The 72,089-nt window shown below is 38.7% G+C and overlaps 2 protein-coding genes across 3 annotated transcripts; both read right to left on the minus strand.

Annotated features, from left to right (window-relative positions):
* Window positions 1-27,296: 27,296 nt before the first annotated feature.
* On the minus strand, window positions 27,297-30,919 carry LOC121776842. Its single transcript, XM_042174005.1, has 2 exons — window positions 30,388-30,919; window positions 27,297-27,367 (listed from the first exon to the last, which is right to left on the minus strand). Exons 1-2 carry the CDS (start codon window positions 30,917-30,919, stop codon window positions 27,297-27,299), a joined length of 603 nt encoding a protein of 200 aa, XP_042029939.1.
* Window positions 30,920-53,509: 22,590 nt separating this feature from the next.
* Window positions 53,510-57,123, minus strand: LOC121792037 (UBP1-associated protein 2A-like). Of its 2 annotated transcripts, none has more exons than XM_042189818.1 (2): window positions 55,761-57,123; window positions 53,510-54,386 (listed from the first exon to the last, which is right to left on the minus strand). In XM_042189818.1, the coding sequence occupies exon 1, from the start codon at window positions 57,064-57,066 to the stop codon at window positions 55,771-55,773; it is 1,296 nt and encodes a 431-aa protein (XP_042045752.1). In that variant the 5' UTR covers window positions 57,067-57,123; the 3' UTR covers window positions 53,510-54,386; window positions 55,761-55,770. The 2 variants fall into 2 exon arrangements, with proteins under 2 accessions (XP_042045752.1, XP_042045751.1); XM_042189817.1 differs by having other exon boundaries at window positions 53,510-54,938.
* Between the last annotated feature and the right edge of the window lie 14,966 nt (window positions 57,124-72,089).

Below are 72,089 nucleotides of genomic sequence, written 5' to 3' on the forward strand. Positions count from 1 at the left end.
AATTGATTGTAGTCTTCTTTCACTTATTATTTATACGAACAATATTTTGACTTTGTGAGCCTTTGCTACTGAACTTCATTCCTAAGGCTGCTTGCAGTCATGTCCTTCAATATAGGCACGTATCGCAGACATGTTTTCTATGAGATATTCTTCTTTGAACTTTTGTTCAGCTTTTCATTTTGTAACCATGTCTATGTCAAGTTCTTTCTCATAGAGTGAAATTATTTTTGGTTCAGTTCCACTATATGTATTCTTTCCATAATAGAACCTTTCTTTTTTTGTACAAAACGAAGTTAAGGCATACATTTTTTTACCTTGCCTTAACAAACTTAATCCACTTGATTTTTTTTTTGTTTTGTTCAAAAGCCCCTTTGACTTTGGTTGCCTTTCGGAAACCTATGAACCCATTGATGTGATTCTAACATTCCATATTATGATTTTCGTTGAACCATGAGCAGTACCGCCTTGTGACAACTGCCTACAATTCTCAATCCTCATGCAACTGAACATTTTTTCCCTCAACCCCTTAAGTCATCATCCATTGATGTGTTGACCATTCAAATTTAGTCGAACAACTGAATTATTTTGTTTGGTAGCCTACTATGAGAATTGACATTTATTTGATTTCATCCAATATTCATGACCTATCTTATGTTCTTTCAAGCTCCGAGGGGTGATCATAACCAATTGTTACAATTCAAAATCGGTTCATATCCAAGTTAAGACTGTTTGACTAAAGTTTGTATTAGGAGAGTTAGGAGTAGTAGCTCGACTTTTACACGTCATGCCTTTGGAGAACATTGACATAATTTTGGGAATGGATTTGCTTACCGAGAACCACGCAATGATTCACTGTAAAGAGACACAGATTTCTTTTCAAACCCCTGGTGACGAGCCGGCCATCTTGTATGGAATCTCCATGAACCGACGAACCTCCATAATCTCTGCTATGCAAGCAACCACGATGATAAGAAAAGGGTGTCCGACATATCTTGCGTATTTGAACGGAGAGGAGAAGAAGGAGTTGAAAGTGGAAGACGTGGTAGTAGTACGAGACTTTCCCGATGTGTTCCCTGAAACCTTACCTGGACCACCGCCTGACAGACAAGTGAAGTTTACCATCGACTTAGAACCCGGATCTGCGCCAGTGTCGAAGGCACCATAACGAATGGCCCCTAAAGAGTTGGCAGAATTGAAGATTCAGTTGCAAGAACTGTTAGACTTGAGTTTTATTCGGCCTAGTGTGTCACCGTGGGGAGCGCCAGTGTTGTTCGTTAAGAAAAAGGATGGCACGATGAGGATGTGCATTGACTATCGTGAGCTCAACAAGTTGACTTTGAAGAATAAGTACCCGCTACCAAGAATTGATGACTTGTTTGACCAACTCCGAGGAGCGGGTGTATTCTAGAAAATGGACTTGAGGTCGGGATATCATCAACTAAAGGTCCGACGAGAGGATGTGCCTAAGACTGTTTTTCGCACTCGTTATGGCCATTATGAATTCTTTGTGATGCCATTCGGGCTGACCAACGCCCCAACCGTCTTCATGGACTTGATGAACCGAGTTTTCCACGAGTATCTCGACAAGTTCGTGTTAGTCTTCATCGACGATGTTTTAGTATACTCGAAGAATGAGGAGGAACATAGATGGCATTTACAAACAGTGTTGGAAACGTTGCGAAAGGAGAAGCTTTATGCCAAGTTTAGTAAGTGTGAGTTTTGGTTGACTCGAGTGAACTTTCTTGGTCATATTGTGACGGCAAATGGAATTCAAGTAGACCCAGCAAAGGTCGAGGCCATGCAGAATTGGAAATCGCCGAAAATGCCGAGTGAAATCCGTAGTTTCTTGGGATTGGCAGGATACTATCGACGATTCATTGAAGGATTCTCCAAGATTGCGAGACCGATGACACAACTACTATAGAAAGGAATCAAAGTGGCTTGGACGCCAGAGGGCGAGACGAGTTTCCAACTGTTGAAAGAGAAATTGACTACAGCACCAGTCCTAGCGGTACCAGAACACGACAAGGACTTCGCCGTCTATACGGATGCGTCGAAAGTGGGACTAGGATGCGTGTTAATGCAAGATGGAAAAGTAATAGCATATGCTTCCCGACAGTTGAGGCCGAATGAATTGAATTTTCCGACTCATGATTTAGAATTAGCGGCAGTGGTGCACGCACTGAAAATTTGGAGACACCATCTCTATGGAGTGAGATGCGAAATCTATACGGACCACAAGAGTCTCAAGTACTTCTTCGAGCAGAAGGAGCTAAACATGCGACAACGACGTTGGTTAGAGATTGTGAAAGACTATGACTGTGGTATTCACTATCATCCAGGCAAGGCGAACGTAGTCGCCGATGCTTTGAGTAGAAAGAACCAACCGCAATTGGCTTATGTCCTAACGCAAGAGGAAGCGTTGATTCACGAGTTCGACAAGATGAGATTGGAAATAGTGAAAGCGCCAGAGACAGTAAAAGCAAGATTGGCTACACTAGTGATTGAGCCAGATTTGAGAACCAAGCTCATAGAAGCCCAGCGACGTGATGAGAAGTTGGAAGAATTACGTGCGAAGGTGAGAGCCGAGAAGCTTGATCATTACCGTGTGGAGGCGGATAATGCTTTGATTTACGATGAGGGATTGTGTGTGCCGAGCGATGAGGCGCTAAAAGATGAGATTTTGAGTGAAGCGCACGACACGCCTTAGACTGCTCACCCCGGAAGCACGAAGATGTATCGGGATTTGAAGCAACATTTTTGGTGGAATGGAATGAAAGGACATGTAGCGTCATATGTGGAGCGATGTCAAGCATGCCAACAAGTGAAGGCCTTACACCAACGGCCATATGGGAAGTTGCAACCACTCGAAATTCCCGAATGGAAGTGGGAGCATCTAGCTATGGATTTCGTAACGGGTTTGCCGAAGTCACAGAAGGGCAACACTGCGATTTGGGTGATCATCGATCGACTCACGAAAAGCGGGCACTTTTTACCAATTCGAATTACTTATGGCGAAGACAAGTTAGCAAAACTGTACGTGAATGAGATTGTGCGTTTGCATGGAGTGCCAAAGACTATTGTGTCCGACCGTGATACGAAGTTCACATCGAAGTTTTGGATGAGCTTGCAACGTGAATTGGGCACACAACAGAATTTCAGCACCGCTTATCACCCGCAATCGGGCGGGCAGTCAGAGAGGACGATTCAAACACTAGAGGATATGCTCCGAGCCGTTGTCTTAGATCGAGGGGAAAGTTGGGAAGTTGTTCTACCGTTGGTTGAATTCGCCTACAACAATAGCTACCAAGCGACGATCGATATGGCTCCGTATGAAGCCTTGTATGGCAGGAAGTGTCAATCCCCACTTTATTGGGATGAAGTTGGCAAGAGGAAGATGTTAGGACCCGACGCTATAAAGGAGATGACCGAAATTATGCATCAAATCTGTGCAAGGATCAAGGAAGCTCAGGATAGGCAGAAGTCGTATGCGGACGTGCGTCGAACGGAAATCAAATTCGACGTTGGTGACAAAGTGTTCTTGAAGGTGTCCCCGACGAGAGGAGTTGTGAGGTTTGGAGTGAAAGGCAAGCTGAAGCCGCGTTTTGTAGGACCGTATGAGATTATCGATGAAGTAGGTCCTGTAGCATATCGATTGGCGTTACCTCCCAGCTTTGGGAACGTGCACAACGTGTTCCATGTGTCGCAGTTGCGCAAGTACGTGTTCGACCCCAAGCATGTGATCCATCAAGAGGAAGTGATCTTAACCCCCGACATGAGCTACGAAGAAAGGCCCGAGGCAATCCTAGATCGGAAGGTACAAGAGTTACGAAACAAATCTATAGCGTCCGTGAAGGTGTTGTGGAAGCACCATGGTTCCGAGGAAGCCAGGTGGGAGTTAGAAGATAAAATGAAAGAAAAGTTTCCCGAGTTATTTATGTGAGGCGATCAAATTTCGGGACGAAATTTTTATTTAGATGGGAAGGATGTAACATCCCAAATTTTTGTGACTCTTTTTATAGATTTAATTGAAATTTCAATTATGAAACTTTTGTTTCTATGTGATTAAGTAAATTGGGTGAAATAATTGTCATGAGTGATGTGGAACGAAGTGCTTGGTATTTTATATTTTCCAATGTGAGGAATAATTAATAGGATCATGCATGCATATTTTCTCGAGTCAATTCATTGGAATTTTCGGCCCTTTCTAATTATTGAAATAGAATTTCATTTCCTGGATTTAATTAATTGTTTTGGGATATTTATCCACATTAAATCCAAACCAAATGATCCCTAAATTGTACTACATGAAATTTGAACTCTAGCCTATTATCCTTGGGAGTTTCGAAAATCCCCTATTTAAAATAGGAGGATGAATTATTTTTCTTTGATTTAATTGGTGCCTTGTTGACTCCTTTCTTTTGAATTAAATCCAATTAAATCATGCCACGTTTTATTTCTTCACCCAAAATAAATAGAGAGTTGAAATATTTCCTTGGCTATTTAAGCCTAATAATTTTCGGCCCCTTCACTAAATTTAAGAGGATAATTTATTTGTTTCCTATTTCGTGGAATCCCTTTTATTCAATTAAATTTCATCCTAATACCTATGTCTAATTAATTTGGGATGTGAATATTTCCTTTTTGCTCTCATCCATATCACACGCCCATTATGCTTTTATTTTCCTTGTAGAAATTAATTTATTTGTTACCTATTTTATGGGAGTCTTTTCATATAAAAAAAATTCCAAATTTAAATCCTATTCCCATTTAATAGAGGATTTAAATATGGTTATCATTCCTTGCTAATTAAATCAGCAAATTTTGAAATTAATCTCCTCAAAATACACGCCTACCTTGTGTTCTAATTGTGGGACTTTTTATTTATTCCCCCACAATTTATTTATTTTTATTTGGGTGTAAATTAAACCTAATACATAAAACAAACTAAACCTCAACCCTAGCCACTATTTTCACACGCCTCCCTCTCCCTCATTCTCTCCCACACGCCCCTCTCCTCTCCCACTCTTTCTCTCCAAAAATCCTCCATTCCATCCTTGTTCTTGATCCGTTGAAGTTTATTTTCAAGAGTCTCCGGCGAATCGCTTCGTTCATTGTTTCTACCGATTCATTTTTGTCAAAGAAGGTATATTTGCTCACTTTTCCTCATTCTTTTCGTTTGAACCATGTTCTTGAATCCTACATGCATGTAGTGGGTGTAGGAATCATAGATCTCAAAATTAATCGGTGGAAAAATTGAGTTTGCATGAGAACTTTGATAGTATGCGATTTGATTTGAGGTTATATGAAATTTGTTTTGAATCCTTGGTGAATGATGTAAGTTTATGTGCAAACATGTTTATGAGAGTCTTATCAAGCATGATTTCGTGTTATAAGCATGAGAATTGGTATTTGGATGATTGAGGAAGAAACCCTAATTTCGAATTTGTGAGTCTGAAATCTGTGACGTTCGAACAGTAGTTTCTGATGTGTAATTGACCTAACAATCGATCGAATTTTGGTATGAAGATTTTACTGAGTTAATTTCAAGGTGTTTTCTGTGTCTCGTATAAATTTCATCCCTTTTTGTCGAAAAATGAATTTTTGAAAAATGTTTGAAGTTGACTGCGCAATTCTGCTAGAAATTTATGTTCTCGCCCAGAAAGTTTCGTATTCTGTTTGACTGAATAAATGACCTCCGTTTGATATTATTCTTGAACTATGTAAAATTTTGAAGTGTCTTCTGAGTCGTGTAAAAATTTCAGCCTTATTGGACATCGTATGAATTTATGGTGAATTTTTCAAATGAACTGTGCAATGCTGCCAGAATTTTTATATTCCGACCAGAGAATTGTATTAATGTTTTGACTGACCAAATGACATGATTTGAGTGTGAAACTTTACCTGAATGGATTTGAATGTGTCTACTGTGTTGTGACCAATTATTAGCTTCATATGAGGTCGGATGAATTTTTGGTTATTTTTACAAACCAACCGCACAGTTCTGCCAGTTTCGTTGTTATGTGAAAATATCTTTTGTACTAAGTTTTGATGAATTATATGACGCATGTGTGATTTGAGAAAAATATTATGACATGTCTTTCTTGTGTTGGTGAATGTTGGGATGGGTAAGAGAACGATAAAAAGGAACAATAGGACATGCATGATCATATAAACTTATGGAAGGCTGATTGTGTTGTCGTTGACAAGGGTGATACGTGAGCTCGAGGAACGAGAGTTGCCATAAGTTGGATTGTGATTTGTTAAGCGAACGAGGTGGGCTTTCTTTTTCAAACCTCTTTATTTTCCGAAAATACTATGTGGTGTTATAAGGGTGGTTTAACTGTTATGTCATGCCAAAATGTTTTTGTTTATGAGATTGTTGCCTGATGCCTAGTTCGTCTGAGCTTGCTCCGTTAGGCTATATGGTTGTGATGTGAAACGAATTCGGGTCTGAGTAGGGCCGCAAACCCTATCAGGCTGTGTACACTGGTGGGATCGTGAGCCGTCCTTGCTAGTCGGCCGGTCTCGTGGGCGAATAGTGTGGCCACACTTTCGTCGCACTGCGGATTGATGTTGTGATTGATGGATCGTTGAAAATGGAGAGATTATTTGACTGGCCAGTTTACGAAATGTTTTTGTGTTCTCGTGGTAATTTCTTAATTTCATATAAATACTCGAGATCACTGGTATGGATGACATAACTATATAAAATGTTTTCGGCATGAGCCCATTGAGTACAACAAGTACTCAGCCCTGCAATTTCTTTTAAAATTTTGCAGGTTGAGCAGGATGTTGCGAAGGATGTTGAGCTAGCCTTAGGATGCGTTGTGTCTTCATACATAGGCGTGATCCTTGACTCTCTTTAAACCTTATTTTCCGCTGCTATATTTTAAACTATGTCTCAAGACTTTAATCTTTTCGTACTGTGTTTGAACATGTATGGTTGTGTTAGGTTTTAACCAAGTAATTACGTTATCTTTTGAAAATGGTGTTTTCGTGAATTAAATTAAATGGTCTACTTTAGAAGTTAATTGGTTTTCTTTAAGTTATTTTCTCCGCTATTTCTTTTAAAAGTATTTATTATAATAGTAAAATTTTAACCTTAAACTTCTTTAAACTAAAATGTCTTTCTTCCTTTAAGTTAATTTTCTTTTAAAAACGTTATCCATGCATGTCGGTCACGATCGCCGCGTTTGTGGTACCCCTAGTATGGGCGGTCTTGACATTTGGACTCTAATTCATCATTTGAGAATTCCAAGTGTATTATTATTATATTGCATTCTTGTTCACTAATTAAAGTTCGTAAACCTTAATTAAATTTTTTTGTTCGTTTCCTTTCATTGAGACAAATTTTTATTTGTCTCGTAGTAACTTGGTGTTGTTCCAAGTACCATAAATACTATACTTTATAAAAACAAAACGAGAAGCAAAGAATGACGACAAAATTTTATTTTTATTAAAACAAGACGTATTAATTTAGTACTTAAAAAGTACGGGCGTTACATTCTATCCACCTTAATAAAAATTTTGTCCCGAAATTTGCTCATTTCTAACAAACAAATCCGGGTACTTCTCTTTCCTTTTATCCTCGAGTTCTCAGGTAGCCTCCTCATAACCAGCATGGTTGTTGCTCGGGCACTCTTTGGCAAAATGTCCATCTCCACCACATTTGTAGCATACATTAGTCCCAATTCTGCATTCACCCCAGTGATTCTTCTGGCACTTGGCGCAGGGAGGTGCTCTCTGACGGTACTCTCCACCTTGGTAGGGAGTAGCTTGTTTTCCTTTGCCCCGTGCAGAGTTTGGGGTACCTTGGAACCTTTTTTTGTAGAAGGATTCTCGGTTCCCATCCCACTTTCTCTTCTCGCGGAAATTTTGTTGTGGTGTAGGTGGTGTTGGGGTAGTAGGCGTTGTTGTCCTTTCTCGTGGCATTGCTTCCTCCACATCCAAAGCACGAGACAGTGATTCGGCATACGAGAGCCCTACACGGCATGCCAAAGCCATTCTTATTTCGTGCCTCAGACCAGCACAAAATTTCTCTGCCATTTTCTCATCAGTATTCACTTGCTCTGGTGCATATCAGGACATATCGCATAGGGCACGGTCATATTCAGTCACTGTCATCCGCCCTTGCTTCAGATTGTAGAATTCGGCCTCCTTAGCCTTACGGTAACTCCTCGTAATGTACTTATCATATAATTGCTGCTTGAAGTCTTTCCAAGTTAGGGCGTCCAGTTGTTCCCGCGACATCGTTCGCTGCTTGGTCTCCCACCAATATTCTGCTGACCCAGTGAGTTGGTAGATCACGCAAGATAGATGTTCCTGATCGGTGCACCTTAGGAATTTAAATATGTGCTCTACGGCATGTATCCATGTTTCAGCCTTGGCCAGATCTCCCATTCCATCAAACACCGGAGGGCATTCTTTTCAAAATTCTTTTTCGATGTTTCGTTCTGGTTGCGGTGGCGGCGGTGGTGGTTGTCCCTCAGGTCCCACACTACTCTGGGTTTCATTGCTGGCCTCGTTTTGGTTATGAACTGGTGCGCGTCTTGGAGGCATTCTGAGTATCATACACGTTAGTACAATTATCCCAAATTTTCACCACTTGGAATTCGCTCTTTTCTAAGCCTCATTCGTTCCATCAATACATATATTGCCTTAAAAAAAGTATAGTGTAACATCCCAAACTTTTGTGACTCCTTTTTATAGGTCGTTTGATTTTTTTGAATTTTGGAATTGTGAAACTTTGCTTCTATGTGATTGAAGTGACTTTGCGTCGAATAAATTATCGTGTTTAATGTGAATGATGAGCTTGAGTTTTATATTTTTCCAATGAGGGGAAATAATTAATAGGATCATGCATTTATCCTTTCTCGAGTCGATTCATTGATATTTTCGGCCATTCCTAATTATTGAAATAGTACTTCTTTTCGTGGATTTAATTAATTGTTTTGGGATACTTATCCAAATTAAATCCAAACCAAATGACCCCTAAATTGTACTACATGAAATTTGAACTCCATTTTATTTTCCTTGGGAGTTTTCGAAAATCTCCTATAGGGGAAAGAATTATTTTCATTTGATTTAATTGGTGCTTTATTGACTCCCTTCCTTTGAATTTAATCCAATTAAACCATGTTATAATTTATTTCTTCACCCAAAATAAATAGAGAGTTGGGATATTTCCTTGGCTATTTGAGCCTAATTTTTTTCGGCCCCCTCCAATAAATTTTGGAGAATATTTTATTTGTTTCCTAATTTGTGGAATCCCTTTTTATTCAAATAAATTCTCATGTCTAATTAATTGGGGATGTGGGGATGTGAATATTTTCTTCTACTTTTCTTTCATGTCACACGCCTCCTTTGCATTATTTTTCCTTGTGGGAATTTAATTAATTGTTGTCTATTTTTATGGGAGCCTTTTTCCTAAAGAAATTACCTAATTTAAATCCTATTCTATTTAATTGGGGATTTAAATAATTTCCTTGTGCAAAGTCCTTGAAATTTTCATCCACTACCCTATTATTTCCTACTTGGAGATTTAATTTATTTTTTCCCTTATATTCATTATTTTTATTTGCTAAATTATGAATATAATCTCCAAGAAAATACCAAATAAATTCCTTGTTGTGTACATGGAATTTTCGAAATTCCCTCACCTCCCACAAGCCTAATTTATTCTTTTAATTGTGGGATTTTTATTCATTAGCCTATATTTTAATTCTCCACAATTTATTTATTTAATTTACCTATGGATTAAACCTAGCAAATAAATACCAATTTATCAAACCCTAGCCCCCATTCTCCACAAATTTTCGCCACTTTCACTCTCTCCCTCTCCCACACGTTTTTTTCATCTTCTCCCACTCTCCCATCTCCAAAAATCTTCCATTAAAGCTTATTCTTGCAACCATTGAAAGTATCTTCAAGAATCTCCAACGAATCGCTTCGTTCTTCGTTTCTACCGATTCGTTTTGTGTCAAAGAAGGTATATTGCTCACTTTTTCTCATCCTATCCATTTTGACCATGTTCTTGAGTCCTACATGCATGTAGAGGGTGTAGATCCAATAGATCGCAAGTTTTAACGGGAGGGAAAGTGTGTTTCGTAAGAACTTGTTTGGTTTTGCGTTGTTGATTGAAATCATGTGTGTTGGATTGAATTAATTAGTGAATAATATGAGTTGTATGCAAATATGTGTATGAGGAACGTGTAAGCATGATTTGGTGTTTTCGAGCATGGAAAATCGGTGGTTGTGTTGTGGAAGTTTTAAAAACCCTATTTTCGAATTTGAACCAGAAATCTGTAGTACACGACCAGTGACTTATGATCTGTATTCGACCCATCAAACGAACGAATTTTGCTACGAAATATTTACTGAGTAAACTTCAACGTGTTTTCTGTGTCTCGTGTGAATTTCAGCCTGTTTTATCGAAAAATGAATTTTTAATAAATTTTTGAAGTTGACTGCGCAAATCTGCCAGAAACGTGAGTTCTCGCCATGAATGTTTCGTTTTCTGTTTGACTGACCAAATGACCTCCGATCGATGTGATTCTTAAACTATATGAAAATTTGAAGTGTCTTCTATGTTGTGTTAAATTTTCAGCCTTTTTGGGCATCGTATGAATTTATGGTGAATTCTTCAAATGAACTGCGCAATACTGTCAGAAATTGTATGTTCCGACCAGAGAGTTCAATATGTGATATGACTGACTAAATGACGTGATTTCGATATGAAAATTTTCATGAATGAACTTGAATGTGTCCTCTGTATCGTGACCAAAATTTAGCATGTTTTGAGGTCGGGTGAGTTTAAAGTGATTTTTACAAAACGGTCGCGCATTTCTACCAGTTTTCTACCTTGATTAAATGACACTTTTTCTCAAGTTTAAAAGTATTGTATGATGCATGTATGTCCAAGGAATGTGTCTAAATGATGTGATCACGTGTGATAAATTGAAATGTGTTACGATGCGTTCTCCCATCTTTGTGACGTATGTCGGGTCGGGGATTTGAGAAAAACGACGAGAGAATCGATAGGACATGCATAGTAATATGTTGTTGGGGGAAACTAATTGTGTTGTCTTTGACAAGGGTGTTGTGTAGTCGTGAACTCGAGGATCGAGAGTTGCTAAGTTGGGTTGTGAATTGCTAAGCGAACGAGGTGGGCTTTCTTTTCAAACCTCTTTATTTTTCCGAAAAATATTATGTGGAGATACAAGGGTGGTTTAACTGTTATGTCATGCCATGGACTGTTTTTGTTATGAGATTGTGTGCCTGATGCCTAGTTCGTATGAGTTTACTCCGTTAGGCTATATGGCTGTATTGTGAAACGAATTCGGGTCCGAGTAGGGCCGTAAACCCTATCGGGCTGTGTACACTGGTGGGATCGTGAGCCGTCCTTGCAAGTCGGCCGGTCTCGTGGGCGAATAGTGTGGCCACACTTTCGTCGCACTGTGATTGTGATTGTTGGATTGATGTGAAAAGTGGGGAGAATATTTGACTGGCCAGTCTATGAAACATTTTTGTGTTCTCGTGATATTTTCTTTACTGCGTATAAAACTCGAGATCACTGGTATGGATGACATAACTTGATAAATGTTTTCGGCATGAGCCCATTGAGTACAACAAGTACTCAGCCCTGCAATTTCTTTTAAAAATTTTGCAGGTTGAGCGAGATGTTGCGGTGGATGTTGAGCTGGCTAAAGACCTTAGGATACGTTGTGTCGTCATACATAGGCGTGATCCTTGACTCTCTTTGAACCTTATTTATCCGCTGCTATGTTTTAAATTGTGTCTTAAGACCTTAATCTTTATGTTTTTGTGTCTGAACATGTATGGTGGTGATGAGTTTTAAACAAGTTTTACGTTGCATTTTAAAAATGGTATTCTTCGAGATTTAAGTTTAATGCTTGTTTTACTTAAATTTTTAATTGATGTATTTCTTAAGTCTAACTTTTCCGTTGTCCTTTTTAAAAGTATTCTTTTTATCTTATGTCCTTTCAAAAAAAAAAATAAAACCTTAAAATCTTTAAGTTAGGTTGTTTTCCTTTCTTTAATTCAATTAAGTTGTTCTTTTAAATTGTAATCCATGCATGTCGGTCACGATCGCCGCGTTTGTGGTACCCCTTGTATGGGCGGTCGTGACAGAGTGGTATCAGAGCTTTGTTCTTTCGCTCTGGTCCGAGAGTCTTCTTTCACTTTAAGTCTAAGTTAGTGAACCCTCATTGACTAGAAGTGTCACGAAGGCTCAACATCCAAAGCATCACGCTCAACCAAGGAAAGTGAGGTATGTTTTAAGTTGTTGATGAAATGTGTGAACGATGTATAAAATCGACGATATGATGAGGATGTTTTGGGCAAAAGAATGCATGAGCATGTAATTATGTGATGATGTGAGGTTATTTTCATGTTGAAATTCGAGAATAAATGATATGATGACATACATATGTTGAATGTGAGCATGATGATTTAAACGCGTGTATTATGGGTGAAAACAATATGAGCATGAATTGAGAAGATGATTTAAGCACGTGTTGTATGTGCGAATATGATATTGGTATAGTATGATTATGTGGGACATGAGCAAGATTGGTATGATGACTTAAGTATGTGCTATGTGTGTGAAAGTGTTATGACGTAAGCATGTGATTATGGGAAGATGGTGTGTTTTACATGAAAGATGGAAATTAATGAGTTGTTTTGAGAATGTTGAAATTTTTTTTGAGAAAAGATGAGTAATCTAAAAATGTTGTCTCAAACATATATGTGAAGTGCATGAGTGTTTTGGTTGGAATGCAAATGTGTTATGAGTTTTGCAATATTAATGACTAGTTGTTCTAGTGGGAAAAATATTTATGTTGTGGAAAGTTGTTGGAACTTTAAAAAAAAAAAAAAAAATCTTTGAACTTTAAATGTAAATATGTTAGTTCTTTCTTTTGAGAAAATTAATTGATCAATGGAAATTGTTGTGTTTATTGTTCAAAAAAAAAAAATAAAAAAATAAAAATGAGTTTTGCAAAAAAAAAAAAAAAATTACTTCGTTTGGAAAATTGAGCTGTGGAAGTGTGATGTTATGTATGTTATGAGGTGCGAGGTATGATGTGTTATTCTATGGAATGTTTTATACGAATGATGAAAGTCGATGCGAAACTACGATTTAGTTTGAGTCAACTTTTACTTTAAAAGTGAGATGTGGAAAAAAAAAAATTTTGGAAAGTGTGAAAGTGTAAAGAAATTTTGTTTCAAAAGTTTTGAATATGATGTGAAGTTCGAAAGTGTTTTGCTATGGGATGTGAAAATGTGGTTTGTTTACCTTGAGGTATGAATGACGTAAATTGAAGTAGACGATGATCTATGATATGATGAATTGTGTTGTGAACTTAGAGGACCTAAAATATAAGCCTAGTTGACCACGTGAATCATAGTTCTAAGTTGAAAACTTAACAATTGCTTTTCCGAGCAATGAAACGTACGAGAATATGAGAGTTTAGGCAAACGCTTAAGTCAAGGTGCGAGACAAGAAGAACTGATGCTGAGAGATATTTTTCATGCAACGACGAGCGATCATACTCGCGATTTAAATTAGTATAGTTTAATCTTGCGTAAGTGGAAGCACGATGGAGGTGATCTCCATACCCTGCTAAGGAGCACGAGGATGATAACCATGTCCTACGAGGATAGTCATTATGACAGGCAAAGAATTTTATGAAGATATGGATTTCAACTATCGTTATTAGTGGCAATGACACGAAGAATCTCAGCGTGAAATCCACAGTTCTTAGAGCGATGTTACCAGTTTCGGCTTGCGAAAGATGAACAAGGAGGTGCGACTTTAATAGCTGGAACAAACTTTTCTAATCAACAGTTCTTACTTGGATTATAAGAAGTTATCTTTTAGGACCTTTCAAATAGCCGTGAGCCATTGTCTATTTAACAGCTTGTTTCATTCACCCCTTGCAAGTGATGTATATTGTTTCTTTTCCTCCATTGAGTCATAACTCACTTTTAGTTCTTGGAAAGTGGTGTTGCCTTCATAACTTTGGACACTTGGATTGATTGTAGTCTTCTTTGACCTATTATTTATACGGATCATATTTTGACTTTGTGAGCCTTTGCTATTGACCTTCATTCCTAAGATTGCTTGCAGTTATGTCCTTCAATACGATCACGTTTCGTAGACATGTTTTTCTGTGGGATATTTCTCTTGGAACTTTTGTTCAACTTTTATTTTGTCACCATGTCTGTGTCAAGTTCTTTCTTACAGAGTGAAATTCTTTTTGGTTCAGTTCATGTATCCTTTCCGTAATAGAATCTTTCTTTCTACAAAATGAAGTTAAGGCCTACATTTTGTTCCTTGCCTTAACAAACTTAATCCACTTGATTTTTGTTTTCAATAGCCCATTTGACTTTGATTGCCTTTCACAAACTTATGAACCCGTGAATCTATCATTCCATATTAAGATTTTCGTTGAACCATGATCTGTACTGCTTTGTGACAACTGCCTACATTTCTCAATCCTTACACAACCAATCCTATTTTATCCTCAACTCTTTAAGTAATTATCCATTGATGTGTGGACCTTCCAAATTTGGTCGAACAACTGAATTATCTTTTGGTAGCCTACTATGAGAATTGACATTTATTTGATTTCATCCCATATTCATGACCTATCGTATGTTCTTTCAAGCTCCGTGGGGATGATCAAAACCAATTGTTATATTTCAAAATCGGTTCATATCCAAGTTAAGATTGTTTGACTAAAGTTTGTGTTAGGGGAGTTAAGAGTAGTAGCTCAACTTTTGTACGTTATGCCTTTGGAGAACGTAGACATAATCTTTGGAATGGATTGGCTTACCGAGTACCATGCCACGATTTACTGCAAGGAGAGACAGATTTCTTTTCAAGCCCCGGGCAAAGAGCCGACTATCTTGTATGGGATCTCCATGAACCGACGAACCTCCATAATCTCCGCATTGCAAGCAACTACGATGATAAGGAAAGGACGTCCGGCGTATCTGGTGTACTTGAATGGGGAGGAAAAGAAGGATTTGAAAGTGGAAGACGTGGCAGTAGTGCGAGATTTTCCCGAGGTGTTTCCAGAAGCTTTGCCAGGACCGCCACCCGACAGACAGGTGGAGTTTACTTTTGATTTGGAACCAGGGTCGGCGCCAGTATCGAAAGCACCATACCGAATGGCCTCTAAGGAGTTGGCCGAGTTGAAGGTTCAGTTGCAGGAACTGTTAGACTTGGGTTTCATTCGACCCAGTGTGTCACCATGGGGAGCACCAGTTTTGTTCGTTAAGAAGAAGGATGGGACGATGAGGATGTGCATCGACTATCGCGAGCTTAACAAGATGACCTTGAAGAATAAGTACCCACTGCCAAGGATTGACGACTTGTTTGACCAACTTCGAGGAGCGGGCGTATTCTCGAAAATGGATTTGAGATCAGGGTATCATCAACTAAAGGTCCGGCGAGAGGATGTGCCTAAGACTGCTTTTCGCACTCGTTATGGCCATTATGAATTCGTCGTGATGCCATTTGGGCTGACCAACGCCCCAGCCGTTTTCATGGACTTGATGAACCGAGTTTTCCACGAGTATCTTGACAAGTTTGTGTTAGTCTTCATCGACGACGTGTTGGTATACTCGAAGAACGAAGAGGAGCATGGACAGCACCTGTTCGTGTTGGAAACGTTGCAAAGGGAGAAACTTTATGCCAAGTTTAGTAAGTGTGAGTTTTGGTTAACTCGAGTGAACTTCCTTGGTCATATTGTGACGGCAAACGGAATTCAAGTAGACCCAGCAAAGGTCGAGGCCGTACAGAATTGGAAATCGCCGAAAACGCCAAGTGAAATCCGCAGTTTCTTGGGATTGGCGGGATATTATCGACGATTCATCGAGGGATTCTCTAAGATTGCGAGACCGATGAAGCAATACTAAAGAAAGGAATTAAGGTGGTTTGGACGCCAGAGTGTGAGGCGAGTTTCCAACTATTGAAGGAGAAATTGACTACAGCACCAGTCCTAGCGGTACCAGAACCCGACAAGGACTCTGCCGTCTATACGGACGCGTCGAAAGTAGGACTAGGATGTGTGTTAATGCAAGATGGGAAGGTGATAGCATATGCTTCCCGACAGCTGAGACCGAATGAGTTGAATTTTCCGACGCATGATTTGGAGTTAGCAGCAGTGGTGCATGCACTGAAAATTTGGAGACATCATCTCGATGGAAAGAGATGCGAAATCTACACCGATCACAAGAGTCTTAAGTACTTCTTCGAGCAGAAGGAGCTAAACATGCGACAACGACGTTGGTTAGAGATCGTGAAAGACTATGACTGCGGTATTAATTACCATCCGGGCAAGGCGAACGTGGTCGCCGATGCTTTGAGTAGGAAGAACCAACCTCAACTGGCTTATTTCCTAACGCAAGAGGAAGCGTTGATTCACGAGTTCGACAAGATGAGTTTGGAGATAGTGAAAGCGCCCGAGACAGTGGGTACAAGATTGGCGACGCTAGTGATTGAGCCAGATTTGAAGACCAAGCTCATAGAAGCCCAGCGACGTGATGGAAAGTTGGAGGAGTTACGTGCGAAGGTGAGAGCCGAGAAGCTTGATCATTACCGTGAGGAGGCAGATAATGCTTTGACGTATGATGGACGATTATGTGTGCCGAGCGAGGAGGCGCTAAAGGATGAGATTTTGAGTGAAGCGCACGACACGCCTTACACTGCACACCCCGGAAGCACGAAGATGTATCGGGATTTGAAGCAACGGTTTTGGTGGAATGGGATGAAAGGGGATGTAGCGTCATATGTGGAACGATGTCTAGCATGCCAACAAGTGAAGGCCTTACACCAACGGCCATATGGGAAGTTACAACCGCTCGAAATTCCCGAATGGAAGTGGGAGCATCTAGCTATGGATTTCGTGACGGGTTTGCCAAAGTCACAGAAGGGCAACACTGCGTTTTGGGTGATCATTGATCGACTTACTAAGAGCGCACACTTCTTACCGATGAAAATTTACTTATGGCGCGGACAAGTTAGCTAAACTCTACGTGAACGAGATTGTGCGATTGCATGGAGTGCCAAAGACCATTGTATCCGACCGCGATACGAAGTTTACCTCAAAGTTTTGGATGAGTTTGCAACGCGAATTGGGTACACAACTGAACTTCAGCACTGCTTATCACCCGCAATCGGATGGGCAATCAGAGAGGACGATGCAGACATTTGAAGATATGTTGCGAGCAGTTGTCTTAGATCGAGGGGAAAGTTGGGAAACAGTTCTACCATTGGTTGAATTCGCCTACAACAATAGCTATCAAGCGACGATCGATATGGCTCCGTATGAAGCCTTGTACGGCAGGAAGTGTCAATCCCTACTTTATTGGGATGAAGTCGGCGAGAGGAAGATGTTAGGGCCCGATGCTATAAAGGAGATGACTGAAATTGTGCATCAAATCCGCGCAAGGATCAAGGAAGCTCAAGATAGACAGAAGTCGTATGCGGACGTGCGTCGAACGGAAATCAAATTCGACGTTGGTGACAAAGTGTTCTTGAAAGTATCCCCGACGAGAGGAGTTGTGAGATTTAGAGTAAAGGGCAAGCTGAAACCGCGTTTTGTGGGACCGTACGAGATCATCGACGAAGTAGGTCATGTGGCATATCGTTTGGCGTTACCTCCCAGCTTTGGGAACGTGCACAACGTGTTCCACGTGTCGCAGTTGCGCAAGTACGTGTTCGACCCCAAACATGTGATTCACCAAGAGGAAGTGATCCTAACCCCCGACATGAGCTACGAGGAAAGGTCCGAAGCAATCCCAGATCGGAAGGTACAAGAGCTACGGAACAAGACGATAGCGTCCGTGAAGGTGTTGTGGAAGCACCATGGTCCCGAGGAAGCTACGTGGGAGTTAGAAGATAAGATGAAAGAAAAGTTTCCCGAGCTGTTTGTGTGAGACGATCAAATTTCAGGACGAAATTTCTGTTTAGAGGGGAAGGATGTAACATCCCAAACTTTTGTGACTCCTTTTTATAGGTCGTTTGATTTTTTTTAAATTTTGGAATTGTGAAACTTTGCTTCTATGTGATTGAAGTGACTTTGCGTCGAATAAATTATCGTGTTTAATGTGAATGATGAGCTTGAGTTTTATATTTTTCCAATGAGGGGAAATAATTAATAGGATCATGCATTTATCCTTTCTCGAGTCGATTCATTGATATTTTCGGCCATTCCTAATTATTGAAATAGTACTTCTTTCGTGGATTTAATTAATTGTTTTGGGATACTTATCCAAATTAAATCCAAACCAAATGACCCCTAAATTGTACTACATGAAATTTGAACTCCATTTTATTTTCCTTGGGAGTTTTCGAAAATCTCCTATAGGGGAAAGAATTATTTTCATTTGATTTAATTGGTGCTTTATTGACTCCCTTCCTTTGAATTTAATCCAATTAAACCATGTTATAATTTATTTCTTCACCCAAAATAAATAGAGAGTTGGGATATTTCCTTGGCTATTTGAGCCTAATTTTTTTCGGCCCCCTCCAATAAATTTTGGAGAATATTTTATTTGTTTCCTAATTTGTGGAATCCCTTTTTATTCAAATAAATTCTCATGTCTAATTAATTGGGGATGTGGGGATGTGAATATTTTCTTCTACTTTTCTTTCATGTCACACGCCTCCTTTGCATTATTTTTCCTTGTGGGAATTTAATTAATTGTTGTCTATTTTTATGGGAGCCTTTTTCCTAAAGAAATTACCTAATTTAAATCCTATTCTATTTAATTGGGGATTTAAATAATTTCCTTGTGCAAAGTCCTTGAAATTTTCATCCACTACCCTATTATTTCCTACTTGGAGATTTAATTTATTTTTTCCCTTATATTCATTATTTTTATTTGCTAAATTATGAATATAATCTCCAAGAAAATACCAAATAAATTCCTTGTTGTGTACATGGAATTTTCGAAATTCCCTCACCTCCCACAAGCCTAATTTATTCTTTTAATTGTGGGATTTTTATTCATTAGCCTATATTTTAATTCTCCACAATTTATTTATTTAATTTACCTATGGATTAAACCTAGCAAATAAATACCAATTTATCAAACCCTAGCCCCCATTCTCCACAAATTTTCGCCACTTTCACTCTCTCCCTCTCCCACACGTTTTTTTCATCTTCTCCCACTCTCCCATCTCCAAAAATCTTCCATTAAAGCTTATTCTTGCAACCATTGAAAGTATCTTCAAGAATCTCCAACGAATCGCTTCGTTCTTCGTTTCTACCGATTCGTTTTGTGTCAAAGAAGGTATATTGCTCACTTTTTCTCATCCTATCCATTTTGACCATGTTCTTGAGTCCTACATGCATGTAGAGGGTGTAGATCCAATAGATCGCAAGTTTTAACGGGAGGGAAAGTGTGTTTCGTAAGAACTTGTTTGGTTTTGCGTTGTTGATTGAAATCATGTGTGTTGGATTGAATTAATTAGTGAATAATATGAGTTGTATGCAAATATGTGTATGAGGAACGTGTAAGCATGATTTGGTGTTTTCGAGCATGGAAAATCGGTGGTTGTGTTGTGGAAGTTTTAAAAACCCTATTTTCGAATTTGAACCAGAAATCTGTAGTACACGACCAGTGACTTATGATCTGTATTCGACCCATCAAACGAACGAATTTTGCTACGAAATATTTACTGAGTAAACTTCAACGTGTTTTCTGTGTCTCGTGTGAATTTCAGCCTGTTTTATCGAAAAATGAATTTTTAATAAATTTTTGAAGTTGACTGCGCAAATCTGCCAGAAACGTGAGTTCTCGCCATGAATGTTTCGTTTTCTGTTTGACTGACCAAATGACCTCCGATCGATGTGATTCTTAAACTATATGAAAATTTGAAGTGTCTTCTGTGTTGTGTTAAATTTTCAGCCTTTTTGGGCATCGTATGAATTTATGGTGAATTCTTCAAATGAACTGCGCAATACTGTCAGAAATTGTATGTTCCGACCAGAGAGTTCAATATGTGATATGACTGACTAAATGACGTGATTTCGATATGAAAATTTTCATGAATGAACTTGAATGTGTCCTCTGTATCGTGACCAAAATTTAGCATGTTTTGAGGTCGGGTGAGTTTAAAGTGATTTTTACAAAACGGTCGCGCATTTCTACCAGTTTTCTACCTTGATTAAATGACACTTTTTCTCAAGTTTAAAAGTATTGTATGATGCATGTATGTCCAAGGAATGTGTCTAAATGATGTGATCACGTGTGATAAATTGAAATGTGTTACGATGCGTTCTCCCATCTTTGTGACGTATGTCGGGTCGGGGATTTGAGAAAAACGACGAGAGAATCGATAGGACATGCATAGTAATATGTTGTTGGGGGAAACTAATTGTGTTGTCTTTGACAAGGGTGTTGTGTAGTCGTGAACTCGAGGATCGAGAGTTGCTAAGTTGGGTTGTGAATTGCTAAGCGAACGAGGTGGGCTTTCTTTTCAAACCTCTTTATTTTTCCGAAAAATATTATGTGGAGATACAAGGGTGGTTTAACTGTTATGTCATGCCATGGACTGTTTTTGTTATGAGATTGTGTGCCTGATGCCTAGTTCGTATGAGTTTACTCCGTTAGGCTATATGGCTGTATTGTGAAACGAATTCGGGTCCGAGTAGGGCCGTAAACCCTATCGGGCTGTGTACACTGGTGGGATCGTGAGCCGTCCTTGCAAGTCGGCCGGTCTCGTGGGCGAATAGTGTGGCCACACTTTCGTCGCACTGTGATTGTGATTGTTGGATTGATGTGAAAAGTGGGGAGAATATTTGACTGACCAGTCTATGAAACATTTTTGTGTTCTCGTGATATTTTCTTTACTGCGTATAAAACTCGAGATCACTGGTATGGATGACATAACTTGATAAATGTTTTCGGCATGAGCCCATTGAGTACAACAAGTACTCAGCCCTGCAATTTCTTTTAAAAATTTTGCAGGTTGAGCGAGATGTTGCGGTGGATGTTGAGCTGGCTAAAGACCTTAGGATACGTTGTGTCGTCATACATAGGCGTGATCCTTGACTCTCTTTGAACCTTATTTATCCGCTGCTATGTTTTAAATTGTGTCTTAAGACCTTAATCTTTATGTTTTTGTGTCTGAACATGTATGGTGGTGATGAGTTTTAAACAAGTTTTACGTTGCATTTTAAAAATGGTATTCTTCGAGATTTAAGTTTAATGCTTGTTTTACTTAAATTTTTAATTGATGTATTTCTTAAGTCTAACTTTTCCGTTGTCCTTTTTAAAAGTATTCTTTTTATCTTATGTCCTTTCAAAAAAAAAAATAAAACCTTAAAATCTTTAAGTTAGGTTGTTTTCCTTTCTTTAATTCAATTAAGTTGTTCTTTTAAATTGTAATCCATGCATGTCGGTCACGATCGCCGCGTTTGTGGTACCCCTTGTATGGGCGGTCGTGACATATAGTCTGCGAGTATACAATTAGCCTACATCTAAGGCCATTAAAGTCTACGTCTCAATCATATCCCATTCATCATCACATCCAACATGCCTCGTTTCAAAACATTTTACCTTCTTTCTTGTTGAGCGCGGCGAGACGGAATGTTGAGCCTTCAATGTATACTCTTTTAGCCAAGTGAAACGAGTCTAGACTAGATTGAATAAAAGACTCTCGGTCCAGAGCGGAAGGAAAAATTACTCTGATACCATTCTGTCACGACCGCACTCCCTAAGGATAGGAAGCACGGTGGGTCGCGACTAATGGGGGAATTAAGAAGCGGGGAAGAAAGGGGAAACAATCAAGGGGTACGACATGTAGATCAAAAGACGAAACTTTATTATCAAATTATAGTCTGAGATCACGAAGCAACATAGTTTGAATGAAAATAGTTCAACAAATTAAGGAAACATAAGAGTTTTAAAACTTGACGCAGCGGAAGCAATCGAGAGTTAGCTACTACTATGTATGAAGACACAATAGCAACCGGATCATTTATTGAATACTTTCTTTGTCCAAATGCTCAACATCCTCCGTCCCCCATCCACGCTCAACCTGCACATAGAGAAAACATATCCAGGGGCTGAGTACTTGATGCACTCAGTGAACTCATGCCCAAAATACATTTCATCAATAAAGTTATGTCAAGCCACCGTTCAGTGAAACTCCGGTTTTACTTTAAAAAATGCCGAGAAACACTAAAATCATTTCCATAAAAAGGTGCATGCGCATGCAAACATCATCGTCATCCTCCATCATGTACCATATCTGAACCATCATGTGAAACGAGAATGTGGCCACAAACTCGATCACTGGACCGGCCGACCACAAAGGACGGCTCACGATCCCCATCTAGACGTCTCCAAACCGAACCGGCCCGGATGAACCGGCCCGGAACCGTCGCCGGCGGTTCCGAACCGGAACCGGAACCGTCACCGGCGGTTCGAACCGGAACCGGAACCGCCGGAACCGCCGGGCCGGTTCCGGTTCCTCATTTTATGCAAACCGTAACCGGCAGGTCGGAACCGCCGGTTCCGGCGAAACCGGCGGTTCCGAACCGGCGGTTCGGCGGTTTCCGACACAATTTCAGGCCTACTCCCTAGCCTTTTCACAATTTCAGGGTTAAACCGGCGGTTCCGGGCCTAAACCGGCGGTTTCCCACCGCAATTTTCAAAATTTGAAAATTCAAACGGTCCGTAAACCGCCGGTTCCACCGAAAACCGGCGGTTTCGGCGGCGAACCGGCGGTTTCGGTGTTATTTTTCAAAATTTGATTTTTTTTTTTAAATTTTTAATCACAATTTTCCCCTATAAATACCCCCTCCTCTTCCATTTCTACTCACCCCATTCTTGTGTTAATAAGAATTTCTCTCTCAATCTCAATTTCTCTATTCTCCATCCTCATTCTCTCAAGTTGTGTACGTTGTTTGCGCTCATAATTTACTCACGTTGTTCTTGTTCACGTTATCATATAGTCATATTCACATAAACACTACTATCTATTCTCTACTTCCAATTTCCATAATATCATGTCTTCATCTCGTCGTGGTGGTGATCGGGGCAAGGGCATTGCTCAAGATCAAAGTGACTCTCGGCGTCGTCGTGCCCCTTCTAGAGCACAAGTTGCGGAGGAGGTGGGAAGGCGAGCCACTCTTCGATTACAAGTAAGTTCTAAACTTCTAAATTAAATGTTTTACTATGTTAATATGTTATAATAAGTTTTAATATGTTAGTAGTTTTTTAATATGTTTTATTATGTTATATGATATAAGTTTTAATATGTTAGTAAGTTTTAATATGTTTTAATATGTTATATGATAAGTCTTTAATTTGAGAGCACCATTTGGTATACTTGCTCGGAAGAAGAGTAGGCGCCAATACTTCCGATCAAGCCAAATAGGTAAGCAAGGTAAGAGAACTACGTGGACTTTGATTCCAAAATGCAATTGAGCATTGAGGATACGTAGGCATCTCAACTTATATTTCAACTTAAATTTTAAATTTAAGTTTAAATTTAAGTTGAGCTCAAGTCCTTTTCCTTTATTTCTTTTTTCTCCCCTTTATTTCGAATATGTAATTTTGTAAATTGTAATGAAGACTTTAAGTCTTTTGTAATTTATAATTTTGAAGTTGTAATTTCTAATTTTTATGTTGTAATTTGTAAATTTTAACTTGTAATTTGTAATTTTAAAGTTGTAATTTGTAATTTTGAAGTAATTTGTATCAATAAAATTACATTTGTACATCGCTTCATTCTAATGTTATTTACGCAAGTTTTTTTACATTTTAAACTTGAATTACAATTTATAAAATGCAAAAAAAAAAAAAAAATCGGATAAACCGCCGAACCGCCGAACCGGCCCGGAACCGGGTAACAACCGACGGTTAGGCCGGTTCAAGTGAACCGGCGGTTCACGGTTCATAAACCGGAACCGTGCGGTCTTCGACGGGCCGGTTCCGGTTCCAACAAATCTTGAACCGGAACCGCCGGTTCCGAACCGTGAACCGGCGGTTCACGAACCGTGGTGACGTCTATCCCCATCAGTGCACTAGTCTGAGTAGGGACTCACTCCCTAGTCAGACCCGAATTCGTTAACCATCAAAGTCTAGTAGGACATTATCCTAGTAGACAATCAGATAGGCAATTCAAAACATAAAATACGGCATGACATAACAGTTAAACCACCCTTATCTCACCATATACATATCATTGCAAATAAAGAGTTTAAGTAATAAAGCCCACCTCAAAAGATTAGTAGTTTCCTTAACAAACTTCTTGATCCGACTTTAACTAGCGTGCGAACCATCTTTTGAGAAAATTAAAGTGCACATCAATCTCAAGAAAGAAAACATTTAGAATGCATGCACTCTAATTAACGTCTTTTATCTCGTTTCTCGGTTTTCATGCATTTTCGATTATTCGGCGCCCGCCCAAGGTGTCGCGGGCGACGCCTGTCGGCCGCTTACTCTCGTTCTTTCCTCCGTTGGCTCCTCGTATTTTCCATGACGTCGGAATAATTTCCAAAAATTAATTAAGCACATAATTAATTTATCTCAACTATTTTCCTTCGCCATAATTTTATTTCGGACTTGGGATAATATTATTCATGCTTCAAAATATGTTGAAATTAATTAAATAATTCCCCACAATTAATTTATTGGCCCAAGGATTTAAAAGTTGTCCATTACAAAACTCTTCCATAATTAAAAGGCCCATCCTTATTCCTCCAATTAACTTGGAAGCCCCAAATCAATTAAAGAGGACCCAACATCCCAATTTTAATTATTAAGGCCCAATTCTTTTAAAGAAAAAACAAGGTCCAAAGTTCATTACCCCACGTCTCTCTCTCCCCTTCTATCTTCTTCTCTCTCTCCTTTCTTCTCTTTTGCTTTCAATTCCAGACGCCTACTCCTTCTCACCACACAATCGACGGCTCCAACTTCCGCCGAGGAATCCGACTTCAATTCTCCGCCCGCGCCATCGCGTTGACTGTCGTTCGCCGCTGACGTCGCCGCCGCTGTGTCGTCGCTGCTGCTGTACCGGGAGCGATGCCGCTGCCCGTCAATCTGCCGATTCGCCGCCGTGAGACACTTCCGTCGTCGTTGCTACTGCTCCGGGCTTCTGTTCGCCGGCACGCTGCTGTCGCAGAGAGGTCCAGCCGCCGGAGCAGTCAACCCCTGCTGTTGCCGCCGCCCCGAACAGACACTGCGCAGCCCCGAACAACTCCGAACAGCTCCGAAACGTCCCGAAAGCTAAGTTCTCGTACTCAAATTATGTTCTTTTCGCATCGATTTTTATTTTGCCGAGGGAAAGTTCATTTGGAAAAGTTTGATCTATTGTTGATTGGTGTATGATGTACACTATGAAAACATGAGTTGCAAATTGGGAAGGGATTAAACCTCAAACCGTTTGAAGGAAAGTGGTGCCAGGTCCGAAAGAGAGAGCTCCTTGGATTTGGAACTTTCGATTTCTTGGCTTGTTATGAGATTGAAGCAAAACAGGGCAGTGGCTTTCCTCAAACTCTCGGCTCTCCCTCTCTCTCTGTGTGATTTTTGCTTGAAAATGTTGAAGTGGAAGGGTAGGAGAGGAGATACATGAAGACATTAATTTAGTACTTAAAAAGTACGGGCGTTACACGAATCCAGGAGGACGAAAGGGTTGGAATGCATAGAGAGAACTTTTGGAGGGCTTTGGCTGCTGCCACGCAACATGAGGGTCGAGTTTTAAACTATTAGGCCTGGGAAATAAAATCTAGTCTATGCTAACTACCAGATCTGGAGAATTGAAAGTACGTAAAACGTAAATGCATGCATGATTTGTATCAAACAGTAATTTGAGAGTATTCGCAAAATTCATGGGTCAAGTAAAAGAGTTTCCAAAATTAACCAAACACAAGGCAAACAAAAGTAAACAGCAAAACAGATTACTCGAATTAGCTACTGACAGAAAGCTGCGATTAACAAACTAAAGCAGTACGATTACAACTACCGATCGACTTCATCTTCTCCAACAAACAAGCACTGAATGAAAAGAGCAGACATAAAAAAACAGAGCATACCTCAAATCAAACGCCGAACACTTCAATTAAACTGAAAGATATCAGATCTAAACTACCGGACTAAGTAAACAAGCGGTAACAGAGTTTTCCATGCAGATCTGAACACACGTATTTCAGATTCGAACGATTAACAGAAATCTAAGCTAGATCTACCAGAATCAACACCAAACAAATTAGATCCACCATTCTCAACATCATCCCAACTCCGATCCAACCTCAATTCGGAAATCCAACTCCGATCAACACCAATCTCAGCTCCGATCAACAAAACAATTGCGAAAAATACCCAAAGCAGAAATCAGAGCAGTAAACGACAGAATCAAATGAAAACAGAAATTTAAACTAGATTAAACATAAACTGAAATGAGTCACAAAGCAATCGCCGAATTTCTGGCAAGGAAATCGGCAAGGAAAGAGTACGTGCAGAAAGTAAATTGTTTCTTCACTCCTTCTCGGAGTGGTGTTACACCTTCAGCTGAACAAAAACAACCACCACTAACTACCCCAAATCTCCATGGAACCAAGTGCGCGAGTGAGTGTGTGAATAGTGAGCCCAAAAAATACTAAGGAAAATTCTCTAACATCGTGTCCTCCCTTTTCTTTGTAAGCTTCCTGGTATTTATAGGCGTGGCTCAAATCCCTAGGGCAACGGTCATCTTGATTTGACGATTGTACCCTCTCGGAATTCGCTCATTTTCTTCACTTTTCTTCTCTATTCTCTCTGCCCTGGTAATCGTCTTTCATTCCTAGGTTTGGCAAATTTTTCACGCACCTGGACTTATAAATGCATGTTAGCACCTTAGAAATCACAGAATTCGTACGTAAAATAGATGCATGAAACGAGCCTTATCACACGCCAAACCGAGAGCACTACCGGGGCGTATCTCGTCTTGCGGAAAGAGGGCTTTCCTCGACTCGGCTAAGTTTGATTTATTGTTTTGATTTCATTGTATTTTTTTTCAGTTTTTCAGTTCTTCCTTCTTGGGTTGTATTACGCCCGGTTCTGTGTATCTCTTGTAATTCCAGTCATTATCCCACAACATGTTTATGTTTTCAGCAGTTTTTACATTGATCAGTGTTAGGTTTTTTGTGTTTTAGCACAATTTGTTTTGGTCAATTTTGTTTTCCTCTATGTTCTGTATTGAAAATTGCAATGTAATTTATTGATATTATATTTTTATAATGTTTAAATATGACTGTTGCTATTGAATATCAAGGCCTGATGAAGTGTAAAGGATCTGGATCCAGGTTGCCTACGGCGAAAAAGGCTGCAGCTAAACCTCCTAGACGATGTGGAAAATGCCATAAAATAGTTAATCATGATCAAGGAATTGCGGCAAAGAGAAGATTAAAAAACAGAAATAAAGTAGTTCCTATCATTGTGGTTTTTGTTTATTGGCATATATAATTCCATGTTTTGGATATTCCTTAGCATTCTTGATTCCATGTTGGTATGGAAGAATAATAATCTCAAACTTATGTTCTGAATGTTATCTCATTTTATTTTACATATAGTATTAAGTCTGTTCAAAACATTTCGTGTTGCTTACATTTTCAATTATATGTAAACGAATGAACATCAATACAACTTTATAAATTTTCAACAGAACTATTTGGAATTCTCAAAAAATGGTGTATAAATTCTCAACATAACTATTCGGAATTCTCAATAAATCGTGTATAATTTCTCAACATAGCTATATGGAATTCATAAATCGTGTATAATTTCTCAACATAACTATTTGGAATTCTCAATAAATCGTGTATAATTTCTCAACATAACTATTAGTAATTCTCAATAATTGGCCTATCCACATTCTCAATATAACTATTAGTAATTCTCAATAATTGGCCTATACACATTCTCAATATAGCTGTGGATAACAAAATAATATCAAAACAAAGTTGAAACAATACCAAATCATGTACTTAATATTTTTTAGATGAGTTTGAGAAGTAATCATGTACTTCTTAATATTTTATAGATGAGTTCTGATACGGGAGAGGATCCCCTGCTGTGCACAAATCACAGCAGGGCCTGCTGCCCCATACACCACCATTTTATATTATTATTTTTTTTATAAAAAAAAAATAAAAATTTAATATTTTAAAATTGTTTGTGAGGGGCAGCAGGGCCCTGCTGTGATTTGTGCACAGCAGGGGATCCTCTCCCGTTCTGATACTTCTCAATACTGACAAAAGGTACACACACGTAAGGATCTACCTATGTAATGATGATAACTAGGCATGCACAACGGTTCCGAACCGGCGGTTCACGGTTCATCATATGCATGAACCGGAACCGGCCCGCCAAGGGTCCCGGCGGTTCCAGTTTCGGTTAAAAAAACCGCCGGTTCATGAGGCGGTTCAAAACCGTCGGTTTTTTGCATGAACCGCCGGTTCCGATTCATGAACCGGCGGTTCAACCGAAATTTTAAAAAAGTTATTTATTTATAAAAAGTGATTTTTATATTTAAAAACAATTTTTACAAATAAATGAATACAAGAAATTCATAATATCCCATATATATTTGATGGACTTGCGAATTTATGAAACCATTCTTGGTTGTTTCTCTTTTAAAGAGACATCCTTGAATGTTTTATGTTTCACTTTCGATGTGGGACAATGTCATTCTTGGTTGTTTCTCTTTTATAGAGACACCCTTGAATGTTATATGTTTCACTTTCGATGTGGGACAAAACTATTCTTGGTTGTTTCTCTTTGTTAGAGACATCCTTGAATGTTTTATGTTTCACTTTCGATGTGGGACAAAATATGTTGAAGTATTTTCTTTTATAACTACATGTTTAGAGCATTCATTCATCTTTTTCCAATGTGGGATACAAAATTTTCTTTTGTCTTCTACTTTTCTTCATGTTTTGTATAATATATAAACAAAATTATTATTCAAATATATTCTTGATTGATAAAAATAAATAATTATTGAGAAATATGATTTGTATATAGAAAATATTTATTTGTATAATAATTATTGTTAGGTTTATACAATTTGTATAAGAATTATTCTTTTAGTGTGGATAATATTATTTATTAGTTAACATATACATAAATTTATAAACATAAGCAAATCAGTAATGATAAAGAACTAATGAATAATAGTTTATGTAAAAATATTTGTTATTAATTTATATTAATAGAAGATAGAGTATTAATATAGACGAAGAATGATGGGCGATCTATCATATACTTATAAATAATGACTTTTATCCCACATTTAAAGAAAGAGTAACACATCCAGGAATGTATAACTATAAAAAAGAATAATACAATACACTCTCTTCCAATTTAAATGCTCAAGTACAATATTAAGTATTGATATTTTAAAAATCAGAAGGTTTAACTTGAAGTAGTGTTTTATTAATTTTTATAAATAAAATGTATTCATTATAAGTTGTAATTTTTAGTCTTATTTAAATTTATTATCAATAAAATTGTAATTTTCACCTTATTGTTTGAAATTTGTTTAAGCACATTTTATACATAATAAAGACTAAAAAGCAAAAAAAAAATACTCCGTACTTAAAGTTGGATTTGATTTTTGAAATGCCAATACTTGGATGAGAGTATATTGGATTTGATTTAATTTGGAAGAGAGTATATTGCATTATTCTCTTTTATAGTTACAAATTCTTGGATGTGTTACTCTTTCTTTCAATGTGGCATAAAAGTCATTATTTGTAGGTTTATAATAAATCGTCCATCATTCTTCGTCTATATTAATACTCTATCTTCTATTATTATAATTTAACAACAAATATTATTACATAAACTATTATTCATTAGTTATTTATCATTAATGATTTGCTTATGTTTACAAATTTATGTATATCTTAACTAATAAATAAAATTATACACATTGAAAGAATAATTCTTATACAAATTGTATAAACCTAACAATAATTATTATACAAATAAATATTTTCTATATACAAATCATATTTCTCAATAATTCTTTATTTTTATCAAGCAATAATATATTTGAATAATAATTTTGTTTATATATCATACAAAACATGAAGAAAAGTAGAAGTCAAAAGAAAGTTTTGTATCCCACATTGGAAAAAGATGAATGAATGCTCTAAACATGTAGTTATAAAAGAAAATACTTCAACATATATTGTCTCACATCGAAAGTGAAACATAAAACATTCAAGGTTGTCTCTATAAAAGAGAAACAACCAAGAATGATTTTGTCCCATATCGAAAGTGAAACATAAAACATTCAAGGATGTCTCTATAAAAGAGAAACAACCAAGAATGGTTTGTGGGAAAACGTCTGACTTTCTTCTCCCATGAAGATTGTCAACTCTCCCTTTTTCACGTTTATATTTTCCTCAACAGTGGTAAGGAAGGGACGTCCTAGCAGTAGGGGGACTCCCTTTTCTTCTTCCATGTCCAAGACCATAAAGTCAACGGGAAAAATAAATTCCCCGACCTTAATCAGTAGGTCTTCCACGGTGACCTCTGGATATGCGACAGATCTATCTGCCATCTGTAGTGTGGCTGAGGTGGGCTTCAAAGTACCGATGTTAAGTTGCTTGAACACTGATAGTGGCATTAGATTAATGCTCGCGCCTAGATCGCAGAGAGCATTCTCCACCTTATAGCCCCCAATGAGGCAGTCGACAGTGAAACTTCCAGGATCCTTCAGCTTGGCAGGCAGTTTCCTTTGCAGCAGAGCGCTGCAATTTTCAGTTAGATTAATAGTGTCTACCTGCCCCCAACTGGTCTTCTGGGCTATCACCTCCTTCAGAAACTTCCCATACTTCGGCATCTGCTGTAATGCCTCATTCAGTGGGATGTTCATGTGCATCTTCCTGAATATATCTAGGAATCGAGCAAACTGCTCATCCTTCTTTGTCTTCTACTTCAGTGCTTCAGGTAAGGGCACCTTCACTCCAGAAGTGCCTCCAATGTCTCTCTGTTCAGTTATCTTGCTCTTCAGTTTCTCTGCCACGGCAGCCTTAGGCCCAACAATAGCGTCCTTCGTGGTCTCAGGCAGAGATGGGCCTTCATACGTCTTGCCATTCCTCAGATGGATGGCCATACATCCTTTCGAATTCTTATTTAGCTGGCCTGGGAACTGTCCAGGCTTGTGGTTCATACTCACAGCCTGAGCAATCTTGCTCAGTTGTGTGTCTACGATCTTCAGATGAGTGACTATACTTTGCACATCTTTCTCAACTTTCTCCATCCTTTGATTGTTCTGCTCCATGAGCTTGTTGGACTGTAGCATGAAAGACTTGAGTATGTCTTCCGTGGTCATCTTCTTCGGATCATTAACCACTCCATCAGTAACTGTGAACCCTGAGGGTGGTTGCAGAGTATTATTGGGGTTCCCATAAGAGAGATTGGGATGCCCTTTGTTCCCAAACTGATTATATCCTCCCCCCTGAAAGTTGGGGCGGTGATTATTGTAGTACTGGTTGTTGCCCCCTTGATTCACATAGTTCACGTCCTCCATATTTCCTTGGGGTCCTTGAGACGGTTGCCTCATTGCCATGCAGTCAAATTTCATAGTCAGCGCATCCAGCATGTCGGATAGGGCGCTCATAGGATCATGATCTGTAGTAGACGCTACCCTATACACCTTACTCCTTTCGTTGCTCCATCCTTCGTCATTAGATGCAAGCTCTTATATTACTTCCATGGCTTCATTCACTCCTTTCTTGAGAAAATTACCGCCTGAGCTCAAGTTCAACTCCCTTTGTGCTTCAGGCACACATCCCTTGAAAAATGTAATGACTTGGACTGTCGGGGTTAACCCATGGTTGGGACACCGTTTCATCAAAGATTTAAACCTCCCCCATGCGTCTCTGATATTCTCTGTAGGAGTCATCTGAAAGGAAATGATCTCGTGTTGTCTCTTTATAGCTTCACTAGGGGGGTAGAATTTCTCCAAGAATTTTTCCACCATAGCATCCCATGTTCTAATTGATCCTGGCTCCAAAATCTCTAACCAGTCCTTTGCTGAACCTCTAAAGAGAAAGGAAACAGCCTTAGTCGAACCTGCTCATCTGTCACTCCATTCATCTTTGTTGTGTTGCAAATCTAAATGAACTTGGTGATATGCTTGTTGGGGTCATCTGTGGATTTACCCCTAAAAGCAATGTTCTCCGCCATCTGGATTAGTCCTCTTTTCATCTCAAAAGTATTGGCTGCGATGTTGCTATGGACCGTTGGATTTGCCTGCCCTTGGTATACACATTGATTCTGCACAAGCACAGGTGGTCCACGGTTGACCTGTTGACGCAACTCCTCCAGCTGTCGTAGAAGCTCAGCATAATTGGGCGGAGGGGGTGGTGGACCGTTGTTACCCTCTTCGTACTCCATCAGACTAGGAGAAACGGGATCAAACAGAATATGGTCCTGAACTGGTGATCGGATGGGTGAAAGGTCCCTTTGAACTGAGGATGCTCCTATGCGGTTAGGCGAAGAAGCTTGAATTTTCTGTGTGAGTCTCCTATAGGCGTTCCTCTTCCGGTCTGTTGCTTCGATCTCCGGATCGAAAGGTTCTAGAGGCAAGCCTTTGGAACGTGTGTGCATACACCTGAACAAGAAACACAAATGTGAGAACTAAAAAAAATTAAAAATAAAATTAATAGAAACATAAAGCAGTAAAATCTGAAGTAGTAATCTTGATTATTATCACGATATCAAGCTATATAACACAAAATTGTCCCCGGCAACGGCGCCAAAAACTTGACTCAACTTTATTTTACCCAAATAATACCCGCAAGTGTACGGGGTTATCGTAGCAAATAGCAAGCAAGAGTATATCGTATTCTACAGAGATAATTAAGTGGCAACCTAAGTACCACGAACTAATTTCAACTACTATCCAGACGATCAGAAATTTTGGTTTTAAAACAAACACTACTGGAAACAAGTAAATGCAGAGATTAAAATAGAACACTTAAACAAGAAAGCAATTAAGCAGGTTGTGTAAGATGATGGAGAGATATGCAGAATTCAAGGATCCGATGCACAACTCATAGCCTAACCCAATTAACACCGATTTACCATTTAAAGTCTCCAGAATTGTTGAATCAATCACAATTGTAGATTAAACCTCCTCCCGAGGTGAGAAATCTGTAGATTAGGTGTAATAAGTGAAGTCCCCTTCTAAATCTTAGACCTAACTCCCAAAAGTTTGATTAGATTAAAGATCACACTCATAATCTCAACTCTCCCGAGTTTTATTGAATTAATGTGTGAATTATTCCTCTTTCAAGATTAAATATTTCATCTCCCGATTACTCTAAGAAATCCTACACTCTCAATTGGTGATCAAGCAATTGATAGGAAAAAGCACAAGAATAATTCAAACAATTGCAAGAACAAGATAAAACGAAATCAATTGGATTAAAACTATGAATCAATGCATCTTCACCAAGAATCCCACATAAAAGGTTTAGTTACTCATGTTCAAAGTAGAAAACAAACAAAAACTAAGGGAAACAACGGAATTCATGATACGGATTACAATTGGCGAAGGAATCGAAGCTTGAACATCCAATCTTCTTCCAAGAGTGCTTCCTAGAGAGAGAGTGTGTGTGTGTGTGTTTTTTGAGGCTGGGAGAGAATGCCTTTCGTTGCCCTAGCTCTTGCCTCTTATTTTTTCTCCAAAAAATCGCATCTGGAATTAAAAAATCGTCAGATTGACGGACCCGGCCGGGTGGAATTATTGAACTGAGTATTCACCCGGCCGGGTGAAACTCTCTGGAGTCTTCATGAACAAAACTGGGGACAGGGCCGGGTGGAATTATTCAACATAAAATCCACCCGGTCGGGTAGCACTCCCGGCAGTCGCGCGCGGCTTTTGTAGATCGGCCATATCTCTCTCATCCGAACTCCGATTGGGGTGTGTGAGGTACCCACGCAAAGCTATTTCGATGATGAAGACAATGATAGTCTCGAAATATGATTTAGACCTCATCTTGATAGGAATATTAACGTTTGAAGCAGACCCCAGCCTCGTCTTGGCTCATTTTGACCCTTTTTTTACCTATTTTAACTTCAAACACTAGATAAACTCATCAAAGCACCTTTATAGTGAAATATGGACATAAACTCAAAGATAATGCAATGAAAGCACACAAAAGATCATGTTTAATGTCCAATAAAACAGTTAAAATCTGAGTTTATCACCCGTTCCTCGGGAGACATAGGAGACGTTTTGCTCCCGTCCATTCCTTAGAAAATGTTCGAAGACATTTGGCACACATTGGTCCCAAGGGTCGGGAGACATGACGGATATTCGACTCCCATCCGTGGCATGGGAAATGTCGGGAGACATTTCTCACCCGTTCGTGCCTTTAAAACGTCGGGAGATATTTCGCTCCCGTTAGTGCCTTAGAATATGTCGGGAGACATATGGCACACATCTGTGCCGTGGGAAATGTCGGGAGCAAATTTTGCACCCGTTAGTCTCCTTTTCGTCGAGAGACATGGGCTCTCATCCGTGCATTGGGAAATGTCAGTAGACGTTTTGCACCCTTACATCCCATGTGAGATATCGGAAGAAATTTTGCACACGTCTGTCTCTTAGGAGATGTCGGGAGCAAATTTTGCACCCGTCGGTCTCCCGTTCGTCGGGAGACATGGGGAGACATTTGGCTCCCGTTCAGATGTCGGGAGAAAGATGAAGCCACCAACCAAGAAGCTTGGTGGAGCCAAATTTATCAAACATGCCAAAGGCAACATAGCCGTCGTGGTAACTGAAAAAGTCAACCACGTCGAGAACAAAGGTGGTTGGTATATCGACACGGGCGTCACTGCCCACATGTGTGCTGATAGAAGTAAGTTCTACAATTACAAGACTTTTGAGGGGAGGAAGCTCAACATGGGGAACCAAGCCTCGTCCAAATATGTCGACTTTGGAGATGTGGTCCTCAAGATGACGTCCGACGAGACAATCACTCTAAGAAAATGCTACATGTCCCGGACATACGCAAGAACATAGTTTCTGGATCAATACTTATAAATAGGGGTTTAAACTTGTATTTGTGTCTGATAAGTTCTTTGTATATAAGTTTGGAAAACCCATCGGAAAATGTTATGTAACCGATGGTTCTTTTTAAACTACGTGTATCGGCTATTCGTCGCGTTGAAAAGCCATTGGCAAATAATGAAAATGCAAATACTTCCTCCTATTTGTGGCATTATAGATTAGGACATGTGAATTCTAATGCTATAAGTTTAGTAAACTTGAATTTACTAATGACAAAAGAAGTCAATACCCAAAACAAATGTGAGACTTGTCTTGAGGCGAAAATGACTACATTATCGTTTCATTCTATTGAACGAAACATGAAACCCCTTGAAAATTCAAATTGATGGATGTGATTTAAAATTCGTGCAAACTAGAAGTGGTATAAAATACTTTATCACTTTCATAGATGATTGCACAAGATGTTGCTATCTTTATTTCTAAAGAAGTAAATATGAAGCAATTGAAGTGTTCAAAATTATAAGAACGAAGTCGAGAATCAACTTGGATTTTAAATCAAAATGGTTCAAAGTGATAGATGAGGCAAATACTTAGCCCCGTTTGTGGAATTATGCAACACAAGTTATATAATTCTTCAAACGGTTGCACCATATTCACCACAATCTATTGGTGCTACAGAACGCAAGAAACTGAACTCTTAAAGAGATGATAAATGCGTTACTGATTAGTTCAGGGATGCCCCAGAACATGTGGGGGGAAACTGTTTTGACAGCTAACTACGTCCTAAACAAAATCTCACTTAGAAGTAAGGATGTTACTCCTTATGAGTTGTGGAAGAGAAGGAAGTCATCCTACAAATACCTCAAAGTGTGGGGGTGTTTGACAAATGTGATGGTTCCTCTGCCGAAAGAAGTTACAATCGGTCCTAACACGGGTGATTGCATCTTTATTGAGTATGCACTCAATAGGAGTGCTTATCGATTTGTTGTCTACAAGTCTGAAATGTAGTATTTCTTGAAAAATATATTTCCTCGCAAAGATAAGGAAAATGTTGCGTCCAATTCTGAGATGAGAATTGAGGATGAAGCCATTAGTTTTGAATCAGCGGATGAAGAGCCAGAATCGCACAAGCGAACAAGACCCGATCCAAACGATACAATACTAAGACGTTGTAGTAGGGTCAGTACACCAAAGACAGTTGGTCATTACTATATTGCTTTTATGTTGGATGAAGAACTAACATCGATAAAAGTAGCCTTTGCTGGCCCAGACGGGCTGCATTAACGAGAAACTGTTCAAAGCGAAATTGATTCCATTTTGCTAAACCACACTTAGGTGTTGGTTGATCTACCTGAAGGTGCTAAACCTTTAGGATGCAAATGAGTCCTTAAAAGCACGTTTAAGGCCGTTGGAACAGTTGATAAGTATAGATGGTGACTTAAGATGAAATCTATATGGAACAGCCTGAAGGTTTTGTAGTACCTGGACAAGAGAGAAAGGTTTGCAAACTGGTTAAGTCCTTCTATGGATTGAAACGAGCGTCGTTGCTTGAAATTTGATAGTGTGATCTTATAAAATGAATTTAAAATCAACGAATGTGACAAATGTATCTGCATTAAGAACACTGATAATGGATACGTTATAGTGTGTCTCTACGTTGATGATATGCTAATCATGGGTAGTAACACCTAAGTGATTAACTATACGGAATTCATGTTAAAGAGAAACTTTGACATGAAGGATATTGGTCTAGCCGATGTGATTTTTGGAATGAAAAATTCTAATTCAAAGAAATTATCTTGACATAATCTCATTATGTTGAGAAATTACTAAAGAGATTCAACGCCTATGATGACATGTCGGCTGAGACACCTATAGAGCTCAATGTTCACTTGAGCAAGAACAAGGGCGAGCCTGTTGCCCAAGAAGATTATGCATAGGTCATTGGGTGCATTACGTATTTGCCTAATTCTACTAGACTTGACATTGTTTGCGTAGTAAACAAGTTGAGTCTTTACACGAGCAATTCAAGCAAGGAGCATTGGAAAGCTCTTGTAAGAGTTTTGAGGTACTTGAAATATACTCAAAATCATGGGCTATAATTCTCGATATACCCCGGTACTTGAAGGGTACTGTGATGCGAACTGGATATCCGACAACAAAGACTCACTTTGAACAAGTGGATATGTCTTTACTATTGGGGGGTACTGTCTCGTGGAAATCCACGAAACAGACATGTATAGCCCGATCAACCATGGAATCGGAATTCATAGCTTTAGATAAAGCTAGTGAGGAAGCCAAGTGGCTTAAGAAATTCCTTGATGATATTCTATGGTGGTCTAAGTCGGTGCCTCCAGTGTTGATTCATTGTGATAGCTAAGCTGCTATAGGAAGGGCAAATAATGGCTTTTACAATGGTAAGTCTCGACATACTCATCGACGACATAATACCATGAGACATTTGATCACAACAGAGGTGATTACATTTGACTATGTGAAGTCATTGGGTAATCTAGCGGATCCGCTAACCATATGATTAAATCATGATCAAATGAATAAATTGTTAGAGGGAATGGGTTTAAAATCTACAAACTAAAGAATTGTCATAATGGTAACCCAACCATGATGACTGGAGATCCCAAGAACTTGGTTCAATGAGAAAACTAAGCTATGAGAGTTCGTATGAAACACCCATCTATATCTATTCCCTAGAGAGCAATAGAGTGTTGAAAAACTTTCCTAGTGGTGAGGTTAAGTCTATGACTTTTAATGATCCCTAAAGAATCTCGTTGAGATGAAGTTCTCAAGGAGACCAAGTATGGCAAGATACTTAACGAAGAATCACCTATGTAAGTGTGAAGTGGGGCCGCTTCAAACAATACACATAGGAATCCAAAGTGGTGTCCAAGGCCTGAAATGGACACAAAACGTGAGAACGGATGAGGTTGAGGTGTTTAAGTGTTAACATCATTGTCTCGGTGCACGTCGTGGAGGAATAGTTCAAAGCATCGCGCTACTAGTCCGCTTGTGTATCCGATGGAGTTGACTATGGATAGTTCAAAGCCAAAAACTACCTATCCTTATGCTTGCATACCTCTTGAGGGTTGAGCTTGTGTTTGCATACATATGCATTTGGCAATTTCCACTCATACGGGGGATTGTTGGAATCGTGCTTGGTCAAATGACTTTGACTAATAATAAATGTGATAAGAAATTTAATTTTGTGAAATTAAATGTAATAGCGTCGATCTACGTTCCGAGTAGATGACCGTAGTATATTCATTTTCTCAAATCCGATTCTCGGTGAGTAAGAAATAATATATTAAAGTTGGTCACAATAAAGCTAGAAATGAGCCATGAGAAAAACTAAGGGATTAATTAACTAAGTATTAATTATCCCACATCGGGGATGATAAACTTCTTTGATGAAGTATTTAATAAGATGAATTATTATGTGTAATAATTATCGTTGAATAAGATGGGTGACAGAGACCACACGCGCGCGCACGCGCGTGCCGCCGCCACCCGCCTGCGAGCCGCGCACCGGCACCGGGTGCCTTGTGCCTTGGGCTGTTCTTTGGAGCTGGTCATTGAGCGTGTTTCAAACCTCGCTTATTCTTTTTAGACCACCCCAAACTCTACGCTATCCCCGACGGGTCCTGGTCCACGTCATGTTCCCGCTGGACCCCGACGCATAACGGGAGACAAAAGGTCCCCGATGGACCCCGACGGTCCATGGTGTATCCCGTCGTGTAGGGTGTCCAGGTGCGTCGTGTCTCTTCAGCTCCCAATGGCTAGTGCACCAGTCAGTAACCCCCGGCGGTTATAGTCAAGCCATCATGGCACACATAATGGTTGTTGACTCCATCAATGCCCAATGGGTGGACTTGGCCTATAAATACGCAGTCACTCCATGCATTGCAAACGATAGAACACACAACAAACTCATATCACTTGCATAGTCTTCCCGTCGAAGCTCTGCCATCGCCTTACTCCCGCTCGCCGGAGCTCTGCTGCTAGCGGTGCTGCTACTTCAGAGACGGAGCCGTTTTATCTTTGGGGACGACACGCCAAACCGTGAGCACTACCGGGGCATATCTCGTCTTGCGAAAGAGGACTCCTCAACTTGTCTTACATCTTTACGGTTTATTGTTTCGAATTCTTCTTTGTAATTTCAATTCAGTTTATTTCCGTTTAATTTCTCCATTCTTCATTGGGTTGTATTACGCCGGGTTAGTGTATCTTTGTATCACAGTATCTCATCTAAAATCAACAACGTACACATTCAATTGTATCACTGAAGAAGGAAAAATATTCACAGAGGCAATTCCGCCTTGCAGAGTAACATTCCGGCATCGCACGACTCTCTTTTTTCCTTTTTCTTACCGGCATGCCGTTTTTTCATCGACCATATTACCGCCCCCTGTTGGTATTTCAGAGTTAATCTCTTTATCTTTCGTTCTAATTGGAGGTGTGATCCATTGCTAATTTTCTTAAGTTGCTAATTCTGCTAACTCATCAATGCAGTGTATTAAAATTGTCAACACGATGACGTTGAAATGTCAACATAAACCTAGTTAATATTTTAATACACTGTGTTGATATTAATATTTAAAATGTTAACAGAATATATTAAAATGTCAACACAAATTTGTGTTGACCTTTTTAGTATACTGCGTTGATGAGTTAGCAATTTAAGAAAATTTAGCATTATAACACATCACCCCATTCTAATTGAATGTATATTACTGCATATTACCCAATAGTTAGTATGTTTTCAATATTCCATAATGAAATTGCATATATAACTCATTTTGGGACTATCATCGTAGTAAAATCATTTTCATTTTCAGCAAAAATTAACAAATTTTCTTTTTCTACTAATTCTCTCTACTTATTTTGAAAACTGTCATTTTTAAGTACTTTATGAAAAGGATACAAGCCACAGCTAGCTTGGATCTACTTAAGTAATCGGGGTCAGACGCAAAAATTAATCACTAGGGAATACATTATATGTAAATTTTACTTCATCCGTCCTTTAAAATGGAGTAACTTGTTTTGATCGTTTTTTAAATGAGATCATTTCTAAATAAGGAAACTTTTTTCTTTTTAATAGGATGTGTTTCGTTCTTCATGACAATACTCCGATAATTTTTTATATTTTTTTATCTTTCTTACTTTGTCAATTACACATTACAATTTAAAATTAACTTATTTTTGGGAATAAAATATAATAGTAATCAAATGCAAAAAAATTTCAAACACGACAACTAAAAAATTCACAAACAAGACAACTAAAAATACATTAATATTTTACAATAAAAAGTAACTAAACTAAAATGTTACTACCATTTATAGCACTTAAATCAAATTTTAAATATTCAACTCTAGCAACTCAAACTCATCTTAAACTCAAATTAAATAGGTAAACTGAACCGTTTTAGTTAATACTCCGTATCACAAAATCCTAACAAAAATTTAACAATGCAGAGCGCATAGTTTTTCATATTTTCAATTTTATAATATAATAAATTTTTATATCATTGAATTAAAAATAAAAAGAAAGCTGGAAAAAATTGAACTTGTGTATTACTAATATTTTAATACTACTGCAAACAAGGCTCATTTTAAAGTGGCGCGCCTTTTTAGGATAATAACTCGTCATATTATGATAGAGAATAAAATAATACTATTATATTACTTCTGTTTAACGAATTAGTCTTCTTCTTCCCGGTTTTGCATCCGCCATTGTTTTCGTTCATTCCTGCAATTTTTTTTATTTTCAGGTTAAGTTCAGCCCCACTAATCATTCAGTTTTCGCTAATTTAGTTTTCTACACCATTCACATAGTAAGGGCTGAAGTCAAATTTCGAAAATTTCAAAAAATATTTAAGTAGAAAAACCAAAAAAAAAAATTGATTATGATAAGTACTTTATGAAAAGGATACAAGCCACAGCTAGCTTGGATCTGCTTAAGTAATGATAATAAAAATTTTAATATATTATGAAAAGAGTATTTTATATTATTTAGGTCAAACTATTTAGGTGGAAGGTAACCTACCTTGCTTGATTTCGGCAGAATCAAACCAGTTAAAACTTTTAGTATATTTTATTAAAACTTACATTGTACTGAACAAACAAAGCATGTAGTGATATTCAATTAATATTCTTGGCCAACAAACTTCGTCAAGTATATGCATGATTTGTGGAAGTAGCATGCATCATTAATCCATAATTATATATATTCCAAGTTGTTGTCCAAATTTTTAACATTTCTCTGTTTTTCTTTGTTTGAATCAAAGGTATGGAGTGGGTGATATGCATTTCAGTCATCCCCACCCATTAATTTCCTTTGTAGATGAGATGGAAGAAGATGTTACTGATAACTATCATTCATGCAAGATTTGCGGGTTGCCAATTCTATCCGCTCCCTCGTACACTTGCACCATCGCTGCTTGGGACTTTTTTGTACACGAATCATGCGCACACAAATTGCACGAAGAATTCATCCATCCCAACCATGTCGTCTTTGATGGACATACACGCTTTGTCTCCGAGAAGGAAGTTCCCACTTCACCTACGAAGGTGAGGATTGCCATTTCGAAATGCATCCTCTGGATGGTGTTGAGATCAAAACCAAGCACAAGAGTCATCCGCCTCACCCTATCGTGGTCGTGGCTCATTGTAAACAGATTTTGTCTATGTGCGATGCTGATACGATCATATCCATATCCCAATTATTTAGTTGCATATTTGATTTACCATATCTTTTCCATATTTGTTTAGATATTTGTTTCTTGTTCATTAAATTAGTAGCATTATAAATAGGAGTTATTGTTATCACTTTATTCATTCAATGAATATATTATTTTCCACAACTTGTCTTGTGTAACAAGAATATCATATTTCGTTTCCAAATTGTTGTTCATCGGAGAACGTCCGAAAATCAGCAATTCGTGAGCTTTCCTTCGAGCACGTCGAAGGTTTGATCACCTTATCTCTCCGAGAAGTTAGCCATCCGGCCTCGTTACGGAGAACGTCCGTAACAACTGGTGCTTTCATCCCGTACTCATCCTCCATATCAAAAAAAAAAAAAACAGTCGCAGCACCACCATCACAGCCACGCCTAATCCTCCACCTTCTTCATCAATAACCTATTCACCACCAATATCCTTAATAGAAGTAGCTCAATGGCAATCGCCTCGAGGGCCTCCTAACATGAGGACGTCCAGCGCTGGATCGGATGAACGTATACCGCCGACAGGGTTCCTCACCGGAGGCAATGCGCAAGTCACAATCAGAGACTCTTCGCGCCGCGCGTCCACAAGCACTTCACGCGGCGACGATCAGTCGCGATATCCGCGGCGTGATTTCCAGGCGGCCTCCGAGGCGCCGCACGATGTGGCAGGAACAACCGCGATTTTCTCCACCGGGTTGGAGAAGATCTTGGCGCGATTTGACAGAATGGAACTCAGGCTGGAGAAGTTGGAAGCGCCCGAACCTGATCCCCCCTATTTCTCGGACGAACTTGATGACGAAGGGTATCACTCCCCGCGCGACGCTTGGGCGGCAGAAGACGATGTCCACCGGCCTTTCATCCACGGACAACGAGACCGTGGTGGGGATATCCATCGTCGACGAGGCGCTGCCCGCGCATTACATTGGCGCGACGGCCGTTTTCCGCAGCAGAACGTTCATCGGGCGTCGTACCGCGATCGCCCCGAGCCTCGGCACCGCACGTGCTGGGACAGGCCGCAGGACCGGTACCTGGGGATGGACGAGTCCGAACAACAACACTATGTGGACTTCTATTCCGGATCGAGGCGTCGCCGGACTTGCTGGGATCCGCCCTCCCGCACATCCGGTGGACGTGTGGAAGAGATTCGCGCTCCTCCGCTGTCAGAACCACCGCCACAGCCTGTACCAGAACCAGAACTGTTCTATGGCCCGACGCATCGTGGAGCATCTGACACTCCCGCGTCAAAATACACGACGCGCCCCTCTTTCGGCCCCCGGGGCTTTCTTCACGCTGATTCAGACGTGCCGTCGCGATTCCCACCTAGCTCGTATACTGGACAGCAGCGAGAGCAGCCCCAAACCTGGAACCGGCACCTGCACCCCACATTCCCAAGCCCTCGTACCCCCGCACATCCACAGCTCGTTCTCGACCAGAAGCCACCGCTGCAGCACGTGCTCGACCAACAACCACGGCCAAGTCGCCACCGCACTGCACCGCCCCCGCCGCTGCACATGGATCAGCAACGATCGTCATCCTGCGGCCATCCTACGACTCACCTCCGTCAAGCTGCGGCCTACCTCGAATTGCCCACTACTGTGAAGCAGCCCCTGCTCCAACGCCCGCCCTCCTGCCTGCGTTCCCCGAGCCTCCACTCCGCTACGAAGCTTGTTTCTTGTGAAGAGAAATACTTGGAGAGTGATGCAAAAGTGTTGAATCAAGTTGACTTGCGGCTCAATGAAAAGAAATTAGTAGATGATGAAGTACGAGCTATAGAGGTGGATAAAATTGATGACGATGATGGTCTTCATGATTCAAGTAAAAAGAATGAGGAAGAGGCATATGTAGAGGAGGACGATTCCATAGAGGAAGTGCTGAAGGTCATCTCCTCATTCCCTGTTGTTCAAGTGCAATCCAAATCTATTGTTGAGAATTGTTGGGGCAAGAAAGGAGATAATGCTTACGCCGGTTTGTGCATAATTGTTGGTGTCTATGTGGATTTGAGTATTAGTGATGTTACAAGTATGAATCATCAATCAACATCGCCCGATACCGATGCAAGGTTGATCCCTCCGCGCAATGACATGTTGGATTCGAACATTCTTGGAGGCGTGAACAAGCTTTTCGATTTGGCAAGGAATTTTTCCAAAAAAATCGGGTCTCCTTTGTTGATTTTTGACAAAGGTGATAAATGGAGATATTCAGTTGTTCGATATGTGTTTGATCCAGGAGGAGACGCCTCGCCAAAGCTTTGGCTTTCAACTCTCATAAGTGGTTCGTGGTTCCCACCTTGAGGACAAGGTGTATTTCAACCGTGGGGGAGTTGATACGATCATATCCATATCCCAATTATTTAGTTGCATATTTGATTTACCATATCTTTTCCATATTTGTTTAGATATTTGTTTCTTGTTCATTAAGTTAGTAGCATTATAAATAGGAGTTATTGTTATCACTTTATTCATTCAATGAATATATTATTTTCCACAACTTGTCTTGTGTAACAAGAATATCATATTTCGTTTCCAAATTGTTGTTCATCGGAGAACGTCCGAAAATCAGCAATTCGTGAGCTTTCCTTCGAGCACGTCGAAGGTTTGATCACCTTATCTCTCCGAGAAGTTAGCCATCCGGCCTCGTTACGGAGAACGTCCGTAACAGATGCCTGTGGGGAGAGACATGATGGCTTCTTCTTCTTCTTCTTCTCGTGCCAACTCTGTAATTTCTGGATTCATCAGGATTGCACCATACTTCCTACCGCTCTCACTCTCCGGATCCCCTCTCATCCTTCGCCTTTACTTCTCATATATTCTTCTTTCAGCATTCGATTTGATCTCTGCTTAGTTTGTGGGAAAACCATGTTTCTTATCCATAACGCCTTCTATTTTTGTGCCCGTACCTACATACATGTTCGTATCAGATGTGGACTCAAGAATACTCAATCCAGTACGTAAATATCATATATAACTTATTCACTCCACTTAATTTACTATGATAATATCTATTAACTCTTTATTCAATGCAGAAACAAGGCTTGAGTTGATCCAACTGCCAGATGATGAGTTTGACACATTTCCAGAAACAAGTCTGTGCATATTCGCAGATAAACCAAGCTGAAAATATTGGTCATCAAGACAAGAAGCTTGCAATTGAGATTTTTCACTTGATCCTAGTTGGTGACGAGGAAGATGATTATAATCACAAACTAATGTGCGTAAAAATCATTACTATTCCATCTCGATTTTACTGATGTGCTCAAGAAGAAGGCTGCTTTTTCGTTGCCCATAAAGTCTGTGCAGAGCTTCTCCCAATTATCCAGTTTGAGATTCCGACTGATAGCAACACAGAAGTATTAAGGGCACAACCTTGTCCGTACCAATTCAATATTTTTTCTGTTTGTTCTGCTGTCTTCCTTGCAATGGACCTTGCTACTACTGTCCTTTGCCTGATACTGATATAAACTTTTCCACGATTGTTGATCTGTCGTGTATGGTTGCCCCTATGGTTATAACGCACAGCTCACACAATCAACACCTTTTTTTCGCAACAATCGCATTTCAGAGGCCTCTCCCATCATTTGTTGTTCCCGCAGCTCCACCATTTTTAATGTGTACAGGTGCACTATCTGTGATTTCTACATTCATATAAAAGGGTTCATTTTCGTAAAATTGATCAACATCCCCTACATTTGATCACTACCAATACTACTGGTAATGATCACGACGTCTGTGAGGAAGATATAGAGTGGAAGTATTGGTTCTACCACTGTGCTAAATCTGACTACTCTTTCCACGTAAACTGCATTCCCTCCCTTGGGTTTTTGTCCGAAGTCAAGTTCGGAGGCAAATTTAGCATGTCTGGTCACTCTCATCCTCTCACGCTTAAACGGATGCTTACTTTCGGTAGAAATGAGAGGCGTGGGCATTGTCACGAAATCATTCTGGGATTGGTAGATCAAGTGGCTTTCTCCTGTTCACAATGTGATTATTGGATTCATTTTTCTTGTGCAAGGGATTCATTCACATCCTCTGAGAATTGTGGATCCATGGTTTTCGGGGAAATTGATGAACAAGAGTTGTATGATGCTATAATGTAGTTGTGGATGAGAGGGTTTTACTGTGTTTAAGAAAGTGTACTTGTTTATATTGTGATGAGGGTGAGGTGTGTGAATTTAATGACTTAAAGAGCTTGGTTTTACAAACTTTGATTTGTTTTTTAGGACAATAACGAGCATTAGAACCCCTTTTTATCCTATATCGATAGGTTAGTCATCTTGTCTCTTTCGAATACGAGTGAATAATTCTTCCCTTTTTTGTATCCTTTGGATGAAGAGAATGGCTAATTTAATTGTAATTGTGGAGAAGATGGATGATAAAGAATGTACTCAAATGCAAACTCTAAATATTCTATAAACTTCAAATTATGATCTGGACCGTTAAAAAATATTAACAGATGATAAAATAATAGCAAAAAATATCGACACAGTGTCAATGGTTGATGTTGTTGACACTGTGTTGACATTTTTTGTTGATGTTATTTTGTTATCTGTTGATATTTTCTAGCGGTCCAGATCGTAGTTTAGAGTTTGTACAATATACATAGTTTGTATTTTATCACTTCCTGGATGATAATGTGTCTAAGTAGTTGTATGTACTTGTTTTGTTGTTATTATTGTTATTACTAGATCATTGTCATGGAAATACAAAAGAATATTGATTCTTAAAACCATGAACTTTTTGCCATATTATGATATTTTTCACGAACTTTAAAAGTAATATATACTAGTATAAAATATCATGAACATTGACGTTGATATACGTTTTTTGCAGTAGGTTAATCGGTAAACCCCGGATATCCAATGTGGCATTTCAAATCCTGTTTGGCATAACTATCACATGTCGATGTCCACGTGGAAGACACACAAAAAAAAATAAGTTTATTCAACTAATTAACAAAACCGACAGCAACTATGATACATCAAAGAAAAGGAAGTTCTCAATTTTTTTGGGTAAGATATCAAATAACTTCAAACAACTCAAAAATTTCTCAAATAACTTCGGAATTCTCGTTTTGTGTTTTTGTTAGGCAAATGGATTGAAAAACAATTCAATAAGCAATCGATTCAATTGTTGATTTTTTGAACAAATTAGTAGAATGATTAGGGAGAAGAAAGCTCTGTGAATCAATGTGCGCTTGGCTTCTCTTAGAGGTTCTGATGCATCATCCATGGCGGCCTTGCTGATGTGAGGTGTGTTTATGATTCAAGCTTGAATCTATATATCAATTTGTGGTATTTGACAGCTCATGAGACTGGAATTTATATATGGTGAGGAAATTCATTTAGAAAAATATGAAGAAATTTCTATCTCTAGTTGACTAACTTGACTCTGCTCTTATGGAAGGTTAGAGCATCCACAATGGCCGGACGATGGCATGCCCGTTGGCACGCGGTTTTGATTTTCTATAGGGCGCGCCTTAGGGCGCCCCACTGCAGGTGGGGAGGTAGGAGGATAAAACTGCTGACGTGGCGCGCCATAGGGCGTGCCTTAGGGCGCCCCATTGCTAATGCCCTTAGTCAATTCTATGATCAAAATTAATTGCCAGATAATTCACGCATGATAGAGACATGATATAATCAAATGCAAACAGATGACAAAAGAATTCTAATTTCGATTATTCCAGTTAATAGTTATGGAATAAATCGGTTATTGGTTATAACCAATAGCTGATCGGTTAACCAAAATAACCCAAAAAATATCTGAATTTTAACTATATACTTAAAATATACCCTCTTTGTTCCTTGTTAATAGATGTATTTCTGTTTGGCACGGAGTTTAAGAATAGTGTGTTAAGTGGATAGTGAATAAAATAAGAGAAAATAAAGTAATCAAAATGAAGAGAATAAAGTAAATGAAATGATTATTTTTTACTAAAAATATAAATGACTTAATTATATTAAAATTTCCTAAAATATGAAAATGACTCAATTAAGAATTAACATGGAAGGAAAGAGTATTACCTTGAAATGCAAATAACAATGACAAAGTAAACCCGATGGGTCGGGCCACAAAATGTTAATAGACACACCCCCGATCAAATTATATTAACTCAAATATGACTTATACAGTTATAGAGTACTAAAGAACATTAATAGTAATATAAAAAAAAATCTTGATATCTAGTGAACCATAAGCATAAACATGTAACATTAAAATTAAGGAAGGCTCTCCAAAATTCTTTAGCTTTCCAGCCAATCAAGATATGTTCAATACGCAACAAAAATATTTGAAGTCAGTTTTTTCGCTTACAGCTTTAGAGCATCCCCGCTTACAGCTTTAGAGAATCCCCACGTCCTTGCCAATGGCTGATCCAGAAATAAAAAATCGTGGGGTCAGACAAACATGACCATATATACTTAAATATATTTTTAAAATTAAAATATATTACAAATGAAATATCTCTATCTTATGTTAGCGAACATACACTTTTCACGGTGTACCATCAAGATGTTGTTCAATCAGTCATCATCTTACTTTGCAGCTTAGGCTTGGACAAATTTCATCGCGGAAAACACTCTTTCAACTATTTCAAGTTTGTTTGAATTGTTATATACTATCCAACAATCTTCTAATCGTTGTGATTCTTGTTCAACTTAAGCATACAAGAGCTAACAAAAACTTGGAGATCTTTTCGAGAAAAAATCATTCTTAATCTAAAATGGAAGGTAATTAAAATCAATAATCAAAAGTAAAGATAATTATAATATCTACTAAAATTAGGGTAAAATTTTATTGTTACTATTAAATAAAATAAAATAAAGAAAAAATATGAAACATGATTAAAAGATGATAAATAAATTATGATATTGTATACGAAAATCTTGTGCAAAGAGGCTCTCTATATCTTAAAACTCTTAATTTTTCCTTCAACTAGAAATTTCTTTAATTAAAATTATGATAATGTAAAGCATTTGTGAAATTAGCACTGCTTCCTTTTTACTAGAGTAATAAACTAAAAGCCCAATTGTAAGAAGGAACATCATCTTCCCTATCATCGCATCTTTTTTCCTTCGCCCATCATCCACCGATTACAATCAAATTAATCCAATACATATTAGTATAGTTAAGAATAACAATGACGTTTTGTCGGCAAAGTTGCGCTGCTTGGCGTCTTGAGGATGAATCAAAGGGCAGAATTCCGGATGGCGTGGGGTCGGGGGCTGGTGGCAGGAGTATTCCGGGCGGTTCTCCGGGTACGGCGGTGGGGTCGGCCGACCCCACTCGACCCCACATGTCTCCGCCGCTGATCCTTGCTCTTGCCAAAGAGCATGGATATGGGTCCGAACCCACTTTTATTACTTTTTTACTTCCTGCTCTTAGGCAAGAGCACAACACCCACATCCATGCTCTTCCACAAGGAAATGCTCAAGGGTCCCACCATTCTATTATTTAATTTAAATAAAAACATTTCCACAATATTAAAATGCATTAAAAATATCCGGAATACTATTACAAATTACAAAAAAATAAGAAATTACATAATTAAAATACTAAAAATAAAAAATTACATAATTAAAATATGAAAAATTTAAAATTACATAATTAAAATCCTAAAAATAAAAAAATACATAATTAAAGGCTAAAAATACCCCTGTGGAAGACTATTCCTCTAGCTCCATCCCCAATGTTCTTCGGAGACTCCGTATCGTTGCCAAATGTGAATCAAGTTGCTCGGGGGTCATATTTGACCTATCGGCCAAATTGAGTTGGGCCAAAAGGGTCATCAATGAGTTGGTGGGGGGTTGAGGTGGCACAAAGGGAGCCAGAGCCGGAGCGGGGGCGGATGGAGTCGCGGCGCGACGACGGTTGGTCATCCCCTTCTTCCTTCCTTGCGGCCGGCGTTGGGAACTGCTCGGGCCGGCGTCGGGGCTACCCAAATTAGCTCGGGCGAGCTGGCTAGCCACCTCATCCTCGCCGGCGTCGGATAGGGATACCGACCTCGACCGTTTGCTGGAGGAGCTGGAGGAGGATGATACACCTCCCCTATACTTCGGATGCACACGCACCTCTTGCCAAGCGCTGAGGTACTTGAACGGTTTGTAATTTATGGATTGGTAGGTCGCCAAGGCGGCAATGATGATGTCGAGCTCGCTCCTACCGCTCTCCCCGACCGCTCTTCCTAGAGGTAATACCCCTGGAACTTTTGGATTTCTTTATTGGCTCTGAATATGGCATTGCGTACCATACTCTCATTGCGCTCGATGGTTCCAGCCGGGCAGTTTTCATTGTATAATCAAATAGGAGTAGGAAGAGGAGGAGTTTGAGAGCTGCCGCCGCCGCTCCCTCCCGATCTGGGTTCGGGTGCCCACCCGTATCGCCCATCTGGGCCATCTTGGTCGTCCACCGGGTAAGGCCGGTAGCCACCCGAAACTTGAGAACCTTGGGTTTGAGGAGGGGCCGAAAATTGCATTTTCGGACTAGGAAATGGTTGTGAGCCGAACCATTCGTGGTTCCAACTGCGGGAGTCGGATGATCGCCGAAGCCAGACATTTTTTTTTAAGTAAGAGTGAAAGATTGAGAATTGATAAGAGAAGATGAGAGAATTTAGATGAGAATTGTGTAGTGTGGTGTGAATTTTTTTGTGTGGAAGTGAAGGTATTTATAGATGAAAATGTGAATTTTGGGGGAAAAAAATGAAAAATAAATTAAAAGTGGGGAGAAAATGGATATAATTTTTTGGGAAGTGGGAAAATATTTTTTTTATATTTATTCAGATTTTTTAATTAAAATCAGATTTAAAAAAAATTCCAACGGCATTGCCATTGACCAATCAGGAAACGCCACGTCAGCTGCTCGTTGGCACGGACGTGCTCGATGCATCGAGCAGCGCCGTGCCAGCGGCAAGAGTGCAGCGGCGAGCAGGGCGGTGCTACGCCAGCGGCACGGACGCCGTCCATCGGCGCGAGCACCGCTGCGGATGCTCTTAGACTTTGAAATACTATAATATCATGGGATGAGAGTGTTATATTACTAACTCAATACTTAATTGCTAATTACAATTAAATAATAGCCTTAGATATTCAAATTATGGGCTTAAATCATCAGTCACGAAATGTCAATACGATTAACAAAAAATGTCAATAAAGATATTAAAGTCAATTTACAACAAATTAGTTGTAACTAACTTCAGAAAAATATCACATAACTTTAAAACGCATATAACTTTATCGATTTAAATTATTTTTTTACAACATATATCAAATTAAAGATAATTTCATAAGGATTCTAACGAGATCTCACTTGCATATGGTCTGATGTCAAAATTTGAAAAAAAAAATCAAAAATTTTTAATTTTTTCGTACAGCAACAAATGTCAACATAGTATATAAAATATGTCAATATAATACATGTAGAATGTCATTTTAAAACAATGTGTTGGTATTCTCAAAGCATTGTGTTGATATTTTCAAAACACTATATTGACATTTTCATCCAAAACCCTAATTTGATAGTTTTTTCTATCTTTTTCGATTCAATTAATAAAAACGAACCTGACAAATTTTAGACCACTAGATTTCTAAAATCATATGGCCTTAAATTAATTGCAGTTAGCAACTAGAGAGTGAGTTAGCAATTGATCACTCCCCTATAATATCATGTGTTAGAACTTAGAACTATAATATTGCGACGGAGAAATTTATTTTATCAGTATTTCCTACATCGGGATAAAAAGAAGAAACTAACAGTGTAAGATTAAGTCGGATTCAGTAATAGAAATTATGAGCTTTGATTCACCAATCGATTCACCGATCGATTATAATTGACTGGCTAATTAACTAAACAAATTTCAGTCCGGTTTGGTTTCGATTCTTGAGATGAGAATTCTTTTCTTTTCTTTTTTTTTTTGTCAATTAACCAAACCAACCGAATGCCAACCCCTACTTGATCCTGTGGTGATATTTGGTTAATTGCGATGGACGGAAATTAGAGTTGTCAACAAACTAGTCAAAATTGACGAGGAATGACTATGAGGCACTCAATTAGCTTAACATTTTCTTCATAATCCTAACACATTCCATACATGTAACACCCCCATCTTTCATATATTTTAATTTATTAATACTCTGAGATTATTTTAAGGCATGTTCACTCTGGCAGAATTGGGCAATTCTTGGTCAATTTAGGAGATTTATAAGTGTTCACCTTTCAACTTTTAGTGCATGCAAGCCTTACATAAAATGGGCGGCACACACTGTTCATCCGAATTGGGAGAGAATTCAAATCTTGAATAGTTAGTAAGACTTGTTTATGCATTGGTTTCTCCACCAAAGATTGGAGTTGATTTTTCACATTTGTCCTAACTTTCCACCTTATTACCTTCTATCTCACCCTTTTGAGAGTTAATTTTGTCATTTTCCTTTCTTATTAGGTCAAACTTTGAATTTGGAGCTACTATTTTCCCCATATTTTAGTTCAAAACATGTGAACTGAACAAAGTGACTAAGAATTATATATGTAGGATATAGTACATCAATTCTTTGAAAGAATTCAATTCTTGAAGATTTTAGAATTGGAAATATAATAGGGTGAACCCGCCCTTATTCTAATTGTCAAGAGTTATATGCTCCCTCCGTACCAATACTTCAATCATATTCCATTTGGATTGTCCCAAGTTTTCCAAGTCATTTCCCTTTATTGAAAATAACAAAACATCTAATGTAACTTATTTATTCATAGAGAATAATGTAATTTAACTTCAGTCTCGTCCTCGAAGAATTATTGACATTAGTTTGTTTTGGGCAGGGTTTAGGGTTTTGCGTTTGTTTATACCACAATTGTGGGGCTAATTTGTTAAACTTCTAGAAATGGACAGATGCGAAGAATATACTATAGTACAGACAACTTCAAACGTGTAAAAGATAAGAATAGAAGTTTTAAAGCATTAGATCATATGAAGGTGTGACTCACCATCACAAATTTTGGGGAGAGAATTCTAAAACTATTTTCAGCTATGCACTAAACTCAAACCCATTTTTAAATTTTTGTATGCAACAACACCAAAATGCTAATGCAAAAATTGTGAAACATATAGTGAAAAATGGTACTTCCTCTAGCCCACAAAATGTTTGTTGGACGACATGAATTTTAGATAGTTTTATTTTGTGTGTTGAATGATGAAAGAAAATATAAATTTATACATATGTGAGAGAGAACATTTTTTAAAATTAGAAATGTGACACTAATGCAACAAACTAAAAACGAAAGTGAAACAGATATAAATTTTGAATTTGATGGAAATGATTGGAATACTTTTTAATGTGACATACTGAAAAATGTGTTCGAGTTTGATAAAAATAGTTAGAGATTATCCAACAATAGAGGCACTCAAGTAGTAGATTCTTTACTCTTATAACAAAGCACTTCGAGCGGAGGACGAGGCTTTAATCAAATCCTAACATTTTTTTTAATTCTTTAGCCAATCTATTTCTTTCACAATTGTCAATCTCATTCAGATTCTTTTTCGTTATAAATTTTTGCAATGGGATGTGGATGTCATTAGTGATCCGTTGTTAAAAATAGCACATTATTTTGCTTGGATTTGTTTAATTAAACGAACGAATAACTATATTTCATAGATCAATGGTGATACTAAGACTACGCGCGTTGTGGACATGGGTTGGAGAAGACGTACCTGCGCTAGAGATCATCAATCCATCCACACCGAAAAATAAATATTTACACGTAAATCCCTTCTCAACCCGCTTGCAACATATGTTTTCTGATCTGTACAACACCCCTACCATCGTTTCCTCTAGCCAATACATAGGAACCTCAAATCGGATTTCTCTTGTACTAATCCACCAACATGGATCATAATCAACAGATGTCCACAACGATAAGTCGGCCACTACTTATGTTTCCTGATACATAAATGTATGTGCCATATCGAATACTGTTTCATGGCACTATGGAGAATAGTTTCATCAAAAAAGTGGAGTTGCTTGATGACTTACACTGAGGCCTTCCCTGGTCACAAGAGGCCATTACCTGCTATCCGTATCAAGATTTGCAGCAAGCTCCTCCAGCATCAACTTCAAACATTCATCAACCCTCCGAAAATTGCAACACCCCGACCAAACACACATTAAACCTCCTTGAATCGGAATGGGAATATGATGCCAAAAAATAGATTTTAGACCTAGGCTTCCCAAAAGAGAAGACCACACAGCACAATGTGTTTGAGGTCAAATTTGAGAAATCAGTTTAAGGAAGGCTTGATACTGAATCAAATCCACAATTTTCAACAAACTGAAGATGAGACCATATGAAACTTGAAGAGTCAACTGAGAAAGTCACCCAGATGAAGAATTCCGTCACATTTTTATGATGCCTGTAAGCTTTTATACCTCAGATAATACTCAACTTAAACGCATCTGAACTATGCCGTCAGGGGGGCAACTTCAAACAAATGCATGTCATTGCTATGTGCGACCTAGAAAGTATTGGTCAACATCTCATGTGCAATGAACAACAGCACAAGGCAAAGAATTGGCAGTTGCACTGACATGGAAGGCTTTCAGTTGCCAAGTTCCTGCAACAATTTTATTACAAGAACAAACTACGACGAATGTTAGTCAAAATCAAGGTACTGAAGATGCTACTCCAGTAATTCATTAAGTCGTCTGCTTAGAGATCAATGTAAAGGACCATATTTTTTTTTAATCCGGATAATCAAAAGAAGTTGTGTTGGAAACCAAACAATGATTTGATGCTTACAAAAACTACATTGTATCTCAAAGGCTGAATTATAAAATAACTCAAACGGAAGAAATATTAATGCCAAAATTCAAAGTAAATAAAGATAGTAAACCGACACCCTCAAATCTCAAAGACACAGAAGTAGTAATCAAGCCACTGGTTCTCAACACTTTGGAAAAGTTGTAATAGACCAAAGTAAGACATTTTAGAAAATATCAGACTGATAGAAGTAGGAAAAAGAAAAACATGATACATATTTTAGATTCTAGTCTTTAGGCAAATGGAAACTTTTTTCTACAAGGAAAGACTTCATTTGCATGATTGCCCGAACTTCAGAAGAATCACCAGAGTCCAAAACTAAAAGTTTGATGCATTTATGAAGAATCTGCACAACGTAAAAAAAATAAAAAAACTAATTTGAAAAGCAAAACAAATTTTTGCTCATAAGAAACAAATGCACTGAAGTTGAGTCACATTGAAAAGTTTAACCAAAAAGGGAATTTAGTGAACTCGTAAAATCATGAAAAATGATGCATATAATCACAGCAAGAGTTTTAATAAAAAGTGCTTCGAAAATATACAGAGAGCATTAATCTTTTTTACAGATGGCTTAATTTTTTGGAATAGTGCGGAAGGATATTAATACATACACTCGAGCTTGTTTTTAATATTTCATTACACGACCCCGCAACAATCATCCATTTAATGTGAACATATTTAAACTTCCACTTCCGTCATCTAAGTGATCTCCAATGGAGAAGAAGTTCAAGCAATTTTTAGTCCAAGTTCACTATTTATTGAAGTACCAAGTTCCAGATCAAAGGTCTCTTCACTCTACCAATATGTACATATTCAATCAACTTAATGGTTAAGCTACACAGCACCAACATATTATGGATAAGTTTCCTAAGCTTCATGTTTTCATCATCCAGTATAACTAAAGACCAAAATACATTGTGGAGATTTATGCTGTAACCATCAATAATACTAAAACATAAAACCAATAAATATAGCAAAGATTTCCCCTTAACTAGTGTTCAAGTTTGCTGCTAGATGGTGGGTAGGATATATATCCCTACTAAAAGCTTGAGCACTACATCTTTTAAATCTTCCTCTGCTTCAATTAATCAACTTGAATTAGGCATCAAAACTAAGTTGCGTAAATTTAAACACAGGAGTAAGGACATAGTAAAAAGCATCCACGCACCTCCGGTTACCTAGTGACCATGACCCATGTAGGGTGCCCCACCCTGACGTGGCCTTACACCACCCTGACCCATATGTGGCTGGCCACCATAACTTCCCTGCATACCTGGTTGACCTCCATAGCCGCCACCAGCACCCTGACCTCCAAAACCTGCATTGTTCATCATAGGCGGCACTCCTTGTGGATTTCCAATCCCCCCGAGCAAATTCCCAATACCCAATCCAGCCCCCTGAGTGGCCAACAGAGCTGCCACAGCCTGTCCTATCGCAGCCGGGGCAACTGCCGGATTAAACCCTCCAGCTGGTCCAGCGCTCGGAGCCATCAAGTGACCACCAGTGTGTCCAGCAAACCTTCCCCTCTTAGCCTGGTGATGATGATGCCCCTGTTGCTGAATGTTAAAGTGACCCTTGCTGTGTTTCGGGCCGTCTATCGCCTTCTGGCAATGCAGCATCTGACCCTCGAACTGCTTGTGCGGCTCCTCCAGCGCCTTTTTCGCACTCTCACTACTCTTATACACAAACAAACAGAACCCCCTAGGCTTTCCAGTCTGCTTATCCAACCCCAAAGGCCCTTCCTCAATCTCCCCGAATTTCGAAAAGTAGTCGTGAAGCTTCTTCGGCTCAAGCTCCGCAGACACATTGCTCACATAAATCTTCCTCTGCGTGTACTCCGAAGCAGGTGGTAAAGCAACAATTGCCGGAGCATACTGCGCGGGTGTCTGCACCGGGCCAGCCGAGGCCAGCTGGCAACTGGTCATCCTTCCCTCAATCAACTTCTGAGGCTCCTTCAGGGCGCAACGAGCCCCGTCGCGCCGCTTGAAGAGAATGAAGCCGTAGCCCTTCGATTTCCCGGTGTTCTTATCTCTGACGACCTTGCAATCTTCAATTTCGCCGTACTTGCCAAAAACAGACGTAATTGAATCGACGTTGGCATCCCAGCCGAGGCCGTGGACGAAGATTTTGCAGTGGGCGGGGTCGGAATCGGCCATGGCGAACACAATCTCGGCTAGATCTGGGTGTTTCGCGATGGCTTCCTTGATTAGGAGAGTGAGCTGGTCCTTGGAGAAGGGCTCGAGAAGATTCTCGAAGGGCTCTTCGTCAAGTTGTTCTTCGGCTTCCATGTCGGCGGAATTGTGAGTGACGGTATTCGCGGAGGGATCCTCGCCGGATTGGTTCGTCTCTGGAATAACCTCTTCCTTGTGCTCCTCCGGCTCTTCGACGACTTGTTCGTCTTCTTCTTCGAATTCTGCTTGTCCTTCTCCCTCTCCTGCTATGTCTTCGGGCTCCTGTTTCCGTTTTCGAGCCATGGAAATTGGGGGGAAGGTGTTAGGATTTTTTTCGTGTGGGTGGCAATATCAGGAAGGGGCAGGTAAATGGTTTTTTTTTATCCTCCTAGTATTTATTTATACTCCCTCCGTCCCTAAGCATGCACAAACCGAACCGGCCCGGTGGTTAACCGGCGGTTCGGAACTGCCGGTCATGAATCAGAACCGGCTGGCGGTTCGGCGGTTCAAGCGGGCCGGTTCAGGTTTGGGAATATGACGAACCGTAACCAGCGGTTCAACGGTCCCAACGAGCAGATTCCGGCTAAGGCGTAGGGTTGCAGGCGAGGTGTGTAGAAAAACCGGCGGTTTCTGACGAAAACCGCCGGTTTCTGACGGTTCCGGTGCTTTTTCAGGTGGCAGAGCGTAGGTGGCAGTGTATAGGCCTGAAAACCGGTCAGAAACCGCCGGTTTCGGCCAGAAACCGCCGGTTTCCGTCAGAAACCGTGGACTAAACCGCCGGTTCAGGTGGCAAACCGACCGAATTTGAAATTTGATTTTTTTTAATTTCTTTCAATTTTACTCCTATAAATACCCCACTTCCCCATTATTTTTACTCACCACATTCTTGTGTTAACAAGGATTTCATTCTCAATCGTCATTTCTCTATTCTCTCCTCATTCTTTCTAATTGCTCAAGTTGTTTACTAGTTACTACGTACTACTATATTTGTTGCTGTGTTCGTAATTTACCATTTATTCAATACTTCATATTCCATCCATACTACTTTCATTTATCACTATGTCTTCTTCTCGTGGTGGACCGGGACGTGGTGATCGGGGCAAAGGAATTGACCAAGATCAAAGTAGTCGCCCCTCAAAATCAAGGCGACCTAGTCGTCGAGAAGTTATGGAAGAGGTTTCCCGAGTGGCGGCTGAACACAAGCAAGTAAGTTCTAAAAAATTATTTTTACAATTCATAATTTCATAAGATTGAGTTTTTAAATTTTTTTGTGTTCCTACTTATAACTTCAACTTATATAATATTTATAAATTGAAGAAGATCATAGGATGGTCATGCTACTCCCTGAAATCCATCAAGGTGGGGGGAGGGGCGGTCGTAGTTCCCAACAACAAGATGACGAGTACGACGTGTTTATATCGTCGGACTAGGACAACAATGATGATAGATCTCATTCTCGTATTCTGTCTAGCACCGGCGGAAATGAGGAGATGCCTCCTCCCCCTCCACCCACTAACACTACAAAAGCTTTGAAATCTGATATTTTTGTTAAACACTACAAGAAGGTGCCGGTGGTGATTCCAAGTCCTCATGATCCGCACTCTCAAGAAGAGACATCGGCGTTTCATGCATATTGTAACTATTGTGATAAAGTCTACAAATTTGCGAGTGGTGGGGGATATGGCACCCTCCGTCGTCATTTGGTGACAAAGCATCCGGTAGAATGTGGCACTACCTCTACCCAAACCCAACTAAACTTCCAACCCGGTGGCTCAGGTTCGTCATGTACGCCTTTTTTTTAAATATGATCAAAAAGTTTTTGCTGACGTTATGACTAGATGGGCTGCAATGAAGCATTTTCCTTTTAATGTTTATGATGATAAAAAATTTAAGGTTACTATGCAGAGTGGTTTAAACGTAGCTATCAAAAGAGTAGGTCGAATGACAGTTGAACGATCTACCGTTAGACAATGTTTAAAGAAAAAAGTTGAATTATCACGTTATTTACTTAACTTGGGCCACAAGTGAACATTTGCTCAGATGTATGGACTGATTGTTTTAACCGGCATTCATACATTGGCATTACGGTTCACTTTGTGGACAATAGTTGGACTTTGACCAAGCGTTTAATTGGTTTTAGAGAATTTGAGACACCACACACTGCACCCGAAATTGCTTCTTTAATTATTCAAGTTTTGAATGAGTTTCAATTATGCAATAAGATATTTTCTGTTGGTTTTGATAATGCAACTGCTAACACTGCAAGTATTAGTGATTTGATTGCGGCTTGCGCTCCGGTTATTGGAGGTAAGTATTTTCATCAAAGATGCATATGCCATATTTTAAATTTATTTGTACAAGATACGCTTGAATTATGGCAAAAGCATGTTAGTACTATTAGAAATGCAGTTAGATTAATACATCAAAAGTCAGCTATTGGCAAAGCTTGGAAGAAATATTGCCATCAAAAGAACGTAAGATATACGAATTTTACTATAGATGTGTCTCATAGATGAAATTCGACATATGATTGTCTGAATTCTACTTTGACGCATAAAGATTATTTATGTGATTTTTTTAGAACCTATCTCGTTCATGATTTATATCTTTCGCATAGTTGTTGGGAATATAGCGTGACTTTATTTAAATTGTTCAAATATTTCAAAAATGCAACTGTTGAATTATCGGGTGTTTATTATTGCACTGCTGTTCGTGTTTTAGAGCATTGCATGTATATATCACTTGGTTTTAAAACTGCAATGAAAAAAGCTTACTCTTCACCTGAATTGATGTGTGTTTTATATTATATGATTGGGAAATGACTTAAGTATTTCAGTGAGATTCCAACGGTGTTTTTGATTGCAAAAGTCTTGTATCCAAAATGGAAATTAGCCGGTACCTCCAAGATTTTAGATTTTTATTATAACAATTTGAGTTCTATTGATCTTGGTCCACTTAAAGCATTGCAGTCGGATACCAGTGACGAATTCGGAGTAGACCTCTCAGAAACATTTCAAATAAACCTCCCGAACCGGTCAATTATCCTACAAACCTTCGAGTTTAACTTGCATGTTCTCTACACCGAATATGAAACCAAGTATAACAGTACCCGCCAAGTCAGAAGACCTCCCCCTCCTCAACAACATAGCTTTGGCTTCGCATTTCAAACCGATTATGATGACCCCGACGCGCAATCCTAATTAGCCGACCTATACAGCTACAGCACCGGCGAAAGGTCCTCAGGTATGGTAAGTGAGTTAGATTTACATTTCGATCCACTCTTTTCATTTGGTGATGAAGGTCCTACTCCTCCCGCCCAAATCGGCGTCCTCGATTGGTGGGAACATACGAGAAAGATTTTCCCATACTTGCGTCAATGGCCAAGGAGATTTTTTCTATTCCGGCTTCCACTGTTGCCGTCGAGTCTGCTTTTAGTGTTGGCTCGCGTGTGTTGGATGAATCAAGAAGTAAGCTCTCCGCGAAAAATATGGAAGCCATGATGTTACATGATGATTGGGCCAAAGCTAACGTCAGAGAACAAGAAAATGATTGTGATAATCATCAGGGGGGATCACAAGAAGAATTCACCGGGGATGAATCGTAGGCCAATCGTCAACCGCCGGCCAAGTCAAATAGGTAAGTAAGGTGAGAGAACTACATGGGCTTTGATTCGCTAATGCAAATGAGCATTGGGGATACGTAGGCACCTCAACTTAAATTTTAAATTTAAGTTGAGCTCAAGTCCTTTTTCCTTTATTTCTTTTTTTCCCATTTGTTTCTACTTTAAAAATATGCAAATACAATTAAATAATTGTATTTGTATATACTCTAGTCGATGAAATAGATTTCTCTATAAGGCTAAATCCGGGAAACTTTTGACAATTCTACTATAATTGTTGATTGTTTAGACTAAACTCAACATTTAAAGTTGAATTGCTAAAGGTGTCCTCAATTTAGTTAGGTAGAAAGATCTCCTTCGCCGACTAAGAGTATATATACTTATCAAATTATTGTTCAGAACTTCTAAGTCTTTTTTGTAATTTGTAATTAGCTTCGTTGTTGACTAGTAGTCTCGTTGTATTTAAATTTTTGTTTAAGACTTCAAGATCTCAAGGTTTTTGTGATTTGAAATTGTTGATATCAATAAAATTGCAACTTTCATCGTGTTTTTTTAAATTTTATTTACGTACATTTCATAGATAAACAAATAAAAAATTGCAAATAAAAAAATTGACGAACCGTCGAACCGGCCCGGAACCGGCGGTTCAGGCCAAAAACCGACTGTTTTTTAAACCGGAACCAGAACCGCCGGGACCCTTGGCGGGCCGGTTCCGGTTCATGGGGATGATGAACCCTAAACCGCCAGTTCATGAACCGGAACCGGCGGTTTCAACCCGTGTGCATGCCTATCTGTCCCCCAATAATTTATCTCCATTTGACTCGCTGAGATTTTAAGAAATGTACTAGAAAGCGGTTGAAAAAGTTAGTGTCATGTAAGTTCTATTTTTATATATTAGTTTATAATAAAATGTGAGTGAGAAAATGAGTTACTGGAATATGAGATCCATTACCAAACTTGGAAAAAGTGAAAGATGACAAATTTTTATGGACGGAGGAAAATATAAATAAGTGACAAATTTTCAAGGAGGAATGGAGTAGTATTTTATTTACTTCCTTCGTCCCTTATAATTGTGAGCATATGACCTGGCATTGATTTTTATGGTGGAACGGATAAAGAAGATTTAAGAAGTACTCCCTTCATTCCGCCTTAATAGAGACGTTACATTTTCTACACTCCTTTAAGAAAATTAATACTCCCTCCGTCTCCCATTAATTGACACCAGTTTACTTGACACAGGTTTTAAGAAAGTGGGTGGGAAAAGTTAGTGGATTGTGAGTCATACTTTTATATATCAATTTTATAATAAAATTTGAGTGGAATGTGTGGTTAATTACCAAAAGTGGGTAAAAGTAAGAATGTCAATTAATTAGGGATGAACTAAAAAGGAAATTTGTGCCAATTAATGGCGACGGAAGGAGTAATAAATATTTTTAAGTGGAGCCGCCCGAGGACACGGCTGGGCGCGGCTCCCTATAGGGGTGGACAATGTGGGGCGCGGCGGGGGGCGTGGACATGGGCGGGCCGCGGAGTTGACGCGGACACAGCGCATGGAGGGTAGCCGCGGCGCCGGAATTTTTTTATCTTTCGAATTTTTTCGAAAATTTTCTATAAATACTATATTTTAAACATTTTCACCTCACACACATTTTACACCCTAGTTTTCCCCTATCTATAATACAACGAAGATTTGGTTTTAAATTTTTTTTATTAAATTATGTGTTTTTTCTAATTATTATAGTCCGATAATTTTTATTCTAATTGAATTAAAATATACCAACAATTTTATAAATAATGTGATTTGTGGCTGTGGTTTGTCTACTATTGGGCTGGACAAGTTTTTTTTGTGACTGTGGACAAGAATTTGTGGCTTGGCCTTGGACTTGGCCAAACTATTGCGGTCGCTCTAAGAGATAGATTCTCTTTTTCTTACTTTCTCTTTCCCTACTTTAAATATTTATTATTAATTTTCATACATTGGTGCAGAAAATGAAACGACTCTATTAATATGAAAATGAGGGAGTTTCTTAAAGCCTACAATTAATTGCACACAAAACTTTTGGTTATTTAATTGAAATTAAATTATTGAAGTCTAACTTTTATTATTCCCTCCATCCACCATTTATAGTCTATTTTAACTTCGCACATGTTTTAAGAAATTGGTTGATTTATAAAGAAAGATGGAAAAATGAGTTAGTGGTGAATGTGAACCCCACTTTTATATATTGATTTTGTAATAGAATATGATAGCAATGAGTTAGTTGAATAGTGGGTCCATTTACCTAAATTTCAAAAATGTAAATAGTGCTTTAAATAATGGACATCCCAAAATAACAAAATATGACATTTTCCAATTGACGAATTGAGTATTACAAAGATGAGAGTAATATGAACCAACAAAGTCTTTGGATTTTGGAGGAGACTTTGATGAATGGAATCAAATATATTATTTTTCTGTGCCTTATGGTACCACCAAGGCGAAACTTGTACTATGTTTCAGTAACCTTCTCCCATAAAACATTTGATTTATGTCAGTTTTCGAGATCTTCATAAATACTGAGATAGACCTCAAAGACCCATTTCATTTACTCAGGTGTGCATTGAACCAGTACATCGTGTGCACTGCTCACAGACCTTCCTAGATTCTCGGAAAGTTGGATGTCCTCCAAGGCTTAGTAGGGATGTCGAGGGCAATTTTGTGGATGTATGAACCATGGGGCGTGAATAAGACATCGGCAATTGGGGCAGTACTGGTGTTGCGCCTCTAAAGGATGTATTGTTATTGAATGTTAGGATAGCTTGGTTCAATTGGAGAAGTTTTCTATATCAAAAATAAGATTTGGTGTATGGTTGGAAATGGTCTAAAAATTGTGACCTATCTCAACTAGACATGCCCAAGGTTTTCGGTTTCGGTGGTTAACCGCGGAACCGTACCCGCCGGTTCCGATTTCGAATCGAAATCGTGATATTTTTTACAAACCGGAACGGCCATATTTGGAACCGCGGGCCGGTTCCGGTTCAGGATTTTAAGAACCGAAACCGTCACCGAAACGCCGGTTAACCGACGGTTTCACGGTTCCGGCGAGGTATTCAAGGCGTCAGCTGTTGGCAGCCAAGGAGCAGCTTTTTCAGACGGTTTTTTGATCGGAACCGGCTGTTAACCATGAAACCGGCGGTTTCTCGGTTCTGGTGGGAACACAAGGCCGACACGTTGCAGCGCCGATTGGATGTTTCATGCAGGTAGTCAGGCGGTTTTGCAGGCGGTTTGTTGACCAAAACCGCTGGTTTTTTCCGATTTTCAATTTGTTTTTCTTTTTTTTTTAATTCTGATTTTGAATTCAAATTTATCCACCCCCCTTTTTAACTATATATACCCCCTTTTATTCTCACTTACATTCACTCCATTCTTGTGTTAACAAGAGTTTCTCTCTTCAATCTCCCAATTCTCTCTCTTTGTCTCTCATTTCTCATTTGTGCTATTATGCTTACATTTGAATTATTCAAGTGCTACTCTTATATTACACATTGTTATACTTGTTCCGTAGTTCTATAAATTGTCTTTCTCAATTGCTAAAACAAAAAAAATATATATAATTCCATATTTCTACTATATAATTTGTTACTATCAAGATGTCTTCATCCCGAGAAGGTCGTGTTGATAAGGGAAAGGAAAAGTCCAAGAGGTCAAGTTGAAAATCCGTTATTGATGAGATTTCTCAAAGGAGCATGGATATGTGGCTGATTAATAATTATTATCTACTAATATTATTAATTATGAATTAAATTACATTATTGTTCATAATTCTATTTGATATTTACACTAAAAATATTATTTTGTAGAATCGAGAAGAGCAAGATATGCCAAAGCTATTGCTCTCTCTCGCTCTCAATCCCAATACGGACGTGGATACGGTGGTGGCGATGCTTATGTTGGTAGTGGTAGTGGTGCTCCCAGTCCCGGTGCCTATTCTCAACAAATTCCAACCCCCGGTGAATCTTGATGACGACGATGATGATGATGATGACGAGGAGGAGGAGGAGGAAGAGGCAGAAGAGGAACAATAACAAGAAATGCCACCCCAACCACCACCAAGGAGTCGTCGTGGTCATGGTCGTGGACACCCTCCTCAACCTCCTAAACCAATTGAAAGGTCTTTAACCTCAAACATCATGGTGAAACGTTTCAAGAAGGTACAAGATAGTACCGATCTGGACATTTATAATGTGTATTGCAACTATTGCGAAAACGTATACACATTACGAAAGGGTGGAGGATATGGTACATTTACCCGTCACATGAAGAAAGCGCATGCGGTCGAGTTTGGTATCTCTCCAACCCAAACTCAACTCAACTTTCAACATGGAGTCGGGACCGGGAGTGGGACGGGTTTATCCCAAACATCAGGTATGTGTAGCACTACTCTTTTAAAATATGATCACAAAAATGCTCTTAATGTGATGTCTAGATTTGCTGTGATGAAACATTTTCCGTTCAATGCTTTTGATAACAATGCGTTTGAGTCGAGTATGCGACAAGTTTATAATGCTGCTGCAAGAAAATTGAGTCGAACTTCTATGACTCGAGCTGTTGTTAGACAATGCTTGGAAAAGAAGGCTCAATTAGGTACGTGTGGACTGATTGTTTTTGCAAAAATCATATATGGGCACTATGCATTTCGTTGATCACAGTTGGACTTTGAACAAACGTTTGATTGCATTTCGGGAATTTACCGCACCACACACTGCACAAGCAATTGCTCAATTGATTAATAAAATTTTTTCTATTGGTTTTGATAATGCAAGCGCTAACACTGCTAGTATAGATGAACTCATCAGTGCATGTTCTCCTGTTATTGATGGAAAATATTTTCATGTGCGATGTATGGCTTATATTTTGAATTTGTGTGTTCAAGATGTGGTCGATTTGTGGCAAAAGTATGTTGACCCTATTAGAACTGCTGTTAAGTTGATTCATAACAAAGCTCCTATTGGTACAGCTTGGAAGAAATATTGTCATAGCAAGCAGTGCAGGTACACCAATTTTCGTCTAGATGTTTCAACTCGTTGGAACTCGGCATACGATATGTTGGAGTCGACCTTGAACCACATTGAATATTTATGTGATTTTTTAGAACTTGCCTGCATGTTCCTTCTGATTTGCTTTTGATACCCTCTTGTTGGGACCACATCATGGATTTGTTTCGATTATTCCAAGCTTTAAAAAATTCCACTGTTGAGTTATCCGGTTTTTATTATCCTACTTCTGTGCGCATTTTGGAGCATTGCATGTATGTGGCAATTGGTTTTAAGACATGTGCGAAAAATACTCAATTCATAGAGTTGAAGACTATTTTGTTTTGTATGGTTAAAAAATGGATGAAATATTTTGCGCGTATTCCAAATGTGTTTTTGATTGCAAAATGCTTGGATCCAAAGTGGAAGTTCCATGGTGTTCATAAAATTTTAGGCATGTACTATGGTTGTTTGCACAATTTGGATTTTTCTCAACTTCGTGAAATGAGCTTGATAAGAGGAGAATGCTTCGAAATAAGTCTTCCGAATGTTGATGAAATCAAACTAAGGTTAGATAGTGTGCACTTCGTGCTCTCTACGCGGAATATGAAATGCGGTATAACATCACTCACCAAGTACGTGCTACTCCTAGTCCTTCTACATTTGATTTTGGTGCTATAACAATTGTCATGATTGATCCAGACGTAGTATCACAATTGCAAGATCTATATGGTGCTACAAACAATAGGACTAGAGCTACTAGTGAGTTTGATATATATTTGGAATCGCGCTCTATTTTTCAAGATGTAGGTCCTCCTTCTCAACAAATTGACGTCCTTGTTTGGTGGGGAACACATGACCAAGAGTTTCCGATACTATTGATAATGGTTAAGGAGATTTTCGCCGTTCTCGCTTCCACCGTCGCCGTTGAGCAAGCTTTTAGTGTCAGCGGTTGTGTCCTAGACGACAAAAGGAGCAATCTCTCCTCCAAAAACATGGAAGCCACTATGTTACATGATGAGTGGGCAAAGGCGGACATGAGAGCACAAGAGCCGGATTTCGACTTCCGTGTAGAGAGTGATGGTGAAGACTTTTCCACCGATGACGAGGTCGGAAGCGAGGGCGCTCAACAATATCAACGACGGGGGGCGGTCAAGGGCGAGCACGGCCGACCAATAAGGTAAGCAAGGTAAGAGAACTACGTGGACTTTGATTCCTCAATAAAATTGTGGATACGTAGGCAAATCAACTTAAATTTGAAAAGTTTAACTTTAAAAGTTAAGTTGAGCTCAAGCCCTTTTCAATTTGTTCCTTTTTCCCCCCATTTCATGTTTTTTTATTTATGTTCCGACGACACTTGTAAAATATATCACATTGTTGTATATGTATTGTAAATTGTAATGTATCGTTTTCCGTTACAACTCAAATTCAATAAAATTGATATGATTTTCACCTTATTCGTCTTATTTCAATTTAAATTATCCATTGTCTTGTTCCAATTTATTGTATCAATTATGCAATAAGTTATTTTCTGTTGGTTTTGATAATGCAACTGCTAACACTGCAAGTATTAGTGATTCGATTGCGGCTTGCGCTCTGGTTATTGGAGGTAAGTATTTTCATCAAAGATGCATATGTCTAGGGATGTCAATTTAGCCCGCAACCCGTGGGCTGGCCCGAATAGCCCGCCAAATTTATAGGGTTAGGGTTGAAAATTTCCAACCCGATAAAATTACAGCCCGATTAGCCCGCACCCGATTAACCCTCAACCCGTTAGGGCCAGACCTGAAAACCCGATGGGCTGGCCCGGAAACCCGATAAAATTTCTATTGTTTTATTTGTTTGACTCTAATTCGACACTTCATTAAATATTTTAATATATAGATTACTGAAAAAAATAACTTTCCATTTTATATATTAAATATATAAATTATATATATTAAGTTTTATTAATATAACAATAGATAAATGGATTAGAAACTTCAAATTCACTAAAAAATATATTTAAATTTCTAAACATGCTTTAAAATTTCTTAATTTTTATGTTTTATTTTGCATAAATCTAAAATATTGGTATTTGATCATGTTTATGTTTGAGTTTAAAATATATCTCAAATTTATCATAATTAAATATTTTACATTTTATAAATATAACTAATTTTAATCATTATTTATTAGATTGATCGCATGTTAATTTTATAGGTAGCAACCCGATTAACCCGATGGGCTAGCCCGAAACCCGAGCTTTTAGGGTTAGGGTTGAACTTTTATAACCCGGAAAAATCACAGCCCGACTAGCCCGCACCCGATTGACCCGAAACCCGAATAGGGTTGGCCCGAAACCCGGTGGGCTGGCCCGATTGACATCCCTACATAGTCATATTTTAAATTTATGTGTACAAGATACGCTTGAATTATGGCAAAAGCATGTTAGTCCTATTAGAAATGCAGTTAGATTAATACATCAAAAGTCAGCTATTGGCAAAGCTTGGAAGAAATATTACCATCAAAAGAACGTAAGATATACGAATTTTACTATGGATGTGTCTCATAGATGAAATTCGACATATGATTGTCTGAATTCTACTTTGACGCATAAAGATTATTTATGTGATTTTTTAGATCCTATCTCGTTCATGATTTATATCTTTCGCATAGTTGTTGGGAACATAGCGTGGCTTTATTTAAATTGTTCAAATATTTCAAAAAACGCAACTGTTGAATTATCGGGTGTTTATTATTGCACTGCTTTAGAGCATTGCATGTATATATCACTTGGTTTTAAAACTGCAATGAAAAAAGCTTACTCTTCACCTGAATTGATGTGTGTTTTATATTATATGATTGAGAAATGACTTGTATTTCAGTGAGATTCCAACGGTGTTTTTTATTGCAAAAGTCTTGGATCCAAAATGGAAATTAGCCGGTACCTCCAAGATTTTAGATTTTTATTATAACAATTTGAGTTCTATTGATCTTGGTCCACTTAAAGCATTGCAGTCGGATACCAGTGACGAATTTGGAGTAGACCTCTCAGAAACATTTCAAATAAACCTCCTGAACCGGTCAATTATCCAACAAACCTTCGAGTTTAACTTGCGTGCTCTCTACACCAAATATGAATCCAAGTATAACAGTACCCACCAAGTCAGAAGACCTCCCCCTCCTCAACAACATAACTTTGGCTTCGCATTTCAAGCCGATTATGATGACCCCGACGCGCAATCCCAATTAGCCGACCTATACAGCTACAGCACCGGCGGAAGGTCCTCAGGTATGGTAAGTGAGTTAGATTTATATTTCGATTCACTCTTTTCCTTTGGTGATGAAGGTCCTACTCCTCCCGCCTAAATCGACGTCCTCGATTGGTGGGGAACACACGAGAAAGATTTTCCCATACTTGCGTCAATGGCCAAGGAGATTTTTTATGTTCCGGCTTCCACTGTCGCCGTCGAGTCTGCTTTTAGTGTTGGCTCGCGTGTGTTGGATGAATCAAAAAGTAAGCTCTCTGCGAAAAATATGGAAGCCATGATGTTACATGATGATTGGGCCAAAGCTAACGTCAGAGAACAAGAAAATGATTGCGATGATCGTCAGGAGGGATCACAAGAAGAATTCACCGGGGATGAATCGTAGGCCAATCGTCAACCGCCGGCCAAGTCAAATAGGTAAGTAAGGTGAGAGAACTACGTGGGCTTTGATTCCCTAATGCAAATGAGCATTAGGGATACGTAGGCACCTCAACTTAAATTTTAAATTTAAGTTGAACTCAAGTCCTTTTTCCTTTATTTCTTTTTTTCCCATTTGTTTCTACTTTAAAAATATGCAAATACAATTAAATAATTATATTTGTATATTATGACATCCCTAACCGGAAACATGCATCAATTTGCATATTGATATATATATTCATTTATTATTGCATATTTATAATGTTATATATATAAGTGTGCTATGTGACTTTGAATAGCTAATTTAAGTACAAGTGCATGTGTAATAATACGTATGTGTGTGCATGGGAGTGTGTAGTGCATGAGAAATATATATTTTTTGATAGTGATCCTAAATGAGATATAAATAATAGTAGTAGCATAGTTAAAAAAAATACATGTGTATGTGTTAGCATGTACGTGGCCACTAGTTAATAGTGCCACTAATCATATTGGACAAATGTCAAAGAATGGACTACATAGTATGCATGCTGTTTTTTATTTTAATATTTATAATTGTTATCAGTAGCATTAAGTTAATTTTTTTTATATAACTGCCTTTGCATGTTTATATATATACGCAGAGGTAGTGAATTTGGAAAAAGAAAAAAAAAGAGAAAAGGAAAAATGAAATAAAAGAAAGAAAAATAGAATAGTAGTTGGAGACGAGAATAGTAGTTGGAGACGAGAGCAAAAATTAGAAGAAGAAATAAGAGTCATAGATCGCAAAGCAGAATTGGGATTTTAGTTAAATTATTTATCTTAAGGTATGTATAAATCATACTTTTAATTCTACATGTTTTATTTGCTTCTTTGCTAGGTGTTAAACAAAATGAATGATTTGATTATATGATGGGATCCAATATGATTATGTGTTATTTGATATAGATGGTGGAATATGATATGGATACTTTATTGGTGCAAATGATATGTTTATGATATTGATTATGTGAATCATTGGATTAAAGAGGATCTATGACAACCTTGTACTGGATCTGAAATTTTAGAGGGACCTATGAGTCCAAATACAGAGGGACCTTCGGGTCAAATACAGAGGGACCTATGAGTCCAATTGCAGAGAGACCTTCGGGTCATAGAGGAATCCGGGCAGATACCAGGCTTGACTGTTACAGAATAATAAACTGAATAGAGTGGCATATGCATATGAATATGAAATGGTTTGTTTTTAAATTATGTTATATATATATTGTTTCTGATTATATGTATTGATAAAAGAATATGCTTGATGTTTGTATCATGTGAGATTGAAGGTGGAAATTTATATATACTGAGTTGTGGCTCATATAAACCACTAATATTTTTCAGGAATAAGATATCAGTGAAGTTTTTGGTTGACGTGGGTTGTAGGAACTGCATGTGTTATCAGGTTCGGTGGCTGACGCACATTGACAACCTTCTCCTCCTCATCATTTTGCATGTAGATAAATGTATAGTATATAGAGTGGTGAGAGGGTTCCACTACTTTACAGGATATTTTGAAATATGTATCGGATAAGTGTTGGTTTGAACTTATATAATATGAGTGTTCTATGAATTAGACACGTGTATTGATTGGTTTTATGATAAGGGATTTATTTATCATAAGAGTATACGTCAGAGCGGTTGAGGTGTGACATATATACTCTAGTCGATGAAATAGATTTCTCTATAAGGCTAAATCCGGGAAACTTTTGACAGTTCTACTATATTGTTGATTGTTAGACTAAACTCAACATTTAAAGTTGAATTGCTAAAGGTGTCCCCAATTTAGTTAGGTAGAAAGATCTCCTTCGCCGACTAAGAGTATATATACTTATCAAATTATTGTTCAGAACTTCTAAGTCTTTTTTGTAATTTGTAATTAGCTTCGTTGTTGACTAGTAGTCTCGTTGTATTTAAATTTTTAATTAAGACTTCAAGATCTCAAGGATTTTGTGATTTGTAATTGTTGTAACTTGTAATCTCAATAAAATTGCAACTTTCATCGTGTTTTTTTGAATTTTATTTACGTACATTTCATAGATAAACAAAAAAAATGCAAAAAAAATTGACGAACCGCCGAACCGGCCAGGAACCGGCGGTTCAGGCTAAAAACTGACGGTTTTTTGAACCGGAACCAGAACCGCCGGGACCCTTGGCGGGCCGGTTCCGGTTCATGGGGATGATGAACCGTGAACCGCCAGTTCATGAACCGGAACCGGCGGTTTCGACCGTGTGCATGCCTATCCGTCCCCCAATAATTTATCTCCATTTGACTCGTTGAGATTTTAAGAAATGTAATAGAAAGCGGTTGAAAAAGTTAGTGTCATGTAAGTTCTATTTTTATATATTACTAGTTTATAATAAATGTGAGTGAGAAAATGAGTTACTGGAATATGAGATCCATTACCAAACTTGGTAAAAGTGAAAGATGACAAATTTTTAGGGACGGAGGAAAACATAAATAAGTGACAACTTTTCAAGGAGGAATGGAGTAGTATTTTATTTACTTCCTTCGTCCCTTATAATTTGTCAGCATTTGATCTGGCATTGATTTTTATGGTGGAACGGATAAAGAAGTTATAAGAAGTACTCCCTTCATTCCGCCTTAATAGAGACATTACATTTTCTGCACTCCTTTAAGAAAATTAATACTCCCTCCGTCTCCCATTAATTGACACCGGTTTACTTGGCACAGGTTTTAAGAAAGTGGGTGGGAAAAGTTAGTGGATTGTTAGTCATACTTTTATATATCAATTTTATAATAAAATTTGAGTGGAATGTGTGGTTAATTACCAAAAGTGGTAAAAAATAAGAATGTCAATTAATTAGGGATGAACTAAAAAGGAAATTGGTGCCAATTAATGGCGACGGATGGAGTAATAAATATTTTTAAGTGGAGAAATAGTAAAGTAAGAGTGTCCACTATAGGGAGCCGCGGCTCCCGCCCGAGGACACGGCTGGGCCGCGGCTCCCTATAGGGGTGGACAATATGGGGCGCGGCG

This window comes from Salvia splendens, chromosome 2 (assembly GCF_004379255.2).
Source record: "Salvia splendens isolate huo1 chromosome 2, SspV2, whole genome shotgun sequence".
In the NCBI taxonomy this organism is placed as follows: Eukaryota; Viridiplantae; Streptophyta; class Magnoliopsida; order Lamiales; family Lamiaceae; genus Salvia; species Salvia splendens.

Coding starts and splice junctions, on each gene's coding strand:
- LOC121776842 (XM_042174005.1), bottom strand. CDS start 30,919: ATGCACATGAACATCCCACTGAATGAGGCATTACAGCAGATGCCGAAG. Junction 27,368..30,387: donor AATCTTCATGGGAGAAGAAA/GTCAGACGTTTT, acceptor CACATCGTCTAG/GAGGTTTAGCTGCAGCCTTT.
- LOC121792037 (XM_042189818.1), bottom strand. CDS start 57,066: ATGGCTCGAAAACGGAAACAGGAGCCCGAAGACATAGCAGGAGAGGGA.